Here is a 72,089-nt window from a genome sequence, read left to right on the forward strand (position 1 = left end):
CCGTCTACAGCCACGGCCTTAACCAACGATGGTTATTGTCTGTAAATTAAACTGCTGATAGATTAATATTTGAGGAATCAGTAATTGGTACCTCATTTTTATTACCAATTTTTTTGTGTCTACGACTGTACAGTCCTGACCACATGGTCTACTCTATGCGTTCTTGAACTAGGAACATATGTATTTCATCTGCCAACAACTTCAGTGTTGGAATGAGTGAAAATACGTGTATGACTACAGCTGGACTTGGAATATGTGGCGTTTTGGTTATTATATACATATGTAGAACCTTTTCTCTTGTCAACTCTCGATTTTTTCAAATCCATCTGCATATATACACAAAATCAAGCCTACATCAACTCAGATTAAATTTTCTTTTGTAGAGCAGAAGAGCTACATTGGGTTGTAAGAATTTCCATACAAAAATACATGGACGGCAACCTACAGGATTTTCTTACCGCTTCGTTCTTGCCTTCCTCTCTTGACATCTGGGCAAAAAATCAGCAAGCATCCCATGTTACTGTGTTAGGTTGTCAGATATGGATGCAAACGCCCCAAGAATGCTTATGGGAAACCCTTGTGTTTCCTTAAGAGAAAAGCATCTTCAGTTCTTCTAGACGTGAAGTGCGGAATTCGTCGTCCGTCAACGCTCCAGAAATCATTCGCTGCTTACGAGCCTGCACAGATTCCATTCGTTCCTCAACAGTGCCCTGTGCAATGGTAGGAAAATTAATAGTGTGATGAAAATTTTCACGTAAGGTTGCCAGCTGCCCTCTATTCCAATAACACCCTCTTATAATGTACCTTGACAATGAACCTTTTGATAGAAACGCTCTTTGTTTGACCAATTCGATGGATGCGCATGACAGCTTGTTCTTCCACAGCAGGATTCCACCAAGGGTCCTGAAGGAAAAAATATTGCACCAAGAAAATAGGATGAAAATGCATAGATTAATCACAAAACAGTAATGCCAGCACCCCATCTAGACTACATGCAAACCCATAAATAAGAAGCTTCACCCCCAGACTGACTGCTGGGAAGTTTTATTGTTTTCTACCTATGCTAACTTAAGTACATTACAACAGGAAGATAGCTTCTCTACTTCATACCACGTGTAACGGTTTACAAGGATCATAATTTTCTTACTTTTTGTGTGCCCATCAGAAAAGGAACATATTATCAACGCGTTACTAAAAAATTGTCAGATTTTCTTAAGCATTAATGAGTATATCCATTAAGTTCTACGAATCTATACAGATCTAGAGAAGCGATTCTATTCTTTTACACAGAATCTATAGTAATAAGGCAGTAGTAAGAAATAGGCGTTGATTGGCTCGCTGCACTTTTCCTTTTTTTTTAACAACTTTCCTTACTTTCCTATAGCTGTGCTTCAATGGTATTGTTTTTGCAGGCTTAATCTGTACAAAGTGCGAAGTCTGCATTAACTTTGCATAGTCACTGATAGCCTAGAACCAACTGCTATAAGAAACAACAGTACTATTCAAAAATGGATAGTGCTGAATTAATGGTCCTTATTAGTGTAACTGCACCATAAAATGTCCCCATGCTCATTAATTGTGGCCTTTCCTCCAAGATTCATGAACTTCTAATAAAAGGGTGTACCAAAGCAAAACTTTTAGTAAATTATAAACAGTGAAGATAGGCATACAAAAACAATGGATTAGAACCTGAAAGAAATTAAAAACTTGGACCCCTCTTATGAAGGATGTTATAAGTAGGCAATGTAGTGAAAAATGTTCCAATCTATAAGTTCAAACAATGGTTTGATGGAAATATACCATGACAAATGCATTAGATGCAGCAGTAAGGTTTATCCCAACACCACCGGCCTTCAGGGACATTAGTAAAACCTGTATACATTAAAAGCACGATGTCTTAACATTTTTAGACTAGCCATAGACTATCCACAATGGGGGTATCGTAGGCATGCATGCAAAAAGTTGATGTATCAATTAATGATGAGAGAGATCATAGTGGTATCATAGGTACTTCCTCGTCTCGGTTTAATAGGCGTGCACGTTGTTCAAAAAAATAGTTTAACCATTATTTTGGTCAATTAAATATGAAATATATGTTAAAAAAGTTATATTATTCGAAACCCTTTTTAATACAAATCTAATGGTATAGATTTTGTAGACATATAATTTATATTTTGTTGACCAAATTAATGATCAGACTTTGTCTTAAACTATGCGCGCCTGTTAAACCGAGACAGAGGGAGTAGATAGTGTATCCACACGTAGAACTAGAAAAATAAATGTCCAATAGATTGCATTGAGATTCTACAAATTAATAAATACAAGGAGACTGATACTACTACATGACACCATGCATTAGAGGTGGTATAATATATCAGTTTCATTGCATGATACTACTATATGATACTGCCCATATATTTCAATTTATCACGAAAAACTTATATAGAAAGGACCGAGGTCAAGAAACAGAAAAGAACATACCAGAATGCTCTTGTCATTAGAAAACTCATTGATTACTTTCTCTCTCTGCTGAAGAGTTAAGGTCCCATCCAGTCTAGTAAACGAGAAGCCATGCCTGTCATACAAAAGCTTCGTGAATAAATCCTACAGTAAAGACAGAACTGGAAAATCTGCAACAGATCATGAGCACGTTAACCCTAAGTAATCCACAACTGCATGCAGCACCGTAATGCAGATCAGGACCTTTAAGAAACATGTCTTACAACGGCTGATGATTGTTTAGTTCAAACAAACCTTTGAAGTCTGAACCTTTCCTGTAATTGGTTGAAGCCGATCATTAACCCTATAATTTACAATCCAATTACAGCATCCAAGGACCATATCCTAAAATATGTAGTGTTGTACAGTACACTAACGTCATATATATAGTTGATACTCCAATGAGTTTTTAAAGCAGGGAGACATGATTGTGCCAAACTACAGGAAACTAGGTCTTTAGCAGCCCAGAATAGATAATCTGCATAATAGACACCAGCAGAAGAACTCAGAGTTGTTGGCCTGACCAAATTTCATGATCTTTATAAGTAAACAGTAACACCAAGTCATTTCTTTGTGAGTAATTGCTGAATATTTCTTGTTTTCAGAAACATGCATAAGACTTGCATGTCTTTGGGTTCAGATTATGAGAAGATTAAGTATATACATACTACAATCCCTGGGAAAATGAAAAGGCAAACAATAATCTTACCTGGAAAGTGGAATTTGCAAGAGATCTAGAAATGCAGTCCACTGGCTAAACACAATGCTCTTGGCACCTGAACTGCGAAGAGATTCTAGTTCCTGTAGAAGAAAGGATATCTTGGAAGATTCAACCCAGTTCTTCTCGACATCAATTTGAAAGCGACTATTTGTTGGAGCAGTAATAAGATCTTGCTTGCTCATCGACTTTCTGCAAGTAAAATCAAATAGACAGACAATATGAAGCACGTAAAATAAAATGCGGCGGAGGGACAACTGAAGAGTGAACAGTAAACTACCTACAGACAGGACAAAGACCTGCTGCCGGACTCTGCCAACTAGAAAAAATACACTCTCGGCATAAACGGTGAGCACAGGGAGTTAACACAGCATCCTCAAAGGCTTCAAGGCAAATAGGGCACTCCCCTTCACCCTTCCGCAGTTCTTGGACAACCTCTTCAATGTAAGCCTTCGAAGGAAGGGATGAAGAATCCCCGTTAGCAGCATTATTACCACCATGCAGGAAACGCTTTGCAAGCTTATTGAGATCCGCAAACTCCTGTGTATCTCCGCGACTGATAACAACAAAACTCCATCATCAAAGGAGACCAATGGTAAATGAATAAATTAAATAAGAAACCAGATGCCAAATGTTAGATGAAACTATTTGCTCTCATTTGGGGCCTGTTTTTTTTGCTGAAACAGGTTGAAAACAGGATAGATATGATTATGCTTCCACAAACTAACCTCATAACAAGGAACGGATGGTCACAACATTGCCTAAGGCGTAAAAGCAACTCAAGAATTGAAGCGTAATTATGCAGGACTTTTCCTTGCTCCACAAACTGATCAAATTTCACCTATAAAAAGAGCGCATGCAATCAGTTAGTCCCTCTGAACGAACATGTTCCTTGATCAAGTTTTACCAGAAGCTGGAAATTTGCCTCACTACATGGACATGATTATTCTTAAACTAAAAGCAGAGTACCTTAGATCGCCGAAATAGAGCTTCATAGAAATCCTTCTCAGTCTCTGATAGATCACAATATTTCACTTCAATATTCACAGGAGGTAAAGTGAGGATTGGTCTGCACAAAAACCACGGTCAGTTAATCACCTAAGATGCTCCATAAGTTAAAGTTGAGCGTACCTGCCCTCCTTGTCTGTGCTACTTTTTGTTCTCCTCAACATTACTGGCTTTAAAATGGTCTGCACTAGCTTTAAGCCTCTTTCATCACCTTCTTCAAATGGTTTTTGTACAAGTTTATTCCACCTATTGAACATATGGCCAACAAAAATTAAATTAGGGGAAAACAATAACTTTTCAAATTTGTCACGGAAATAGTCAACTCCGATAGTTTCCCCGAAAAAATAGTCAACTCTGATAGCATCATCGTTCACATGGTTAATTTGCACAAAAATGGAAGATCCAGCTGAGCGGAACAATACTGAATTGCATAGCCATCTTACTACCTCCAGTCCTACTTCATAAATACATAACAATTTAGAAAAACGTGCAGTTAAACTTCCAAATTTTGACCAATGATATACAAACAAAGTATTTAGATTGAAGCAATATTCTGAATTTTCATCACTATCTAAAACAATTATGAATTTTCATCACAAGTACTTCATAGCTTCTCAGAGCAAGGAGCAATTTCATGGGTCCATATAAACATGTTTTTTAGTAAATTTTGAATAACATGTTTAGAAATACTCCCTCCGTCCCATGAAACATGTCAAAATTTTGAATAACATGTAATTAGAAAATACTCCCTAGATACATTCAAATATAGACAAACTTCCGACATGTTCCACGGGACAGAGGGAGTACAATGGATAAATATCTGGGAGCATGTCGATGTTGTATTTTTAAGGAAGAGTGTCAATCACTGAAACAACAGAAAAAGAGAATAGATCCAAACATACTGCGCTGCATCTTGCACGGATAAATTCTCACATTAGACAACAGATGAACCACTACTATGTGATTTACAGGAATTTGACGGTTAAACATGTTAAAATCCTTGATTTTCACTCTCAGCAGTCCAATCAACTTCTATCTGGCTAGATGATTTTCAATTTCGAATGGTTTTTAAAATGATTCTAAGCTTTACCAGATCTGCACAATTATACCAAAAATAGAACAAGACTGGCAAATGAAAGGAAGTGGATGATAAAACTTACAAAGCCCAGTTCCTCCAAGGTTCAACCCTCAGAAACCTAAAAAGGCTGTATATGTCCTCCAATTTGTTCTGCCATTAAAGTAGAGCTCATAAACTAAATGCATAACTTATATGGATTTGTGCAGGAAAACTAGGAGTGCACATTCTTTAAAATTTATCTGACCAAACATACTGGTTTGGTAGGGACAAAGTGTTTGGTTCAATTAATTAATACAATGTAACATTAGATCTACAATAAAACTCACCTGAATTGGTGTACCAGTAAGACACCAGCGCCGATCAGCAGTGAGGGCAGCAGCAGCTTGGGATATTAAACTTTTTGATGATTTTATCATGTGTGCCTCGTCAAGCACAATCCTAAACCAGTGAACAGAGTAGAGGCCACCCTTTTCCGTAGAACCCTAGTAGTAGGTATCCATGGATCAGTAAAGAATATATTGCATAATGAGACCAAAGATAAAAAATGGCAATAGTGTGAGCTAGTGGTGGTAAATATCTGTCATTCCCATGCCAATACGGTCCATGTGGTTTGCACATTCTTTATACTTCATGCAATTTTTTACCAAGTGACACTTTATATTAAGAATGCAACCATAACATGACCAAACAACATGCACTCAGTCATGACAGGAACTTAGCACGAGGAACATAAATGAAAGGTGGTATCTGTCAGTGTTGATGTACTATTTATAGAACAGGACACAAGATATAAATACTGAACAGTAACATATGCCAAATTCCAACAAGGAGACACGATGGAAAAAAAAAAACATTCAAATAAGTTGTGTACCACATGGACAGGTTCTATTTACAAACATAGTTCAAAATTAGGATCGCAACAGCACTACGACCAGGAAAACTTGGAGCCAGAACCGTATCTAGTTTTATAAGATCACAAGATTGACTTGGCAGAAAACCGGAAACAAAAACTACATAAATACCTCAACCCACCAGCAAGGCAGCAAGCAGCACCAGCTAAAGGGCCACTAACTGGGCCGACCTAATTTTGTGATATATTGATGGAGTTGAACTTATATAATGTGTACACGTCAGAAATCAGGCCATTTTTTCAATCTACCTTGTAATACAACGGGTTATTGTTCGCACTGAACCGGCGATCCGATGGATGAACCACTGAACCATGGCCTCAGTGATTCAATCACCGGTCTGGATTTTCAAACTATGCTTACAAGTTACAGCCAATAGAGTAAAGTACCAGTAATGCACTGAAAGACAGGTGAATCCTACTAGTTCTCAGAGGTCACCTCAGTCGAAAATTCTGATGCCACAACACCATAGGTGGTCAGGACAATTTCATTCTGAGCAATAAAGTTTGCTTCTTTTGGTCTGCTTTGGCCGTAATGAACATATATATTCACAGAATTCGGCTCAGTATGAGCTTCAATCTCTGCCTGTTATTCAAATATCAAATACAGTATTATTAACATCAGTTCTAGTATTGCACTTAAAAAGGAAATTAGCAAAATAAATTTTGAAATGTGCTAACTCTGCTCATCTTCCAAGTTATCACAAACACTAAATGTGTATACTTGAAATGATACAACATAGAAAAAAGTATGTGATGCCACTGTTAAAACCATACCTTCCACTGACTAAGTAGTGTCATTGGGCAGATAATTAGACTTCCACCTCCAATCAGTGGGGCCTTGGGTTTCCTGAGCTTGCTAAAAGAGAATGGGCTAGCTAGATTCTTGACAGAATCATGAGACTGGGCAGAAATTTCACCCAACCCATTAGCTTCTCCAGAGATCTGACTACTATGCTGAGTTGTGATGCATCCTTTGCCCGAATCAGAAAGAAGAAGAGCTATCGTCATAATAGTCTTCCCTAGACCCATTGCATCTGCCAGGATCTTGCAATTTACTGACTCGGTTAATAAAATGCATCACAAATTGAATTCTACAAACTAGGATTGCCGACAGACATGGCAAAGATGGAGTATTTATATTATCCTTACCCCTCCTCTAGCAAGCTGCAATGTACTAGGAAATTCAGTGGTGGCATCCCCTGAAAATACATTCAAGTATAAAACAAGCTCCCTCCTGAAACAGATGAGTAGGATTATAAATGTAAATTTAAAATTTGAACAGTCATAATCAAACGAAATGGCACATGCATATAGGCCAGCTATACTTGTCCTCAAGTTTATATGCCTCCCAGCAAGGGTGAAGAGTTGTAGCTGCATCCTGGGAGGAGCTGCCTTTCTCAAGCTGCAGCATCCAGTGAAGGGCCTGCTTCTGGTAAGGGCGTAGATCGCACTGCAGAGCGTCAGGTGGAGCCCTCTCCTTCACGGATAAATGGAGCATTAATGAAGTCAAGACAAACCAACTTATATCTGAACTGGCAAAACATAAGGTTGTTGAACTACCTCCAGTGCAGAACTATCTGAGATTCCAATTATATCATCCAAATCAGTATCTGAAACAGTCTCCTCACCATGGTCATCTTCATTTCCACCAGAAGACAATTTCAATTTCTCAGATGTCAACTTTGTGGCTGTCTCGCCAGTACTGCTCTGTTTAGGCAGATGTGAGGCCAGCATTTACTATGATAATAGCAGTGTGGAGTATAAACCACTAATAGTTTACCTTTCTATCAATTGGTCTCTTTCTGGAATAGAGATCTTCTGGAGTAAATGCTGCCTGGTATTCACGTAGAATGAAATAAAAACAGAATATGAACATGCGGTTCTGGCACAGAAAATATTTGAACACAGGTAAGACAATAGCCTAATTTCATATGAAACTCCTTTTGTTTTCGCTATTGATGCCTTTTATTCACATTCTTTATCTCTACAATTATGTGATACATGGTTATGAGGTAAAATATCTCAGTTCTACTTTACTGTACATCATTCATTGACGGTTATTTCATCCAAGTCCTACTGATGATATCTCACAATACAATTTGTGCTAGAATAAACAAGAGACCATACCAGCTTGCAAATGATCATACCAGGTGTGCACAGCATATAATGTAATTGTTTTTCGAGTATAATTGATGTGGCTACTCGTACTAATCGACTCGTGTGCTTGTAGTAGAAGTTTCATCTTATCCTTTTGTGTTTTCTTGAAAAGCAAAAGGTACGAGGAAGAGATATAACAAAATGAGACCACTCACCTTCTTAAAAGGGGAAAGCCCAATGACCTTAAGAAGTGCAGGCAGTGGATGGAATGTGGAATCCTCAGTAGCAACACGGGCTGCCTTGGGCAATGATTGCTTTTGATCTCGGAACATTGCGCTGTCAATATATACACTGCAAAGGACACAACCACACTGGATGTAATGTATATCGACCAACAGAAATGGGTATGAAAGAGATTTTCTTATGGGTGAAAAATCAAACACCTTACAGACAGGAGGACGGTGTCCATGATGCTAAGAACCTCGGGAGCAGATTTGCAGAGGCCTTCAACTTTTACCTTCCCCTCCTTGAGAAGGGGTAGCAGGCACCGCGCCCACTCGTTGGGGATGCGACCCACCTGAAAAACAAGAACATGCTGTTACACCACTATATACATGGAGCGAACACGATACGAGAATCAGCGAAGGGGTAGTGATGCCGTGATGTACCTCCCCCTGCTGCGGTGTTGAGAAACGCATAATCTCCGAGGTGCAGGAAGCGAGGGCGAAGCGACCAGGACGGCCCTTGCCCGAGGCGGCCGCGGCCGCGGAGTTGGGGATAGAGAAGCTGACGGGTTCCCCGGCGGCGATGCGCCTGCCCTTGCAGGTGGACAGCCCCGCCATCTCGGCGCTCCCCACCAGCCACCAGTGGTCGCGGCCGCCGATGGTCGCGGGATTGGGCCTAGGTTTCTCTGCCGCCGGCTTCGACTGCGCGGGGGTTTTGGGTGGCCGGATCGATTCGGCGGTGGGTTTGACCGGCGGGGGCGGGGGCGACGGGGAGGGCGGCGGCGGCAGCTTGTGGTGGAAGTCGAGGAGGATGTTGATGGCCTTTGTGGGGTCGTCGCCGGCCATGTGGAGGGCGCGGATGATGTCCATCTCCGGCGTCTCCTCGCCGAGCACCGCGCGCACCGTCGCCACCTGCTCCCCTCTCCCAATCTCCTTCCCCATGTCGCCGTGACTCGGCTTGCTCGCGAAAGTTTCCCGCAAATGAGTCCTCCCGCTTCGCGCCGCCTATACAGCTTTCGCGGGAAGAATTGCCGCCTTTTCTTTGCCCGTGCTCGGATGTCGGATCTGCTCTTCTCTGCTACTGCTGCTACCAACAACACGATGGAAAGACGGCCCAGTTGCAACCCCAAACCGGTTAAAGCGGGCTACGTCGCACCTTGTGTGTGTGTGGTGCGTCCGTTTCCACTCCCATCGGCGGCGATCGTAATACTGGAAGAAGTTGTAGTCCTCGTCGGCGGGCAGCTTGCCGCGAGGGTCAGCGGGCTTGTCTTTTACCACGTCGATGGGACCAGCTTCATCGTCATCGCACGCGAGGTCGGCAAGCGGCCTGCAGCTGTCACGGATGGAGAGGGCAATCACAACCTCGATGTTGCCCTCCCATGCACTGTGGCCGTTCAGCGGCGACATGAACACCGCGTTGAATCCCGGCGTGCCGTCGGGGTCGTCGCTGCTTGCGATGAGGCGCTATTGGCAGAGGAGCGATGTCATCTCATCCTCTTCCTCCTTCACCTCCGAGATGGCAATGGAGCGGGTTTGGACGGATATAGAAAAACCAGATCCATGCCCAAATCTATTGGCCCCGCTTTGCCCCGCCCACGAAAGTATCCATGGGCATGGATGTCGCCCCAAATCCAAATCCGATGGATACCTCAATATCCATGGATATCCATGCCCGTAAAATTTGAGTACCATTTCTGCAATATTTCACTTGCATTTCATCAATAACATGAATATTTTGGCAGCATTTCGACATTATTTCAGTAACATTTCAGCCGTAATTATGTCAACAATTCATAGGAATATCAAAGCAACAATACATCACATTACCGAGGAGGCGGAGCAATCAACGAAGAACCACAGTCAATGCGGCCGGTGGAAGCCCTACCAGCACAAGGCGATTCCGTGATTATTTAGAGTATAAAATCATTAAGGCTTAAATTAATGGTTTGGTGATTTGGGCCTAAAAAGGACAGCCAATCGTAGGTAAAATCGCATGTGTCACTGACATGTGGGTCCCCCATGTTAGTTGGATATCCATCGAATATCCATGGAGTAAAAGCTCTGCCCGTGCCCGCTCCATGAATTATCGGATATCCGCCCCATGAAATCCGTGGACACAACCAACCCTCCATACCCGTGCCCGGCGGTTCGAATATCCGTGGATACCCGGATCCGTGGATAAAATTGCCATCGCGCTCCGTCTTGGGGACGAGGAGAGCAGCACGGCCACAGGTAGCAGTCTCGCGGATCGAGATGTCGTCGTTGGCACGCCTGCGCTGGGGCGCCAGCGCATGTTACTCCTCATTCACCTTGCACTTCGGCATGTGGTCATGGTTTTAAAGGCGTCGCTAAGTGCCGCATTAGCCTCGGTGTGCTCGGGAACCTCAAGGCGTCGTGCTCGCCTTGGACTACGGTCGAAGGTGTCCAGATTGGACAGCCTAGGCTTGCATGTCGTCTCTTAGGTGAAGAAGGCGTCGCTCTAGGCGATTTTGGACGCCCTGGTAATACGTGCATTTTGCATCATCATTATTGCTACATATAGGGTTAGTTTTCATTGTTATTTGCCTTCGTATATTGTTATTTATGCATTTTTAGATGATTTTCGGGATTTTCCTACAAAGTCCCCTTCTTTGGTATTTAATTCCTGGGAGACAGAAAACCTCATTTCTCGTATTTTATTTGTTTCAGGACTTTCTGGATCACAAAATTCAATGAAAAATACCTAACCAGTTTTTCACCCAAAGAAAGGCCGTGAGCGAAAGAAGCACGCGAGAGGGGCCACGAGGTGCAAATGGCACCAGGTGGCGCGGCTAGGAAGTTAGGCCGCGCCACCCAGGCTCGTTCGCACCTCGGGCATCGTTTCGGCCGCCCCTTTTATTCCAGACGCTCCGTTTCGCCAAAAAAACCTAAGCCATATTTTTCCCGAGATTTATTCAGGCGGCAGCAGAGGTGAAAGTTCTATCCTACTCCGGGAGAGGGCAGATCATGTTGCACCGGTGCTTACGGTGAAGGGGAAAGCGACGCCATCGACATCCTCTGATGCGGCCTAAGGCCACGTGGGTTGCCCGATCTCACGAATTGACCGAGGGAAAGGCGGGGGGAGAGGAAGAACACGGCGATGAACACGATGAACACACGCAAACACACACCAACCCGATACAATTCCGGTTTACTCCCGATAGCCCGAACCACTATCCCGATAGAATCTCTCAAGGGAGAGACACGCGGTAGAATCCCCGAGAGGAAGATCGGTATACGATCGGTGGAATCACACGAGTGAGAGACCGGAGGTAGAATCACAAGTGTGAGAGACTAATCATATAAGGAGTGCCTTGTACAATAGATTTGGGTAATCTAAGGAGGGGGTTTCCCTAATCCCAAAGGGATGGTGGAGGCATGAGCCAAATTCTAGTTCATCAACTCTAACCTAATGAAGGGGGAGGTGGGAGCCTATATATAGGGAGCCACTAAGGAGGGGTAGTTTAGTCATACAAAGAGCATAGTGGGATGGTTTATATTATGAGCTTCGCAGTGGGAACGGCGATGTCGGCGTAGGCATGGCGACAGTGCCGTCTTCCTCCGGCGTCGAGCAGGGTGGCAGTGTCGGCCACTCCATGGCGGTGGTGCCAGCCTTCCTAGACGCGTCTCCTTCTTCCGTCTCCTCTTCCATGCTTCCGTGACGTCGGACTTGAGCGTCGTTCTTGATGATGACCATGATGCGGATAAGACCGAAGGTCGCCCCGTATCATCTCCCCCCACTTGAAAAAGAGTCGTCCTCGACGATGAGTCTTCATGAATGTGTAGAGGAGGTAGATGACACCAACGCCTCAATGTCCCTTCACTTGTCAAGAGCCCTATCAATAGCACAAGAAAAGCAAAGGAGCAATCAAAGCGTAGCCAAAGTTCAATGGATTTAGGAAGAGGGCGCAAGTAGAAGGAGGTCACCTTATCAAAGTGTCGGTGTGCTCTCATTGAGAGGTCTTGTGTAGTGGAAGTGTGCGGGCAAAACCTCTCATTGGAGCTCACTTGTATCATGCTCTCAAGAGCTCTTTTTGTCAACTCGTGCTCAATCGAGGTTGACATTGGAGTTTGGGTACCTACACACATGTTAGACAACAAGAACAATGTGTGTGCATGGTATATGAACACATCATCCATCATGATGGTCCATTTCTTTTGCACATCACCATTAGCGTTAAGAAATGCATCATAATAGATATGGTGAATATGCGGGGTAAACATGGGAACATGCTCAACATGGATATATGCAAAGTCTCCAAAATTTGAGAGAGCTATGGGGGCAATCTCACTAACAAGCACATTAACATAATTGCAAACCAAGCATTTGAAAGAGCAAGTGTTCAATATTTTGGATGCATTAATGGGAGAATATTGCATGCATTGTGAACAAAACATGTTCAAAGTTTCATCATTGTTGTCGACAAACCTAGGGAAAGAGCAATTATTCGGCAAGGTTGTCACAACACAAGCATCAATGTCCTCATTGCAATCAACACATGGGAAAGAGAAATTGTTCGATAAGTTGCAAGCAATAGGATCATCCAACTCATGCAAGCACTCACAAATCATCATGTCCATTAGTGGGACCATGGCATCATCAACACCCATATAGGTACCTTTGTAGTCCCACTCATCTGAGGTAGGTGTTGTGGAAGAGGTAGGCTCGATGTGGCCTCCATGTTCATCTTCAATCAAGCATGGTGTGATATCATCATCTTCATGCACCATGTACATCGTCTCCATGATCGGCGTCTCGTCATCCATGGGACCTAATAAGACACAAGGAAACACACTAGAGGTAGAGGGTAAGTTGTTAGAATTCGAAATGGCCTCACATGACCTATCAACTACCACTCTCATCTCACTTGGTGTATCACTCATGCTCTCAAAGTGGAGGCACTCATCAAGCTCACATATAGTGGAGTCACTCATCTCACATATAGTGGAGTCGCTCATCTCACATATAGTGGAGTCCCTCATCTTCATGGCAATGGCGTCATCGATTTTCGAGCAACCTAGCAAAGAGGAAGACAACACAAGAGGAGTAGATGTTAAGTTGTTAGAAATCGAAACATCCTCACTCGACTCATGGTGTGTATCTTTATTGCTTTCAAGGTGTTTGAAGTATGCGTCACACTCGGCTTTGTCTTGGAGGGTCATTTTGGCCTCTCGAGCATCTAGCTCGGCGAAGTATGCTCTCATCTCGGCTTGTTCTTGTGGGGTCATATTGTATATCTCTCACTAGGTAAGGTGTATGTGTATGTGGTGGAAGGAAAGCTACACAAGTATCTCACCTATCAAGAAAGTATCGGAAAAGTGGTTCAAGTCAAGAGCAAAGTCAAAATGTATCGGGGTTACTCACACACACACTCACAGCACACGCAAAAGGCTAAGAAACACTATATGTGGTGGGTAAGGGGTGGATAGCAAACGAAAAAGATCAACGGAAAAGTCTATTGTCAAATGTGGGTAAGATCCAAAGTCAAATGTCAAAAGTGGTGATCTATGTCAAGGAAACACGGAAACACACACAAGAAGATCAATGGGGTTAGCGTGACCAAGGAAGTGAGCTAAGTAACAAGATGGTCCTAACGAAGACTATAAGCTCGGTGTCACGCCAACACAAGAGAGACGGTAGCTCGGTTGCATATGAGAGAAGCAACAAGATTTGCACAAATATCACTCTTCTCTTTTCTCTCTTAGTGCTCACAAGCTTTGCACTTCTCCTTTGTATCGGTGGACACACACTCTTTTTCTATTTCTTTTTCTCTTTTTTTTCCCTATGCTTAGAAACTTTATTTTTCTCTATGTATATGTCACACTTTTCTTCTTTTGTGTATCTTTCTCATCGAGCTTGCTTCGGAGCTTTGCTCAACACAACGCACACACACACAAACCCTCTCACGGTCGTGACACTTGTGCAATGCTTCGCAACACTCGGAAAGCCACTCTCAATTGGATAGGTACGCAAAGGAAGAAAGGTTTGGATACAAGGGGTAAGGGGGCAAGTTATACCTAGTGAAAAGGTTAGGCGGTGTCAAGCACACGAACTTGCGATGATGTCGACGATGGCGGTGTCGAAGTTGCGCCGGAATCCGGGGTGCCAACGGTGTCGTCGCGGTGTTGATGTAGGCGCGGAAGCGGAATAGACAACCGATGCACTCCAAATCGAAAACCGAGCAAATTAAGTCAATGCCCGAAAAGTTGGGTCAAAACGAGCGGTCAAAAGTTGGGCTTCAAAAATCGTCAAAAATTAGAGATGAGCTATGTGGAGTATTTGGAGGATGTTGTCAAAATTTGGAGTCAAACGGACTCCGGAAAGTTGTCAAAATTTGAGGCAAAAAGTGCAGTCAAAATTGCGAAATCCGGTCATGGGGCCGGTTGGACCGGATCCTGGGCCGGACCATCCGGTGTGCCGCCCGGTTTGGGTCCGGTCCGGTTGGCGCCCGGTTTGGATCCGGTCAGAGGAAATTTATCCGGCTTGTTGTCCGGTCCGAGGAATTTTGCGCGAAATCGAAGCGGATGGAAACTGAGCAGCGCGCAATTGACTGGAGATTGACTGGAGCGCGCAAATGACTGCAATTGTTGAGACCAAGGCGTTGTGGAGAGCAATTGATGCGGCGAGCTAGCGATTGTGGAGGGCGGGCCGGCAGGAATTGGTGCGAGCGGCGCGTGCGGGGCCAGCCGAGGATCTGCAGCGCGGGGTGGAGCGTGGCCGGCGGCTTGGCGTGGGCTTGCTGTGCGCGCTTGGTGCTGCGAGGATGGTGGCCGTGGGTGGGCCGGGAGCGGCCGGAAGCTGGAGCGGAGCTGAGGCGAGCGGTTGTTGCAGCGCGCGCTGGCTGCCTGGGCGTGAACGGATCGATGCGCGCGCTGATGCGCTGATGCGCTGATGCTATGGAGCAGGGGCGTGCGGCGAGCGTTGGTGGAGGCGATCTGGTGGTGGGGCGCGCGGGCGGCCAGGCGTGCGCGTGCGGCCGGCGAGGTGGGACCGCGGGCCTGGCGCCGGCGAGCTGCTTGCAGCAGGGAGGAGCAGGAGCGGGCCAGGCGCGATTTGCGGGGCGCGCGGTGGCGGCGGTGGGATTGGCGGTTGGCGGCACAGCAGGGAGTAGCGAGCAGCTGGGCCTCGGGCCGGTGGTGCTGCAGCGACGTGGAGCGTTGAGCTAGGCGTTGACCTGCTCGGGAACAGGATGAACTCGGCCACGAACACGAACAGAAGCGGGACGAAAATGGTCAGATTTGACGGAAATTGATGGAATTAGAAGCCGAAAAATCGAGGAAGCGTAGATCACTCCAAATAACATTAGATCTGTGGATCAAAACCACAAAAAACGCAACAAATTCGAAGATCAAATTTCGAGCTATTTTTTGGTCAATTTTTTTTTGAGAATTTTTTTGGGCGAAATTGGAGAGATTCGAGGGTCAAATTCGTGGCAACCTTTGCTCTGATACCATATGATGCGGCCTAATGACACGTGCCCGATCTCACGAATTGACCGAGGGAAAGACGGGGGAGAGGAAGAACACGAAGAACACGGCGATGAACACGATGAACACACGCAAACACACACCAACCCGATACAATTCCGGTTTACTTCCGATAGCCCGAACCACTATCCCGATAGAATCTCTCAAGGGAGAGACACGCGGTAGAATCCCCGAGAGGAAGATCGGTATACGATCGGTGGAATCACACAAGTGAGAGACCGGAGGTAGAATCACAAGTGTGAGAGACTAATCATATAAGGAGTGCCTTGTACAATAGATTTGGGTAATCTAAGGAGGGGGTTTCCCTAATCCCAAAGGGATGGTGGAGGCATGAGCCAAATTCTAGTTCATCAACTCTAACCTAATGAAGGGGGAGGTGGGAGCCTATATATAGGGAGCCACTAAGGAGGGGTAGTTTAGGCATACAAAGAGCATAGTGGGATGGTTTATATTATGAGCTTCGCAGTGGGAACGGCGATGTCGGCGTAGGCATGGCGACAAAGGCTGCCTTCCTCCGGCGTCGAGCAGGGTGGCAGTGTCGGCCACTCCATGGCGGTGGTGCCAGCCTTCCTAGACGCGTCTCCTTCTTCCGTCTCCTCTTCCATGCTTCCGTGACGTCGGACTTGAGCGTCGTTCTTGATGATGACCATGATGCGGATAAGACCGAAGGTCGCCCCGTATCATCCTCACTCCTCCGTGGCTTGGGAGGAGGCATCTCCATCAACATCTCCACCAGCACCATCATCACCACCATCTCCATCTACAAGATCGACGTCATCCCTCTTATAATTTGTGTTGAATTGAACCCCGGATATTGTTTTTACTGCTATTGCATGTTCATGATTGGTACTTTGTCATTATTTGGTGGGTAGATTATATATTCAGATTATGTTGGAACCATTATGCCTCTAATCCATATCATGTTTGATACTTGTGAGTAGTTTCCCACGTTCCTGAGAGCATAAGATGATCTGGATATGATTCTATATGATGTGCAATGAGTATTTGGTCAAGTTGTCTATCTTTTATGTTTTTCTATAATGGTTTTATACGAACGTCGACTGCATATTACTTCACCTATATGGGCTCATAGGGCTGCACTTTGATGTAATGCATTAGTGTTGGAGGGGTCGGAATGACAGAACCCGTCTTCCAACACTATGGGTTGCATTAGAGGGGTTTATGTCGGGAACCCTAAATCTTATGGCTATGATGAGACATTTATGTCTTAATGATTCATATACTTACACATGAAAATGGCTCTAGGACCCATCATAAGGGGTGTATTTGCACTTGAGGGCTGCACGTAACTAAGGCTTCGCCCCTAATTGAATAAACCTTGACGATATATTTACCTTGTTGTCTAGAACTCAGATGCTAGTGAATCCATGCCGCCCTCGGGAACTTTAGCCTCATATAAGAACACACACTTGAGCTTATCCTCTTGCTACATAAAGGATTGGGTTTTTCTCTCATCGAGAGCTTTTACTTATTTGCTATTTACTTTCCGCACTTTATTTTTATTGCAAACTATATACCCAAAACACCAAAACAGTTACTTTATTATTATTGTTTTATTGTTATTTTTGTTAACCAATACCTTTAGCTCCTCGTGGGTTCGACAACCTTTCTTAATTGAAAAGTACTACAATTGATCTCCTGCACTTGGGAGCCATCACATGGCTTGGTCGAGCGGGAAACAGAGCAGCCCGAGCGGGAATCCAAAATTGGAACGGGAATTGGAGAAATTGGCCGCAGGAAGTGAGGGGAATAGAGAGAGAAGACAAGGTTGAACCGATTACTCATAATAATTGACTGACTGAGAGAGAAGAGAGAGAGGGAGCATGGAGGGAAATTGGGGGGCTACGGACAAGGGAAAGAGAGGGAAGAGAGAGAGGGGAACATACCAGGGGAATCAGATTAGGGGAGAAGAGAGAGGAGGGAGCTCCTCTCAAGCTTCTGGTGACTCCTCCCCCTGGCGCAGCCTCTCAAAGGCGTCGCCTTGCAAACCGCCTTGAGCGCCTAGGCGTTTAGGCGCCCCCAGCGCCTTAGGCCGCCTGGCCGCCTTTAAAACCATGCATGCGGTAGGGGACACCCGGTGCGATGAGGAGGACGGTGCCGAGCGTGTCGGACATGAGGAAGAAGAATGCGAGGATGACAAACGCGAGGTCATCCCCCTCAGAAGCCAGCGCGCCGGAGACTACGATATCTCCAACGGGGAGGCGCTGCTGCAGATTCCCTCGAGGACGGCGGAGATGGTCCGCCCTAGAATCGGGCACGTTCGTCCTTGTTTTAGGATGTGAGCGGCCTGATGAGACCGTCGGTGTTGTGCGGCTCTTCATCGCGGCGCGCGGCAAAGAAGTCCACCCACCAACGGTCATTGTCATTGGCGGCCCAGGTTGAACTCCACACTATTGGGGAACCCAAAGAGGAAGATATGATGAGCACAGTAGAAAAACCGAGTCATTAGGCCGAATGTGTGGTGTAGCGTTGTCTTGTTGGATATAGATTGTTCTTCTTGCATCTTCGTCCAGCCACAGGTCCAGGATAGCAGGAATCACTTTGCGACACATAAAATCCCTCATGGCATCTCGATTAACTTTGAGTGATTTGAGTTCAAGTGTCCCCCTTTCCCTGTTTTCACTCCTTCTAATAGCCGCAGTCTCTGTCACAAAGGCACAGGTTCCTATCTTCCCATTAAATGTGCAAACCCTTTTTCCATCGATAACTGCAAACCTTGGCTTAGCGACAGCGGTTAAAAACATCACCTTCCCAATACTATTCTTATTTTGCACTATGCGGAAGGGGGTAGCTTCTCCAGGGACTAGGTAGTAGGTGTTTTTTGTGTGTCATGTTAAACCACTTTTCGTCGATGTGGAGAAAATTTTCCATTTCGTTGAAGTAATGATCACTATCTGTGATTGAGTTCTCATCGAGCATAGACATGCAGAACTTCAATCTTTCAATTTTGTTAGCTGGCTTTAGAGAAGACTTCAAAGGGCTCGTGCAACGCTCCAGAACCTGGTGTATAAGGTTGTTTTGCTGACATCCAATGCTCTTGCTAGAGCTCCTTGTGTCTTCCTTCTGTTGAATGGGATTGTGGTTACCCTCGACAGATCAAGATCTTTTCGCATTCGGCCAACTCTGCTCTTTTTCTTGGATGAAATGTCAACTTCTTCACCTTTCTGCAATTTGTTGCCGTACATCTTGCCATATTTTCTCAACTATTCTTATACTTGTCTTTAATAGACCAGCAACAAGCACCATGTCTTTTTTCTGTACTTTTCCATGTCTATTTTGTATAACTTGCAAAGCAAAATAAGCAGCAAATCTGGCTTTATCTGACAGGTCTTTTCCTGATGGCTTTCCAACTCCATCTGCATCATTGACTACTTGGCAATCAATTTCTTGGACTACTTCAACTTCAACCATGATGGAACTGCATGATAATAAAATCAAAGAAGTACTATAACTTACTCAAATATGCAAAGATAAATCTTAAGAGGAATTCACAGTGTACATTTGCTTTGCACACAGGTACTAGGTTTATGTATTTGAGGGCATATATCAATAATTTTCAGTATAGTATGCTTAGTTTACCAACAAGTTCATGAAATATGAAAGTAATGAACCATCTTGATACCATTTCGTTATGTCCTGTGTCTGCAGCCTGATGGTGTTTCCAAGGTGTACCAAGCAAAAAGGGACTCACGAAGTCAAAGCAAATACTGCAGTCAAGCCTTACAGGAAACTTCGTGAACAGGACATGCGTCTCGAATCTCTTTGTGATGAGGTAATTAAATTATTATTAAGCTAGATATATTTGAATTGGCATATTCTTCAAATGATTCCTGAAACTCTGTCCATTTCGCACTGCATTGTCGAATTTCAGCTACGTGTGTCGATGGCTAAATTCATTTTCTTGTTGCCGCAGATCACGGTGCACTAGGGCGACATCGGCCTCCTCGCCGGCACAACCGTTGTGGCAATGGAATATTCATACCTGATGCTGGAGCTGCCGAAGGTTGGAGACGATGGACCAGGAGTAGGTAACGGGGACGATGGCATGGTGGCACATCCGACACCTTGGCGGTGGGAAGCGGGAGCTCTAGCACCTTAGCGGCGAGAAGCGGCGGCTCCGGCAACTCTGACAGCGACAACTCTAGTACCTTGGCGGACAGAAGAGGCAACTCCGGCACCTTAGTGGCGGGGAGCGGCGGCTGCAGCGGCTCCGGCAGCTCCTGCACCTTGGCGGCCAGAAGCCGCAGCTCCGGCAACTTGGCCGGCAACTCCGACAGCGCGGGAAGCTGGCGCTGGATCACTGACAAGCTCGGATCTCTCGTGAGCTTGCGGGTGACGGATCGCTGGCGCTGGATCATGGGAACTAAGCTTTGGGGCATGCGGGTGGGGGAGGTGCTGGATCGTCGATCGATCCAGTGGACCAATGTTGGGATCACTGGGATCGATCCATCCAGTGGAGCGGGGGGAGCTGAGGCGAAATGGATCTCGTGGACTGGATCAGGGAGTGCATTGTTAGATTTTGAAATACTTAGGATGGAAATTTAAAGTTGTAACTCTGAAACATTTTTCTCCCCACGCGTCGATTAAATATGACCGGAGGGAGCATATTATAACATGAAAAGTAACTCAAACAAAGGATTATGAATAATAGTGCATTGAAAGCAATTGTTTGTTTATGAGCATAGAGTAAACATAACAAAGTGGTACTCAACATGTCCTTTATGAAGTAGCAAAACATAAATGCTAGGACACCTTTAAAGTTCAGAGGGTGACTAGATACAAGTAATTTAAGAACAAGCAATAGTCAATATCATGAATCAATCAATAATAATTTTGGGACTATGCACATTGCACTAATAATAACAACTATGCTCTCTTAATTGGTGCATAAAGCAGAATATGAAGACTCAACATAATAGTAAAAGAGAGACTCTTTGCAGAGTAAGCAAGATAAACAAGTTTTATAAACCTTCCAAAAAGTATGGTACTTATTAGCTTTGAGCTCTCATTGCCCCTATCATAAGCATCTTGAATGGTTAAAGTTAATGTGAATAAAAAATGAGTTGTATGCTTGCAAATCACAAGTTAGAAAATCTCATGCCCCTTGAATGCGAGTACCTAAACCTCATGCTACTCAACTTAGGTCTCAAATAAGTTCTTGTCATTGTAAGTATACATGTATTATTGAGAACCGCCAACGGGGTACCTCTTGCCCGATGATATGGAGGTACTCTTGTAAGAGCAATCCCATGCCAAAATGACAAGACAAACAGTCAATGAGCATCTCAGCAATTTTTTATTTACTATGGGTATAGCTTTTTATTGCAAATGCTTCATAGAATGCTCACTATGGTTCGCTGTAAATTTCCACAATGAATGATGCATGGCTTAGATTAGCGTCCCAGGCGTTTCTCCAACTCATATACAAACACTATGGACTTACAACTGAAAGAACATGGAGCCCCCATGTGTGGTTTTGGTAATTGATGACAATCCCTATGGACTAACGGTTGCATTGAGAATCTATCTTAGGTCGAGTCCATAGCCATGTGTTGGTCTCAAGGTTGCAAGATGGAGAAGATGGAGTACAATGACGAAGACGGTGTCGAAGAGAGACGAAGACCGTGTTGAAGATGAAGAGAGATGAAGACGGTGTAGAAGATGGATGAAGACGGCGGTGTGTGTATAAGATCGAAGAAGACGGTGGCGTGTATGTTGGAGGAAGACGGTGGCATGTACAAGGTTGATGAGGATGAAGACGGAGCTTGCCGACTCGAGAGAAACGCGCAAGGTTAAGGTTTGTGCTCGATTGGATAGTAGGTCGCATCATCAGAGAGAGCTCAAACCTTGCATGCATTGCATCGTGTTTCTTGGTTGTTCTTGGTTCTTATCCATGAGATGTTCGAGATCTTGCGTTCATTCTCATGACAAGCTCTAGCTCATCGGAAACGGATTCCGGATGCATCGCATGTTGCATGTGCGAGGGTGATGATTTTCCCGATATACCATATTGAGAGGTTACACCTCTATGACCATGAGAAAATCATCATCCTCTCTTTTCCATGTTTCACCTTCTGTAGAGGTAGCTCTTGTCGCCCTCTTTCCGGTAAAACTGGTTTCACCCAAATCAGAGCTTCCTACTTTGAGTTATCGCATTTCTCGTGTCGCTCTTTGTTTGGAAAAAGAAAAAGTAAAAAAAAGGGGCGGTACTACCGGGCCAGTACCAGCCCGGTACCGTAAGTGACTCTGTAAGGTTTCTGGGTCCAGCCGATACCGGGCCCGGTACTACCGGCCCACACATTTTTTTCCCTTCCCAGTCGCTGCAGCCTCCCCCGCTCTTGGGCCGCCGACACCTCCCCGGCCCAGCACTCCGCCCGAGGCTGCCTCCGCCTCCCGTCCTTGGGCCGCCGCCTGGCTCCCGGCCCAGGCCAGGCCACCTGCTCCCGCAGCCCAGCACGCCGCCGGCCTGCTGCCTTGCACGATTGTCCATCGATCGATCCCCACGCCGCACGCTCACGCAGCCGCCTGCGTTGACCCAATCGATCGGGGGAGGCAGCTCCCCCGCCACCACCTGCGCTGCCCCACGCGCTGCCTCGACGCACGTGATTCTCCCGCTCGTGCATGCCACGCTGGCCCTGCACTGCAATGCGCTACCGCCCTGCTCTCTGCCTTGGTCACACGCCATGCTGCATGCGTTTCTCTCTCTCTGATTTCAGTTTTGCTCCAGATTCAGCACAGGCGGTAGTAACGCTCCACAGAGCGGTACTACCAGTTTGGGGCGATTTTCGTCTGTTTTCTGCACAGTTCGCGCATGAGCGATGGTACCACTTTGACAAGCGGTAGTACCGCTCGGGCGCGAATCTGACCGTTTTTCCAGCACAACAGTTATATTTTGGACCCCTATTTATACCCCTCTTCCACCTCCGACCCAAACACTTCTTCCCCTCCATTCCCTCTCCTATATTGTTGACCTTGAGTTGTTTCTTCCTCCTCTTGATCCCCCCACTATTTCTTGCATATTTTTGGGGGAAAGGAGAGAGGAGATCTAGATCTAGACCTTCACCAATTGAATCCCTATCCAAGTGAGGGGATCTTGCTAGATCTTGATCTTGGAGTTATTTGGTGTTTCTCCACATATTTGTTCTTCCTCCCTTATTCCCCCAATAGCTTTTGTAGCTTTGTTGGAATTTGGGAGAGAAGAACTTTGGCATCTTAGTGGTGTTCTTAGCCATTGCATTAGGTGCATCGGTTTGGGTTCTCTCCGGGGTTTCGGTCTCGTAGAGGGCGTGTTTGACCTTAGTGGTGTTCTTGTAGCCTTTGTGGCCTTGTAGCCTTTGTGGCCTTATCAGCTTTGTGGTGTTGTAGCATTTGTGGTGGTGTTGCCTTTGCGGAGTGTGTTAGCCTTTGTGGTTTTGGAGCCGGTTGTGGCGCGTTGGTGTCTTGGTGGCTTTGTTGCCGGTTGTAGCCTCTTGTGGCCTTGTACTTGAGAGAGCCTCCATGTTGTGGAGTTACCTCAAGCTTGATACTTGGGAGTTTGCCCAAGCTTATACGGGTTCGGTGACCACCCTCAAGGGTCCCTTAGTGGATCGAGGCTTTTCCCCTTGGTGGAAAGGCTCGAGGAGAATACGGTGGCCCTAGTGGCTCATTGGAGTGTCTCGTGCCTCCACACCGCTCCAACGGAGACGTAGCACCCCTGGGTGTGAACTTCGGGATACATCATCGTCTCCTCGTGCACCGGTTACTTCTCAACCCGAGCTCCTTTACCTATGCGCTTTACATTGTGATATCTATCATGCTTGATGCTATACCTATCTCTTTATCACCTTGTTGCTCATCATGCTAGCATAGGTTGTTGGTGCTCTTAGGCAAACCCCTTGTTGATAGGCTTTGAGCTAAACTAGTAAACCCATGTGTAGTTTTATTTCGTCTAGTTTAGCTCTCAAGTATAAGTTTTTATACACCGCCTATTCACCCCCCCTCTAGGCGACATCCTAGTACATTCAATTGGTATCAAAGCTAGAGCTCTCTTATCTTGTTGGGCTTCACCGCCTAGAGAGTATGACGTCGGCTAGAGGATTAGTGCACATTTCCACCTTTACATTTGATGGCACTAATTATGATGCTTGGAAATCATACATGCTTGATTATTTTAGGGGCATGCACCCACATGTGGAGCAAATTCTTGATATGGGTTTTTCTCCTCCTAAGGATCCACAAAATACAACTCTTGAGGAGAAGAAAAACTCTTATCTAGATGCTCAATCTACTAAAGTGCTTTGCCATGTTGTGAGTCATGTAGTGATCTCTTCCATCGCGCCTTTCCGGAGTGCTCATGAGTTTTGGACAACGCTTCGAGATACATATGGTGGGTCCAAGACCATTGAGGGTGATTGCACTCCTTCCACTTCACCAATGTGTGGTAAGACACAAGGTAATGGTATGGTGAGTGGTGATGAACATTGCATTGTTGATGGTGAGCTTTCTCTTGATGATTCTTCATCCCTATCCCATTGCAATGTCTCATCTTCGGACTTTAACACTTGTAGCACTATAAATGCTTTACATGCTAGTGTTGGTAGTCCTTGCATATCTTCATTCCATGATGATATGCTTGTCTTGTCTTGTTTCCATAATGAAGATACTTTGCTTTCCTCTAGTATTTGTGTGACTAACAATGTAGAGGGAACCAAGGATACTATGGGCCAAGACAAGATCTTGGATGGAGCTTCAATTACTTCATCCTCTTCATCACCTCATGGTTCCTACACTTGCCTTATGGCTAAGGCTTCTAAGGTATCTCCTTCCTTGGAACCCTATCTATCTAGTGATGATGAGGATGATGATATGGAAGAACTTAATGTTGCTTCATTAAACATGTTGGGTGAGTTGGTATTCCATGTTATCCATGATAAGAAATTTGCTTGCTCTAACTTCATGAAAATCTTGCCTTTTTCCATTGAGAGCACAAAACTTATTGAGAAAATGGAAGGGTATGAGCGCGAGTATGCAAACGAGATTGCAACTCTTAGTGAAGCTCTTGAAGAACAAAAAACCACCAATGAATCTCTTGAGGAGACCTTTACTCTAGAGCTATCTAAAGTAAAGGAATCTCGTGATAGAGCTTTAGAGGTGGCACATGATTTTCAAATTAAAAATCATGAGCTAGTAATTGCTCATGCTAAACTCCTTGAGGATTTTGAGCTTCTCAAAAATGGTTCTAGGACCATTGAGAGTGAGCTCATCAAACTCACCGAGTCACATGGGCAATTTAAGGCTCTCAACCTAATAGAGCTTGCTAAGTTGCCTTCTCCTTGTGCTATTATTGATGATGCTTGTGCTACTAACTCTACCTCTTATGAAGCTTCCATCTTGAAGGAGAATGTTGAGCTAAGGGCTCAACTTGCTTTGCTAACAAGCAATTATGAGAAATTGGAAGAAAGTCATGGAAAGCTTTCTAGCTCCCATGATGATCGTCTAGTCTCTCATGATTTGCTAAAGTTAGATCATGAGGCTATCATGTCAAAGGTAAAATCTTGTGAGCCTCATGTGAGTACTAACACTACCTCTCAAAATGCTATTTTGCCATGTGCTAGTGCTTTTAGTTCACCCACTCATGCTATTGATTTATCTTGTGGTGAACTACCTTCTATGCCTTGTTGCTCTAAAAATCCATGTGCTTGTGCTAGTAATTCACCCACCCATGCTATTGCTATATCTTGTGGTGAATTACATACCTTGCCTTGTTGCTCTAACAATAAAGCTTCCACTTCCTCTAGTACTTGTGTTGTTACTAACCATGTAGGGGAAATCAAAGAGCTCGAGGCCCAAGTCACTTCTTTGAAGAAGGACTTGGTAAAGGGCCATGAAGGGAAGCAATCCCCCAATGACAAGAGTGGACTTGGATTCAACTCCAACGACAAGAACAAGTCCACCACGCACAAGCGGAAGAAAGGCCATGGGCATGTGAAGGACCCCGCCAAGATTGTGTGCTTTAAGTGCAAGATTGAAGGGCATCATGTTAGATCGTGCCCCTTGAATAAGAAGCCACATGGCGAGAATAAACAAGGGAAGCGGCCTCAAGATGGAGCTCATGGTCTACCTCAAGGCCAAGCTCAAGGTCTTCCTCGACTTGAAGAAAGGCCGCTACCCAAGAAGGATCAAGCCAAGGTTCCCGTTGTGGAGAAATCAAGTGAGAAGAAGGAGAAGAGAATAACATGCTACATATGCCATGAGAAGGGACACATCTCCTCCTTTTGCACTATTGGTAACTCATCCAACCCTATCTTGATCGGTGGTGCTTATTCTCTTTGCAAGGATAAGGTTGGAAATGTGTTTGCCAAATATATGGGCACTCAATGTGGTTTCTCAAAAAGAACCATTTGGGTTGCCAAGCCTATTGTGACTAACTTCTTAGGACCCAACTTGGTTGGGGACCATCGAGCCAAAATTTGATCAATAGGTACATGTGGAGGGCATGGAGGCTTGACTAGTTCATGAAGACTTAGGGGATCTTCATCATTCTTACTTTCTCAAGTCAAGTTGTATCCCTTTCATCCTTTACCCATTCTCCTCCTTGCGGTAACAAGTCATCAACTCCTTTACATTGAAAGTTACTCGCTCCCCTTTTACGTGTGTTGGTTTTGTACCTTGCATGCGGTTGTGTATGTTGTGCTTCCTACTTGCTTATCTTGCTTTCATGCTTATATATGTTGGGTGGCACATCATGTACAATTGTTCTTTGTTGAGCCTATTGCATCTTATTGATATCTTAGTTGTTGGCTCATGTGAGAAATTAATGGACTATCCCATTTTGAGGGAGTGATATGCTTTGTGCATTTCATAATCCTAAAATGTGCGACATGATGAATTAAAATTCTATAATGTCCACTAATCATCTCACTTGGTACTTATTTGCCTGTTGCACAAAAAATGTCTTTATCACATTATGGGGGAGTATTATGCTTTGTGCATTTTACAAGCCTAGAAAATGTGAACATTTGAGGTTGTGTCACATAGAATTGATATTATAGATTATCTTGTTCCTATGTGACATGTTGCTCAAACAAATCCCATTTTGCACAAAATGTTCTTATTGCTTGGCATGGTCTTCCACATTGTGTTGCTAGCTCTATATACTCTTTGGAAAATCATGTGCTTCATGTCATGCTATTCATTGCTTTGCATGTTAGTATAACTAATTGAAGCTCTCAAGAATCTCCATTTGCATTATGGTTAACTCTTGTCCTTTACCATATGCTTTCCTTGTTGTGAAGGTGATCTTGGACTTACTCACAAACTATCATATGGAAGTATTTCCTAAATACCTCTTGTCCTTGGACAATTGGTAATAAATTGTGTGGTATTGTTCCGGATCATCCTCACACATGGCTCATGTGCTCAATTGCTTTATCTTTTGACAAGAATTTGCCTTGTGTGTTGAAGTTGTTCAATGTACAATGAGATAAATATGAGCCTTTGGCCGTGCTATAAAGCAAATATCTCATTGGTATATTGTATTACTTCACCTTGGATATCTTGCTCTTATTGTCTTGTAACTATCTTGTGTGTGCATGTTTCTTGGTGGATAAATATCTTTGTGATGTTGTCCACTTAGAGAAACTTATATACATGAGAGATGATATATTTTCTTTAGATATCCATCTTTGTTGGAGTCCATTCCTTATTCCTATTTGACTCTTTGGTGGCTCCACAATGAATTTGTTATGAGTGCTCATTTCGTTCTATTTGCATCTTCAAGCACTCATACTTGATTTTAGCACATGCTTTGAGTGATCTTGTGGAAGCGATGATGCCATGTTTGCGCACCTTATTCTTCAATGCAAATTGTTTATCTTGTGCACAAACTTTGCGGAGCTTCCAGATATTACTTAGAGCATCCTTCTTGATCTTATCATAATATCCTTCTTTTGGTTCCTTGGTTCATTTGATTGCTTGCTTCATTTGTCGAAGCTTTCTCACCTTATTGTTCTCTTGCAATCTTTGATCCTCAATATAGTTGGATTTCCTCCCAGTATTCGTCATTGAATACGTGCATTTGATTTCACTCACATTATGAGAAATGCACAACTTATGGAGGAACACTAAATATACTGGCCTTCTAAACCTTTCGTCCATTTTGGCAATCGATGCCAATGGGGAAGAATTTTGGAGGGTTTAAGGGAATTGCTTTTGTTTGGTTCTTAAGCTTTTGCCTTTCATGCCTTGCATTTGTTGCTTTGCATGGTTGAATGTTTAGAGGATACTCCACTAGGCTTTAATTGCCGATATATGTAATGAAATTCAATTTCATTCACACATGCATATATTATGGGGGAGTTTGCTCTAAACACTCAACTTGGGTTGTTCGCTAAATTCCGTATCTAAACCCTCTCAAAGATATTGTCATCAATTACCAAAATGGGGGAGATTGAAAGAACATGGAGCCCCCATGTGTGGTTTTGGTAATTGATGACAATCCCTATGGACTAACGGTTGCATTGAAAATCTATCTTAGGTCGAGTCCATAGCCATGTGTTGGTCTCAAGGTTGCAAGATGGAGAAGATGGAGTACAATGACGAAGACGGTGTCGAAGCGAGACGAATACCGTGTTGAAGATGAAGAGAGATGAAGACGGTGTAGAAGATGGATGAAGACAGTGGTGTGCGTACAAGATCGAAGAAGACGGTGGCGTGTATGTTGGAGGAATACGGTGGCATGTACAAGGTTGATGAGGATGAAGACGGAGCTTGCCGACTCGAGAGAAACGCGCAAGGTTAAGGTTTGTGCTCGATTGGATAGTAGGTCGCATCATCGGAGATAGCTCAAACCTTGCATGCATTGCATCGTGTTTCTTGGTTCTTATCCATAAGATGTTCGAGAGCTTGTGTTCATTCTCATGACAAGCTCTATCTCATTGGAAACGGATTCCGGATGCATCGCATGTTGCATGTGCGAGGTGATGATTTTCCCGATATACCATATTGAGAGGTTACACCTATATGACCATGAGAAAATCATCATCCACTATTTTCCATGTTTTCACCTTGTGTAGAGGTAGCTCTTGTCGCCCTCTTTCCGGCAAAATTGGTTTCACCCAAATCGGAGCTTCCTACTTTGAGTTATCGCATTTCTTGTGTCGCTCTTTGTTTGGAAAAAGAAAAAGTAAAAAAAGGGGGGCGGTACTACCGGGCCAGTACCGGCCCGTTACCGTAAGTGACTGTAAGGTTTCTGGGTCCGGCCGGTACCAGGCCGGTACCGGGCCCGGTACTACCGGCCCACACATTTTTTCCCTTCCCAGTCGCTGCAGCCTCCCCCGCTTTTGGGCCGCCGCCACCTCCCCGGCCCAGCACTCCGCCCCAGGCCGCCTCCGCCTCCCGTACTTGGGCCGCCGCCTGGCTCCCGGCCCAGGCCACCTGCTCCCGCAGCCCAGCACGCCGTCGGCCTGCTGCCTTGCACGATCGTCCATCGATCGATCCCCACGCTGCTCGCTCACGCAGCCGCCTGCGTTGACCCAAACGATTGGGAGAGGCAGCTCCCGCGCCACCACCTGCGCTGCCCCATGCGCTGCCTCGATGCGCGTGCTTCTCCTGCTCGTGCATGCCATGCTGGCCCTGCACTGCATTTGCTGCCACCCTGCTCTCTGCCTTGGTCCCACGCCCTGCTGCATGCGTTTCTCTCTCTCTCTCTCTAATTTCAGTTTTGCTCCAGATTCAGCATAAGCGGTAGTATCCACAGAGCGGTACTACCTGTTTGGGGCGATTTTCGTCTGTATTCTGCACAGTTCGCGCGCGAGCGGTGGTACCGCTTTGACAAGCGGTAGTATCGCTCGGGCGCGAATCTAACCGTTTTTCCAGCCCAACAGCTATATTTTGGACCCCCTATTTATACCCCTCTTCCACATCCGACCCAAACACTTCTTCCCCTCCATTCTCTCTCCTCCATTGTTGACCTTGAGTTGTTTATTCCTCCTCTTGAGCCCCCCCCACTATTTCTTGCATATTTTTGGGGGAAAGGAGAGAGGAGATCTAGAGCTTCACCAATTGAATCCCTCTCCAAGTGAGGGGATCTTGCTAGATCTTGATCTTGGAGTTATTTGGTGTTTCTCCACATATTTGTTCTTCTTCCCTTATCCCCCCTATAGCTTTTGTATCTTTGTTGGAATTTGGGAGAGAATAACTTGGGCATCTTAGTGGTGTTCCTAGCCATTGCATTAGGTGCATCGGTTTGGGTTCTCTCCGGGGTTTCGGTCTCGTAGAGGGCGTGTTTGACCTTAGTGGTGTTCGTGTAGCCTTTGTGGCATTGTATCCTTTGTGGCCTTGTCGTCTTTGTGGCGTTGTTGCCTTTGTGGAGTGTGTTAGCCTTTGTGGTTTTGGAGCTGGTTGTGGCGCGTTGGTGTCTTGGTGGCTGTGTTGCCGGTGTGGCATGTTGTAGCCTCTTGTGGCCTTGTACTTGAGAGCCTCCGTGTTGTGGAGTTGCCTCAAACTTGATACTTGGGAGTTTTCCCAAGCTTGTACGGGTTCGGTGACCACCCTCAAGGGTCCCTTAGTGGATCGAGGCTTTCCCCCTTGGAGGAAAGGCTCGAGGAGAATACGGTGGCCCTAGTGGCTCATTGGAGTGTCTCGTGCCTTCACACCGCTCCAACGGAGACGTAGCACCCTTGGGTGTGAACTTCGGGATACATCGTCGTCTCCTCGTGCACCGGTTACTTCTCAACCCAAGCTCCTTTACCTATGCGCTTTACATTGTGATATCTATCATGCTTGATGCTATACCTATCTCGTTATCACCTTGTTGCTCATCATGCTAGCATAGGTTGTTGGTGCTCTTAGGCAAACCCCCTGTTGATAGGCTTTGAGCTAAACTAGTAAACCCATGTGTAGTTTTATTCCGCCTAGTTTAGCTCTCAAGTAGAAGTTTTTATACACCGCCTATTCACCCCCCCCTCTAGGCGACGTCCTAGTACATTCAACAACTTTCCATTTTATTTCGCATCACTAGGCATCCATAAACAAAAGAACATGACATCAACTAAATATAAGTGCAATGTCGAAAGTGTTCCCCACGAAAGCATGGTTATACTAACTCCCAACTAGTAATTTGCAAACATATAAACTTCGTAAGATAGGTACAATGATCAAGTTTATTAAGTACAAGAAAGTAAATGTGCCATTAAGTTCGTGAGAGCTTTACTAACTAATTTTCTCATGCCAAAATTTAATTTGGAAAATAAATAAAAACATGATGAATTACTTGGAATAGCAATAATGCTACTAGATAGATATGGTGGACATAATTAGCAAACTTTGGTTATTGGTGGTTGGATGCATGAGCAGAGTTCATACTCAGTACATGCGAAAGCTAGAAAAGACTGGGAGCGACCGACTAAGAGAACAATAATGGCCATAATCATGCATAGCGAAAAAACATTATCAATCAAAGCATCAAGTGATATTACAAGTCAAAACTAAATGATCATAGAGGCTTTAGTTGACTCGCTATAGTCATAACATGGTATAAGCATGTGCCAAGTCAACCCAATAAAGCATCAATGAAGAATACCACAATATTATGCTTTCGTGATAGAAACAACACATGATTCTTTCAATGACACGTTATGCACTGTTAGACATTTGAAACAAGTCATGATACAACAATAAATACTAAGCATATGGCAAGAATAACATCCAACATGACATGCCAAAGTCTATGACACAATCTAGACAAGCTTCCTTTTGCATCACTATAGTCATGAAATATTTTACTCGTATCCAACACCAATCAACTTATTTGAAATAACTCTCAGAGATGAAATACATTATGTACCAGAGAGGTAATTATACACAAATAAAGAATACTAACGAGCTCTGAACAAAATTTAAGTGAAAGAACAAGAACTAAATGCAGTACTAGAAAACTAGAACACTCTGTTATCACCAGAATTTGACCGGATCAGAGGTGGGCCGTGATTAAAGATGGGCTTGAAGAATATAAACGGGAGATATACATGAATCGGCCTTGTGCACGAAGTTTGGGCTAGTTTGCCCGTGTATCTATAAATATAGTAGGATACGTGTCGGTTAGGTAGAATTTGGCTCGTACACGGTTGGGATTATTCCCACGTTAGAAAGTCTACGGACTATAAATATGTATCTAGGGTTATTGAGAGAAACAACAATCACGTTCATCACAAACCAATCTAGGCGCATCGCCAACCCCTTGTTTCGAGGGTTTCTTCCGGGTAAGCATCATGCTGCCTAGATCGCATCTTGCGATCTAGGAAGCACACGTTTATTCGTTGTTCATGCGTTGCTCGTGCTGAAGCCTTGTTGATGGCGAGCAACGTAGTTATCGTAGATGTGTTAGGGTTAGCATTGTTTCATCGTGTCACATGCTTTTATCCATGCAACCCTTAGACGTCTAGCCGCCTTTACACCTATCCTAGGTGTAAGGGCGGCACCTCGCTTGATCATTGTTTAGTAGATCCGATCCGTTATGATTGCTCCTTGTTCTTCAAGGATTAGTTTAATATCTGCATAGTTAGGCCTTGCAAACGGGTTGAAGGATCCAGTAGCACGTAGGGTGTAGTTTGTTAGCCCTAGATAAGTTGTTCCGGGAATCAACTCCATGTTGGTTTTTAGGCCTTATCTAGGGCTGGTTTATTATCACCGTGCGTGGCTGCCAGGCTCAATCACGTGTAGGATGTTCCGATTATGCGGTGAAAACCCTAAATCGTCGTAGGTCGTTTTAGCTTTATATTGATCAAGCAGGACCACCATGCTATCGTAAACCCCATACGAATCATGGGTGGATCGGCTCCTTGAGCCGATTCACGGGAAAACCTGAGAGCCGATCGAGGCTCGTATTTAATGTTTACGTGTATGCCATGCAGGAAACTAAGCGAAGCAAATCCATCACCTTCCTGACCAGGTATAGGTCAGGTGGCACGCCCTTGCACCAGCATCGGACGTGCGTGCCGAGGCTTTGCGGGCCGTCGCTCGAGGGACCAGGGCCAGCTGCAGCTCTGGGAGCCTCCCGGCTCTACGTGTTGCCCGTCGCTACTCACCGGTGGGTTTCAGACGCCAACACATTCTGGCACGCTCGGTGGGACAGTCTTCGACATCAACTGCATCGCCATCTACATCTGAGATGGCGGAAGGTACTCCAGTCACGTATGAGGATTTGACTGAGGAGCTCAAGAAGAAGTATGATGATGTCAAAGCTATCTTCGAAGCTGACCTCATCGGCTCTTTCCAGAGGACCCGCTCACACGGCATCAGGTGGAAAGGGTTCTCACCTGAAGGCGCGCTCGATGGAGTGAACCTGTCTACCCCTTCAGAAGAACGCACCAGGTCTCTGCGTCAGGAGGTTAATCACATGGTAGCTCATTCGCTACACCGCCATTCTGAGAGCCTGGTGAACGCTTTGGAGCGTGTCACGCTGCGGGTGATCCAGGAAATCATGAGGCATCAGTACTCTCCGTCAGGACCTGCTCTAGGGACTCACCAAGGAGAGATACCACTCCAGACCCGACCACCGCTGCCGTTCGCGCTGGCAGCACCGGAAGTGCCGAGTTCACCGGCATTTATCGTCTACAAGATCGGTGGTGATCCTAGTGATTACCAGTTCTTGAATGAGGCGCCTAAGGAGATCCCGCACGGATACACGTGCACATACGTGCCAGACTGCAGTAACTGGGCACTCGCAAACCAGACTGCAACAGCAGGGGCTTCTGGAATAGCAGGAGGGACTTCTGGATCGGATCTTGAGAAGCAGACGTGGCTAGCTAAGTATGCCACTCCAACAAATCTCCAAAGCTCAACTCCTGCAGCTAGCTCAGATCTTGAGAAGCAAGCGTGGCTAGCTAAGTATGCCACTCCAGCGAATCTTCAGAGCTCGACTCCTGCAGCTAGCACCGCGGATCAGATCAGCATGATTTTGAGAGACCAGTTCGGCATGGTGCCGAAAAGGAGGGCAATCGGCTATTCCAAGCCGTATCCCAACGAGTACGATTTGATCCCACTACCACCCAAATATCGGCTCCCTGAATTCTCCAAGTTTAGTGGGTCAGATGGCTCCAGTTCAATCGAGCATGTGAGCCGATATTTGGCGCAGCTGGGCACGATCTCAGCATCAGATGCACTACGCGCGAGGTTCTTCGCACAGTCCCTCACAGGATCGGCTTTCGGGTGGTACACCTCACTGCCACCAGATTCAGTCCGGACTTGGAAGCAGATGGAGGAGCAGTTCCACATGCAATATCACTCAGAGGCTTCCGAGGCTGGCATTGCCAATCTAGCACAAGTACGACAGAAGCGCGGAGAAACAGTGTCAGAATACATCCATCGCTTCAGGACCATTAGGAACCGATGCTATTCGGCTCGTTTGACTGAAAAAGAAGCAGTCGAGTTGGCGGTGGTGGGTCTCGCATCGCCGATCAAGGACATGGCTTCCCAAGCAGATTACCCTTCACTGGCGCATATGGTTCAGAAACTGTCATTATATGAACAGTGCCACCCAGAGTTGTACCAGGACAAATTCAAGAGTGCGGTAGTCCTGGTTGAGGCAGAGGAAGATGAAGGCTCTGCGGGAGATCAAGAGGTAGTAGTGGCTGAATGGACTCGGGGGGCAAGCCCCGTGTCCTGCAAGTGGGTTAAGCCACAAGGTCCTCCAAGAGGGTTTGACTTCGACGTGACCAAAGCTGAGCAAATTTTCGACCTCTTACTCAAGGAGAAGCAGCTAAAGTTACCCGAAGGCCGCAAAATCCCCACGGCACAGGAGCTGAACGGAAAGCCATACTGCAAGTGGCATAACACGTTCACCCATACCACCAACGACTGCAGGATGTGGCGTCAGCAGATCCAAATGGCGATAGAACAAGGGCGTCTAATTTTTAGCCAATACGCCATGAAAGTCGACACGCACCCCTTCCCCACCGTTAACATGGTGGAGTGCACTTACCCTGGGAGGTGCCAGCCAGTTTTTTCGTTCAGCATCAACATGGTAGGACCTGGGCACCACTCTGGTAAGGACAGAGACGAGAGCAGCCGCTCTCGTAGCAAGGACAAAGAGGAAGCCGTTCCACGCGATTGGCTCCAACACGATGGCAAGCGCTACATCACAGAGGGAGAAGTGAAGAATGTGCGATATCAACGACCTCTCTCTGATCATCTCCTCAACAAATATGTGAGTCAGTACGACCAGCGCCGGTGATACAACGACGATGACGAAAGAGATCGTCTGGCTAGCAGGGACGCCAGGAAAAATCGTCGGCATGATCGGGACGAGAAGAAATATGAGCGCCATGCCAAGGAAAAGTCAAGAGAGCAGGACGACGTGGACAAGCACTGGGACTGTCCCTTCTTCAAACACTGCTGGGATTCAGGAATGAGCCGATTACCCACAATCGGCAACTGCCCAGAATGTAGACATAAGAAGAGCACAGGAGACGTGTCAGTGTTCAAGCGTCTAGGACCTCTCCCATCTCGGAACAAGCAAGCTGGGTCCTCTCGGGTGGAAGATCTCGAGGAGTTAGAAGATGACGATCAAGAAGAAGATAAGTACCACCGGCCAAGGTGGTGCCCTGATGGACTCAGCCATTCCCAAAAGCGTAGGGTTCAGCGACTACGTGGCTTGGAGGAAGCCGAAAGGCTATACCTGCACACGTTAAGGAAGGCGCGGCCTGATCTGGCCACGAAAATTCAGCGAACTCTGGACGAAGAGGGTCGACCACAAAGGAAAGAGTGGCGCCCCAAAAAAAGGAAAGCCGATGATGAGACATCGGCTGGCACAAACATGGTGTTCATCCTTCCAGCGGAGTTTTGTGCTCCAGGATTAGACGAAGCACCTGTGGCACAACTTGACTGCGGCCCACGGCCAGTTATCTTTGAGAAGCCACGAGAAAGAAGCTACAGACACCTGAAGGCCCTGTACTTACGAGGTTATATCAATGGGCAGCCTGTCAATAAGATGCTGGTGGACACCGGAGCGGCAGTCAACATCATGCCATACTCCATGCTACGTCGGTTGGGACGCTCTAGCTCGGATCTGATCAAGACCAACGTCACACTGAGCGATTTCAACGGCCAAGCATCAGAAGCACAAGGTGTTCTGAACGTGGATCTGACCGTAGGAAGGAAAACAATCCCTACGACATTCTTCATCGTCGATAGCAAGAGCACCTATGCTGTCTTGCTAGGGAGAGATTGGATCCACGCCAACTGCTGCATTCCATCTACGATGCACCAATGCCTAATACAGTGGGATGGAGATGAAGTAGAGATCGTCCACGCAGATGACTCAGCCGAGATCTCAATGGCTGGCATGAACGTTTGGGAGACGGCAGGCCAAGAGCCACTCTCCGGCATCACTTTGGACGACTGCGAGCGCATCGACGTGACAAAAAACGGGGTGAGGCTGGTCTTATCCACCGGCCTGACCGTGTAACAAGAGCAAAGGCTATGGACATACGTGGCGAGGCCGATCCTTGTGATCGGCCCCAAAAAATAAAAAAGTGATGATCTTGTCTCAAGCAGGTCACGTAGTTGTAGTGAAGCACGAACAAGATGTAAACCTCTTTTGAGCAATGCAATCAAAATGGGGGCCGATTCCAGCAATCGGCCCATATTATCCTCGCCATACGTTTTGCCTGTATTCAGCGTCGATCTAACAGGTGACGGAAAGCTAGGGTATGGGTTTACATCGGCTGATGAGCTAGAAGAAGTCGACATTGGTCCTGGGGATAAGCCACGACCAACTTTTATCGGCAAAAAGTTAGATCCACATCTCAGGAGCCAGATGATAGCTCTATTAAAAGAGTACCCAGATTGCTTTGCATGGGATTACACAGAGATGCCTGGGTTAGACAGGAGCATCATTGAGCATCGGCTCCCTCTCAAGAAAGGATTTCGGCCATTCCAACAACGAGCACGTCAGATGAAGGCCGAAATTCTCGAAGAAGTCAAGAAAGAGATCGAGAAAATGTTGGCCGCCGGGTTCATCAGGCCATGCAGGTATGCTGAATGGATCTCCAAGATCGCACTGTAGAGAAAAAGGACGGCCGATGGCGTGTGGCCATAGATTTCCGAGATCTCAACAGAGCCACTCCAAAGGATGAATACCCAATGCCTGTGGCAGAGACATTGATCAATGCAGCTGCTGGCCACAAGGTGTTAAGCTTCATGGATGGCAATGCCGGCTACAACCAAATCTTCATGGCTCCAGAAGATATACACAAGACTGCATTCAGAGTACCAGGATCAGTGGGCTTGTTTGAATATGTGGTCATGACTTTTGGGTTGAAGAATGCCGGTGCAACGTACCAAAGAGCCATGAATTATATTTTTCATGATCTGATCGGCAAGTTGGTGGAGATCTACATCGATGATGTGGTGGTCAAGTCTGTCTCCATGGAAGGACACTTGGATGATTTGCGACGCATCCTAGACCGAACTCGGAAGTTCGGACTGAGAATGAATCCAAAGAAGTGTGCCTTTTGTGTGACGGCCGGTCAGTTCCTAGGTTTTCTGGTTCATGAACGAGGAATTGAGGTCGGCCTAAAAAGTCAGGAGGCAGTACATACCATGCAGCCGCCTACCACGAAGAAGGAACTCCAACGTCTTATCGGCAAGATCAACTTCGTCCGACGGTTCATCTCTAATCTGTCAGGACGGATCGAGCCGTTCATGGCGTTGGTGAAGATCAAATCTGATGACGAGTTTCACTGGGGGCAGAACAGCAGCGAGCGTTTGACAAGATTAAGCAGTATCTAGCAACGCCGCCTGTGCTAGTTCCACCTCAGCAAGACAGGCCATTCTATATCTACTTATCAGTAGCTGACACGTCCATTGCTTCAGTGGTGGTGCAACTCTATGAGGGTGTTGAAAAGGTGGTTTTCTACCTCAGCAGAAGGATGTTGGATGCAGAGACAAGGTACCCTGAGGTCGAGAAGTTATGCCTCTGCCTATTCTTCACCTGCACCAAGCTTCATCATATCCTTCTGACGGCAGAAATCATCATCATATGCAAGTCAGACGTTGTCAAGCACATGCTGTCGGCTCATGTTTTGAAAGGCCGACTTGGTAAGTGGATGTTTGCGTTATCGAAATTCGATCTCCGGTATCAGCCTGCGAAAGCAGTCAAGGGACAAGCGTTGGCCGATCTGATAGCTGAACAGATCAATACTAATATAGCAGCACTATCTATACGTGCATGGGCTATGTTCTTCGACAGATCGGCTTGTGACGATGGTTGTGGCATCGGCATTCTGCTCGTGTCGCCTCGGGGGGCAACATATTCCTTCTCCATCAGGCTATCTACACCTTGCACCAACAATGTCGCTGAGTATGAGGCGATACGCAAGGGAATGGAGTTGCTTTTGGAAGCCGGGGCAGAAGCGGTGGAACTTTTTGGAGACTCAAAGTTGGTGATATCCCAGCTCACGGATGAATACAAGTGCGAGAGTGAGTCACTCTTCTCATATTGGATGGAATGGCGCGAGCTGATGGCAAAATTTTGATACATCAACTTCAATTGGGTCCCAAGGTCTCAAAATACCGAGGCCAACGATCTCGCACAGATGGCGTCAGGCTACAAGGACATACCAGACGGGTCAGAAGTTCTGGTGCAGTTCCTGGAACAGGATGACTGGAGAGCCAATATCTTCAATTACTTGAAGGATTCGGCTCGGGGGGCACCTAAACGGATAAGGTACAAGGCCATGAAATATGTCCTTATAGGAGATGACATGTTCTACATGACGTTGGAAGGGTTACTGCTCAAGTGCCTGGGACCAACTGAGTCTAATCGGCTCTTACATGAGGTGCATGAAGGCGCCTGTGGAACTCACCAATCGGCTCATAAGATGAAGTGGCTGATTAGGCGATCAGGGTTTTACTGGCCCACCATGCTTGAGGACTGCTTCAACTACTACAAAGGGTGCCAAGCGTGTCAGATGTTCGGGAAGATTCAGATGGTACCCGCGTCAGCAATGAATCCCATCATCAAACCTTGGCCATTTCGAGGTTGGGGCATGGATATGATCGGCAAAATCCATCCTGCGTCGAGCAAAGGCCACGAGTGGATCCTGGCCATTACAGATTACTTCACCAAATGGGTGGAGGCCGTCCCTATGAAGAAGGTAAAATCAGAAGATGTGATCAAGTTTGTAAAAGAACACGTCATTCATAGGTTCGGGATTCCCCAAACCATCACGACCGATGGAGGTTCGGTCTTCATTTCTAAGGAATTCAGAAAGTTCTGCGATGACATGGGAATTAAGCTGATCCGATCATCTCCATATTACGCTCAAGCCAATGGGCAAGCTGAAGCGTCCAATCAGAGCCTGATCAAGCTGATCAAGAGGAAAATTGACGAGAACCCTAGGGTTTGGCATGAAACGTTGTCAGAAGCTTTGTGGGCCTACCGCATGTCATGCCATGGAGCTATAAAAACTTTGCCATACCAGCTCGTCTATGGGCAGGAAGCCGTACTACCTTGGGAAATTACGGCTGGATCGAGACGTGTCACGTTTCAGAATGATCTAACAGCTGAAGAGTATGCAGCCCTGATGAGTGATACTACTGAGGATGCAACAGAACTTAGACTTTGGTCATTGGAGAAGATTAAAGAAAATAAAGCGAGAGTAGCTCGTGCATACAATAAGAAGGTGAGACCAAAGGAGTTTCAAGTTGGTGATCTAGTATGGGAAGCCGTGTTGCCATTAGGAACCAAGGATAAAGCATATGGCAAATGGTCTCCTAATTGGCACGGTCCGTACAAAGTCGATCAAGTATTGAAGGGCAATGCATACATGCTTGAGCAGTTGGACGATGTTAAATTCCCAGTAGCCGTCAATGGTCAACACCTCAAGAAATATTTCCCAAGCATGTGGGACGATGGACAGTGAAACATGGGGGCCGATGTATAAAATCGGCCAGTAAAAAAAAATTTATGATCAATTCACAGCCGATGCACAGACATCGACTTGAGAAATATGGATACTAGTACAGCCGATGCACGGACATCGACTTCAGAATAAAAAAAAAGCCGATGCATTGCCATCGACTCTAGAGGAACAAGTTCAATTAAGCAGGTTAACAGATCGGTTTCAGGCCAGAGATCATGACATCTGAGATGAATCTCCCAGTGGATTTGCTGAGGATTTGAATCTGCGCGTTTGAGATTGGAGGTTGGCTTGGACATGGATTGGATCTGTTCGACCGTGTGAATAGGCAACTGTTTGGCCTCAAATCGTGTTTATGGTGCAAGCCGATGCCCTGCCATCGGCTCTTTGTGCATCGACTTCGTTTGACAATCGGCAAAATTGACAAGAAAGCAAAATTAATAGGGGAATATTTTCTTCATTAATAAGAGGATTTCTTACAAAGAAAGAGCCGATTGCTCAAGGGAGGAAGAACAAAAGAAAGGTCTATTGACCAATCTGCTACTACTACTACTAGGCCTATACTAGTAGATCCTAGTCTATGGGCCGTCGCTGCCCTCGTCGTCGTCGTCGGAGCTCTCGTCGGCGCTGCTGCCGGCGGGCTCCTCGTCGCTGCTCCCATAGCCCTCTATGGGAGCTTCCTCCTCGTCGTCGTCGTCGTCATCTGACCCGGCGCGGAAGCGCTTCGCCGGCGGGTAATCCTCGAGGGAGTCATCGTCGTCTTCTTCTTCCTCCTCCTCGGAGGAAGTGTAGTCGTCCCAGGAGAACGAGTCGTCCTCACTCGTCGCTTCCAGTTCCCCGTCGGCAAGGAACTGGAGGTCATCGTCGCCGCTGGTCAAGGACTTGTCGTCCTCGGACCAGACGAAGGGCTCGTGGTCCTCGTTGTCCCACTCCGTTGAGGCGAGGATGTCGTACGCCGCCAGCGAGCCCCACTCCGGCGTCGCCTCACGAGATGAAGATTGGGAGGAAAGATCCGATGAGGTGGAGGAGGACGAAGAGGAGAAGGACTGGGTAGAAAGATCTGACGAGGCGGAGGAGGAAGAAGAGGAAGACATTGCTACAGGAGATGGGGAATTTTTGGGTGCCGATGGCTAGAGCAGAGCAAGGGGATGAAGAGGCGAACTGTTCGGCGTGGTTAAATAAAAGGGGGTATAGTGGATTTAATGCCACAGCAGTTTCCGGGGAAGTGGTGCCCAAAAGAAAAAAAACAACTGTCAAATCACGCGGAGAAGTTGAGAAGGCAAGGCATCATGATGAAGGATACTGCGGCGGTTTTGCTCTGCCACGACATGACCCGACGAAGAAAAAGCAGAGTGATTTTGGAATTATCATTTCCAAAACCAGGGGGGCATGTGTTATCACCAGAATTTGACCGGATCAGAGGTGGGCCGTGATTAAAGATGGGCTTGAAGAATATACACGGGAGATATACATGAATCGGCCTTGTGCACGAAGTTTGGGCTAGTTTGCCCGTGTATCTGTAAATATAGTAGGATACGTGTCGGTTAGGTAGAATTTGGCTCGTACACGGTTGGGATTATTCCCACGTTAGAAAGTCTACGGACTATAAATGTGTATCTAGGGTTATTGAGAGAAACAACAATCACGTTCATCACAAACCAATCTAGGCGCATCGCCAACCCCTTGTTTCGAGGGTTTCTTCCGGGTAAGCATCATGCTGCCTAGATCGCATCTTGCGATCTAGGCAGCACACGTTTATTCGTTGTTCATGCGTTGCTCGTGCTGAAGCCTTGTTGATGGCGAGCAACGTAGTTATCGTAGATGTGTTAGGGTTAGCATTGTTTCATCGTGTCACATGCTTTTATCCATGCAACCCTTAGACGTCTAGCCGCCTTTGCACCTATCTTTGGTGTAAGGGCGGCACCTCGCTTGATCATTGTTTAGTAGATCCGATCCGTTATGATTGCTCCTTGTTCTTCAAGGATTAGTTTAATATCTGCATAGTTAGGCCTTGCAAACGGGTTGAAGGATCCAGTAGCACGTAGGGTGTAGTTTGTTAGCCCTAGATAAGTTGTTCCGGGAATCAACTCCATGTTGGTTTTTAGGCCTTATCTAGGGATGGTTTATTATCACCGTGCGTGGCTGCCAGGCTCAATCACGTGTAGGATGTTCCGATTATGCGGTGAAAACCCTAAATCGTCGTAGGTCGTTTTAGCTTTATATTGATCAAGCAGGACCACCATGCTATCGTAAACCCCATACGAATCATGGGTGGATCGGCTCCTTGAGCCGATTCACGGGAAAACCTGAGAGCCGATCGAGGCTCGTATTTAATGTTTACGTGTATGCCATGCAGGAAACTAAGCGAAGCAAATCCATCACCTTCCTGACCAGGTATAGGTCAGGTGGCACGCCCTTGCACCAGCATCGGACGTGCGTGCCGAGGCTTTGCGGGCCGTCGCTCGAGGGACCAGGGCCAGCCGCAGCTCTGGGAGCCTCCCGGCTGTACGTGTTGCCCGTCGCTACTCGCCGGTGGGTTTCAGACGCCAACACACTCGCAGAACAATAACAGCGAAAACTAGAGCGTTCTATTAATTAAATCGGAGAGGGTCTTTCTCAAAAACAAATGTGCTGAGATCCAACATATGCTACAACAAACAAAACTAAACTAATCTAAAAACAAAAATAATACGCTCCAACAACAACACATAGCGTATGAAGCAACAAAAATATAGCGCATAGAGAGATGACATGTTGTTTTGTTGATGAAGAGGGGATGCCTTGAGCATCTCCAAGCTTTGACGCTTGTACCTCTTGAATATTTCTTGGGGTGCAGGGGCATCTCCAAGCTTGATCTTTTGTCCATTCTTCATCTCATCACATCATTCTTCTCTCCCTACACTTGAAAATTTCCTTCATACAAAACTTCACACAATTCTTTATTAGCAGCATTAGTACAATCAAAATAAAAAATTCACTTGGGTTCAGTTCTAACATATATCAAGCATCTATTAAAGCATTGGATACTGTAGCAACCGTTCAAAAATCTCTTTGATCAAAATAACTCAAAAAAGAATGAGATTTAAGAGGTAAATGCAAATAGTGCAGAAATCTGTCAAAACAGAACAACAGGTAAATATCGATTTTTTAGAAAATCCTCTGTTGCTCATCTCGAAAAGTGGTAAACTAACGAAAGTTAGATAATAACCTGGGGCATATGAATAAACAATGTCAGCTCAAAATTCCGCTCTGTCTACTTTTACAAATTTTTATGGTAATAACATTTAATCTGTTTTCAGGACATCAACTTCTCCAAATCTTACTTTCTTCCTATTAGAGGCTATTCTTGGCACAAAAACGAAATAAAAATGATAAGGAGAGGTTATGACCGAGGTAATAACTTCCAAGACTCAATAAAAAGATAAACTACAGAAAATAGACATGGGTTATTTCCCAAAAAGTGCTTTTCTTTAACGCCTTTCAGCTAAGCGCAGAAAAATAGCGAGCATCAAGTATCATCAAATGAAGAAGAATCCACATCATAATTGGCGGGAGCCTTGCGCATACGCCTCCTACCTTTACGCTTTTTCTTAGGGAAACAATGAGAAGTACCTGGTAAGGAGGTGAAAGTCATGATACCTTCCCCAACATCAATCCTTGCTCCCAGGAGTTTTAGCAGTGATCACCCAAGCGTGATTCATCCTTTTCATACACATTCAATGACAAGATAATCAGTGGATACCATCCTTCCTAAAAAAATTGTATGCACTCCTTCAGAAATTCCTCTGGGTAATATAACAACATTATTGGTAAGAGATATTTCTTCTCCTCCCTCAGAAAGTCCCCAAAGATTTAAAGACTCGTAAATATCTCTAGGCATAAGGCAAAATTCAGACATAATACCACAATGAGCATAAACAATTTCACCACCTATATCAACTTTCACTGAAGGGAGCCAACTTGAGGGTTCAGAGTTTATTGGAACATGATCATACTTCTCCCGAAGCATATTATAGCATTCTTTCAATTCACTTGTACTTGTCTCAAGAGTATTTAATCTAGAAAAAATTCTCACAAGGGATGGATCAAAATCACTAGGTGAGCTATATGTTGCAATTAACTTTTTTGTGGCATTAAAAGCTTGATCTCTATCACAATGAAGGAAATCTCCTCTAGCTATTGTGTCTAAAGCATATCTATAACGCAGATAAGACCAAAACAAAAGCTACTAAGAAGCAAGCCTAAAGTCATTTTCAGTTCAGTTTTATTGTAAGAACTATTATTTCTAGACCAAGCTTCCTTGAAACTCTCCTCACTCCCTTGCTTGAAAGTGAAAATCATTTCCTCAGGCGACATACTAACATGAATAGACATTTTAGCAAAAATAAAACTAAGCAAGATAAATAACAGCTATAATAGAAACTATTTTTTTGTGTTTTTGATATAAATACAACTATAAACGGAAACTAATTTTTTGTGTTTTTTATATCATGAAGCAAACAAAACAAAATAAATTAAACTAAGCAAAACTATAACAAAATAAAGAGATTAGAGATGAGAGACTCCCCTTGCAGAAATCCTCTTTCTCCCCGGCAATGGCGCCAGAAAAATAGCTTGATGGTGCTTATCGTTACGCCGACTTCACACTGTTGGGGAACCCAAATAGGAAGGTATGATGAGCACAGTAGCAAGTTTTCCCTCAGTAAGAAACCAAGGTTTAATCGACCAGTAGGAGAGAGGCGTGACTTCTGAAGGTGTTGCTAGGTGACTAGTGGCAGGGCACACTACCGGCGTCAGCAATAACGTGGAACCTGCACACAACACAACCAAAATATTTTTCCCCAACTTACAGTGAGGTTGTCAATCTCACCGGTTTTGCTGAACACAAAGGATTAAATGTATCGAGTGGAAGGAGATGTTTGCAGTAAATAAAAAGAACAAAGCTTGCGGAAAGTAAAAGCAATGGTTGAATTTATCAGTGTAAAGGAAAGGACCAGGGTCCACAATTCACTAGAGGTGTCTCTCCATAAAGATAAATAACATGTTGGGTGAACAAATGACAGCTGGGCAATTGACAGAATATCGACCATACATGACAAGATGATTACTATGAGATTCGTTTGGGCATTACAACATAATACATAGACCGTAATCCAACTGCGTCTATGACTAATAATCCACCTTCCGGTTATTTTCCGAACACCTTTAAGTATAAGTTGCAAACAACAGATTATCGCATTAAGCAATATGTGTAAAGTAAACAATAGAATTACCCTTGGATAAAACATTGTTGTTTTATCCCTAGTAGCAACAACACATCTACAATTTTAGAAGTTATTGTCACTCTTCCAGAAAACTAGAGGCATGAACCTACCATCGAGCATAAATATCCCCTCTTGGAGTCATAAGCATCTACTTGGCTAGAGTATCTACTAGCAACGGAGAGCATTGATACGCGTACAGCACGCGTCCGTTGAGAACCCCAAGAGGAAGGTGTGATGCGTACAGCGGCAAGTTTTCCTCGCATTTAAAACCAAGGTTTATCGAACCGCAGGGAGCCAAGAAGCACGTTGAAGGTTGATGGCGGCGAGATGTAGTGCGGCGCAACACCAGAGATTCCTGGCGCTAATGTGGAACCCGCACAAAGACAACCAAAGTACTTTGCCCCAACGAAACAAAGCTGAGGTTGTCAATCTCACCGGCTTGCTGTAACAAAGGATTAGATGTATAGTGTGGATGATGATTGTTTGCAAAGAACAGAGAACAAGTATTGCAAAGAGATTGTATTCGATGTAAAAGAATGGACCGGGGTCCACAGTTCACTAGTGGTGTCTCTCCCATAAGATAAATAGCATGTTGGGTGAACAAATTACAGTTGGGCAATTGACAAATAGAGAGGGCATGACCATGCACATACATGATATGATGAGTACAGTGAGATTTAATTGGGCATTACGACAAAGTACATAGACCGCTATCCAGCATGCATCTATGCCTAAAAAGTCCACCTTCGTGTTATCATCCGAACCCCTTCCAAAGATTAAGTTGCAAACAACAGACAATTGCATTAAGTATGGTGCGTAATGTAATCAATAACTACATCCTCGGACATAGCATCAATGTTTTATCCCTAGTGGCAACAGCACATCCATAACCTTAGGGGTTTCTCTCACTCCCCCAGATTCACGGAGACATGAACCCACTATCAAGCATAAATACTCCCTCTTGGAGTTACAAGCATCAACTTGGCCAAAGCATCTACTAGTAACGGAGAGCATGCAAGATCATAAACAACAAATAGATTGATAATCAACATAACATAGTATTCTCTATCCATCGGATCCCAACAAACACAACATATAGCATTACAGATAGATGATCTTGATCATGTTAGGCAGCTCACAAGATCCGACAATGAAGCATAATGAGGAGAAGACAACCATCTAGCTACTGCTATGGACCCATAGTCCAGGGGTGAACTACTCACTCATCACTCCGGAGGCGACCATGGCGGTGTCGAGTCCTCCGGGAGATGAATCCCCTCTCCGGCAGGGTGCCGGAGGCGATCTCCGAATCCCCCGAGATGGGATTGGCGGCGGCGGCGTCTCTCGGAAGGTTTTCCGTATCGTGGCTCTCGCATCGGGGGTTTCGCGACGAAGGCTATTTGTAGGCGGAAGGGCGTAGTCGGGAGAGTCACGAGGGGCCCACACGCCAGTCGGCGCAGCCAGGGCTTGGGCCGCGCCGCCCTACCGTGGCGCCGCCTCGTGGCCCCACTTCGTCTTCTTCGCCTTTCCTGAAGCTTCGTGGCAAAATAGGCCCCCGGGCGTTGATTTCGTCCAATTCCCGAGAATATTTCCTTACTAGGATTTCAAAACCAAAAACAATAAAACAAAGAATCGGCTCTTCGGCATCTCGTTAATAGGTTAGTGCCGGAAAATGCATAAATATGACATAAAGTATGCATAAAACATGTAGATATCATCAATAATGTGGCATGGAACATAAGAAATTATCGATACGTCGGAGACGTATCAGCATCCCCAAGCTTAGTTTCTCGTCGTCCCGAAAGGTAAACGATAACAAAGATAATTTCTGGAGTGACATGCCATCATAATCTTGATCATACTATTGTAAGCATATGTAATGAATGCAGCGATCAAAACAATGTAAATGACATGAGTAAACAACTGAATCATATAGCAAAGACTTTTCATGAATAGTACTTTAAGACAAGCATCAATAAGTCTTGCATAAGAGTTAACTCATAAATCAATAATTCAAAGTAAAGGCATTGAAGCAACACAAAGGAAGATTAAGTTTCAGCGGTTGCTTTCAACTTATAACATGTATATCTCATGGATAATTGTCAATGTAAAGTAATATAACAAGTGCAATATGCAAGTATGTAGGAATCAATGCACAGTTCACACAAGTGTTTGCTTCTTGAGGTGGAGAGAAATAGGTGAACTGACTCAACATAAAAGTAAAAGAAAGGTCCTTCAAAGAGGAAAGCATCGATTGCTATATTTGTGCTAGAGCTTTGATTTTGAAAACAAGAAACAATTTTGTCAACGGTAGTAATAAAGCATATGTGTTATGTAAATTATATCCTACAAGTTGCAAGCCTCATGCATAGTATACTAATAGTGCCCGCACCTTGTCCTAATTAGCTCGGATTACCTGGATTATCATCGCAATGCACATGTTTTAACCAAGTGTCACAAAGGGGTACCTCTATGCCGCCTGTACAAAGGTCTAAGGAGAAAGCTCGCATCGGATTTCTCGCTATTGATTATTCTCAACTTAGACATCCATACCGGGACAACATAGACAACATATAATGGACTCCTCTTTTATGCATAAGCATTCAACAACAATTAATTTTGTCATATGAGATTGAGGATATTTGTCCAAAACTGAAACTTCCACCATGGATCATGGCTTTAGTTAGCGGCCCAATGTTCTTCTCTAACATTATGCATGCTCTAACCATTTTAACGGTAAATCTCCCTTACTTCAGACAAGACGAACATGCATTGCAACTCACATGATATTCAACAAAGAGTAGTTTGTCAACACCCGGATTTTTAAGTCCGGATGCCTATTATGTCATACATCGCAATCCCAGGAATATTGTTGTTGCGAGGCATAATAGTTAAGTATCACAGTCATCATTCATTACAAACCATAAGGTCTTACAAATTGGAATCACATGATCCATATTACATGAATAGTTGATCTATCGATCAACGAACAAACACAAGTTCATAGTTCATAGCGGAAGCGTAAGATACAAGGACTCTCTAGTCCACAGGCCAACGCTTGACGTCGGAAGACTCCTAGTTGTCGTAGGCGTCCTGCTGGTCATCTCCTTGTTCATCTTCATACTCTGGCCATTTGAATAGCCAGGGACAAAGCCGTGAGTACTTTAAGTACTCGCAAACTAATACTAATGTAAGTGCTAGACATTCTAGTAAGGTTTGCTAAGCTCTAGTTTATTTGCATAAAGCCAGTTTTAGTTCATAAGTATTTGAGAAAAGCTTATTCAAATGCTAACTAACTCAAGTGGGAACATTAGTGTCATTCCCACCATTCAAGTGGTGATTTCAATTCAATTCACCAAAATTCATTTCACCATCTCTTTTCAACATCATTTTCAAAGATATGACATCGGAAACTGTATGGCCTTTCCAACCGTCCGTAACCGTGGACGCGGCTATTCGAATAGGTTTACACTCTGCAGAGGTTGCACACTTGTGCCACACATTTGATTTCATCCGTCGGGATTACCCCGAATCATCGTAACATAGTACGCGGATCATCAACCATAACCTTTCACTTATAAATCCTAGTATGAGCACCTCCCCCCATGAGCTTGGCCTCCCAGTGAAGACCAACTGTCATCCTGGGAACTGCACAGGGCTTGGCCGTACAATTCACCTCAATTTCACATCATTTCTCAACAACGGAGGCAGCCTCAAGCGTAACCCCTATGACGTGTGTTCAGAGGGAACCCATACTAAGATGCATAAACTTCCAGTTAAGCCCTACCCATAATCAGGTATTGTGGGGGTACTTGCTAATTGGAAAGGTATCGCATTCAAACCAACATCATTGTTTATCAAAAATCACCATCTTCTCTTTGTCATATTCACCTTCAAAAATCATTCAATGGAATGCATCATCATTCCAAGGGTTCAAATTCATTTCAAGTCACATTGTTCCCATCTAGAGTAGTCAAGTTTTATTCATTAGCACTAGCTCTAAATCATGAGGGGTGCTATCTTGTTTTACTTGATGGAGACTAACTTTACTACTCTAGTAAACTTCTTTACTTCGACCAAAGTTAACTATAAAAGCAACTTATTGAGAAAACAAGTAAAAACTTGTAAGGTATAAACTTGGGATAGGCTTATGTAAGAAAAGGTAAGATTCATGGTGCCTTGCCCCAAGGGCTTTGCACTTTGCAAGAATATTAGCTTTCCTTGATAGTTCTCAAAGTTCTCCTCCTCCTCTTGGTAGCAACCTTCTTCTTCGGTGTACTCTCCGGTGCTAGCGTCTAAATTTGAATACGAGTATAATTACTCACTAATTCAATGGCTATTCCATATATCACATACAAACACACAAACTATTCTATGCACACAAATAATTTAACTAGGGTGCATGGGTTGTGTTATTTGAATAGAATTCACTTCTTTTTATTTAATATGTAAATGATAGTTTCCATAGGGTTCTTGAGAAATAATTTCCTCTCATTGAAATCTTCTTAAGATTTAATTTCTCAAACAATCACATAGGAACTTATATTGACCTAAGTCAAATGTTCATCATCATCATTTGAGAAAATGATTTAAATGAGGTGGATCACCTCATATCATTTAAATACACTACATATGATTTAAATCTCTAAGTAATTCATATAAGAGAGTTTGGGCCAGGGGTCCAAACATCCCATGAATTCATGTGAGACAAGATTTAAATGAAGTATAAGACCTCATATGAATTACTTAATAGTTTTGGACAATATCAACTAGTTAAACTAGCCATATTATACATTAATTAAACTAGGGCATGATCATGCAAAGTGACCACACCATTTTATTGCATAATAAATTAGTGTAAGTCAAATGTGAGCTATTAGAGTTGGAATTTACTTAATATCTATTTTAGTTGATTTTTAATAATTGTTTGAATAGGGAAAAGTCCCTACCTTCTTATTTTTGTCAAATTAATTCTACAATTAATCTGGCGATGGGACCAGTGGCATTGTGTAGATATTTTCATTAGCTTTCCAACAACATAAAGTTCATTGAATTTGGTTAAGCCAATTTAAATCTATTCAATTTCAACGTTTGGGCAGTATTGAAATTCATTTGGAATTAATTAAACTAGATTTGAATTAAACAGGCCGGCGGGAAAACTAACTGGGCTGAAATGGTTTAAAACGGCCCAAGCCAGCCCACCACGCGTCTGTGCCCGCGTGGGCTGCCTGACCAGGGGGTCCCGCATGTCAGCGGCTATTAAACGCCGAAGCGGTATGGAGTAACCAGGGGCGTAGGATTAGATCAAGATCGAACGGCTCTGGTTCATCGTCTCGCCGGCGAGAGAGAAAGTTCGCCGGCGGCTCAGGTAGGGGGTCGGAGGGCTTACGGCGGCTCCAGCAAGGGTTGGTAATGTGCTCGAGGTAGATGTGGACGACGGCGAAGCTCCAGGTACAGGTGGCGTCGCCTGAGGTGGCTCCAATCGTCGGCGAGCTTCCGCGGCGGCGTGCGGCAGTGAGGTAGAAATTGGGCGGCTCTGGTGGTCAATGTGGAGCGGCGAGGTGGCTGGGAGATCAAGGAAGGAGAGGGAGGAGTGGTGGTGTGAAGGAATCGACTAGGCGATGCCTCCTTTTATAGGCGAGCGAGTGCCCGAGGCTCTGCGGCGAACTCGACAAGGGCGCGGCGTCTCCGGCGAGCTAGCGAGCTAGGCGAGGGCGTGGCGCTGTTCTGCGGTTCCTGGTGATGCGTTTGGCGGCGACAGCGTGGTCGGGCGACGTCTGGTTTGGTCGCCTCGCTTCCATGTCTGCCACGACGTTCACGGGATGTGGTCGTCGTCTCCGGCGGCGGCGGGCTCGGGTCGTGGTCGAGCGAGTGTCTGCGAGCTGCGTGGCGACGCGGCGATGCTCAACCCGCAGGTAGGTGGTCCAGGGCGTGTGCGAGGTGGCCAGGCGAGAGGTGGCCAGGGCGCGTCCATGCACGTGCATGCGCGACATGAGCGGCATCTGGGCGTGTTCTGGGCGCGCGTCGTCCGGCGTGTGGTCGCTGCTCCTTCGACCATGGCGAGTGTAGGCGGTGTTAGGGTGGTGTGGTGGCGCGTTTTGGCACGGTGGCCGTGGCCAGGGAAGAAGAGAGGAGAGGGTGGCGCGGCATGTGTGGCATGGCCGGCATGGCCATGCACATGCATGCTAGGCTTGCCCTTCTAGGGTTTCTATGCTGCATTGAGAGTGAGAGGGGACCAGGGGACCAATTGGTGTAGGTTGGGGTAGATTAGATGGGGTAGAATCACTATAGCAAATAGTGTCCAATAGTGCCATAGATGCTATTTGAAAAATCTGTCCAAATTTGGTTTAATTCAAATTGTTGCAAGTGTTGAATTGTAAGTATTTCAATGAGTTAGAAATGATGAGAGGTGGTGAGAGGTGGTGGTGGAATTGTTGAATTCAAAGATTTGCAAATTTGGCTAAGTGGGAGATTGTTGAATATGTTAAAATGTTGCAACTTTGGTTGAGCATAGTTCTTGATCAAGAAAGAATTTGGCATGGTGATCTTTACAGAAAGTGTTCACCTTGATGTTGACTTGGAAGTGGTGCAAAGATTTAGCAAGGTTTGGTTTGAGAAAATTGAATGGCAATGGCTCAAAGTAGTGATCAGACTATAATTATCAGTTTTGACCATTATCATATGTGAGCTAGTTTTGCATTTGAAAATTATTTGAATTGTGATTCTTTGATTCCAAAAGTTGTAATAAGTGTTTAATAACATTATTCAACTAATGGTGAAGACCAAATTGGTCTAGGGTCAACATTTGTAAAAATGCCATAGAGCATATGTTAGGGTTTTAGGGTTTTTCATTTATTGGATTTTCTTCCTCTTTGATTTATTTGGTTGGTGATCTTCATATGATCACATTAGGGTTTTAGAGTATAGCACATACAAGTAATAACAATCATCATGGCATATCACTCAAATGCACAAGTCCTATGCATGGCACTATATGCAATTTAAAAAGTTTTTGTTTGTTTGAAATTTTGCTTTCTGGAATTCTCTAACTTTCTTTTTATTGAAATTTGGGATCTTACAAACCCTTCCCCCTTACAAAAGATCTCGTTGATATCCACCGATCGGTAAGCTTCCTCCAGGATGCGAATCGGCACTTCGCGGTAAGTCAGATCCTTGTTGATATCCACCGATCGGTGATCGATGTTCTTGAACACTTCGGTCTTCTCGGGGACTTCAAGGCACTTCCGGAGGAGTGAGATATGAAACACGTCGTGCACAGCCGACATTTCTTTGGGCAACTCCAGTTGATAAGATACTTCACCTCGGCGGCTGAGGACTTTGAAAGGTCCGACATATCGGGGTGCGAGCTTTCCTTTCAGTTGAAACCTTTGCATTCCTTTCAAGGGGGATACCTTGAGATAGACGAAGTCTCCGATCTCGAAGGTCATCTCCCGACGTCTCTTGTCGGCGTAGCTCTTCTGTCTTGATTGCGCAGTCTTGAGGTACTCGCGAATCTTGTGGACTTTCTCTTCGGCTTCACGAAGAACATCTGGGCCAAAAACTTGGCTTTCTCCGACTTCCGACCAGTTCAGGGGGGTACGGCATTTCCTTCCGTACAAGGCTTCAAAGGGGGCCATCTGTAGGCTGGCTTGGTAGCTATTGTTGTAAGAGAATTCTGCGTAAGGTAAGCAGTCTTCCCACTTGGATCCGTATTCCAGTACACATGCTCTCAGCATGTCCTCCAGTATCTGGTTGACTCTCTCAGTCTGTCCGTCGGTCTGAGGGTGATAGGCGGTGCAGAAATTCAGACGGGTTCCTAGTCCTTCATGCACTTTCTGCCAGAATCTTGAGGTGAACTGTGATCCTCTATCTGACACTATCAATTTCGGGGTTCCGTGCAGGGCGACTATTCTGGAGATGTATAGTTCAGCTAACTTTGGGCCTTGGTAGGTGGTTTTGACGGCGATGAAATGGGCGACTTTGGTCAATCTATCGACAACTACCCATATTGAATCATTGCCTTTGCTGGATTTGGGCAGTCCGGTGATAAAGTCCATTCCTACGGAGTCCCATTTCCACTCTGGAATCTGGAGGGGTTGTAACAGTCCGGCGGGTCGCTGATGTTCTGCCTTGACTCTCTGACAGATGTCACACTTGGCGATGTAGCTGCCGATTTCTCTCTTCATTCCGTGCCACCAAAATTGCTCCTTCAGGTCTTGGTACATCTTGGTACCTCCGGGGTGGATTGAATAAAGGGTGTCGTGGGCTTCTTGCAGGATGACTTGTTTCAAGTCTGAGTCCGATGGTACGCAGAGACGTTCTTTGTACCAAAGAACTCCGGCTTCGTCTACGGTGAATCCGGGGGCTTTTCCTGCGGCTATCTATTTCTTGATTCCGTCAATGCTAGCGTTGTCCTTCTGGGCTTCCTTGATCTGGCTAACCAAGGTGGGTTGCAGTTCTATGCTGGCTAGGAATCCTTCACTAACAAGTTCAAGTCTGAACTGTTCAAACTCTTGATGTAAGCTGGGCTGTTCAGTTGCGAGCATGGAGTTCAACTGACACGGCAGTCGACTCAAAGCATCCGCTACCACATTGGCCTTGCCGGGGTGGTAGTGAATCTCCATGTCGTAATCCTTGATCAGTTCGATCCATCGGCGTTGTCTCATGTTCAGCTCCTTCTGGGTGAATATGTATTTGAGGCTCTTGTGATCGGAGTAGATCTCGCATCGATTACCCATGAGGTAATGACGCCAAACTTTCAAGGCTAAGACCACGGCTGCAAGCTCGAGGTCATGGGTTGGGTAGTTTTGTTCATGCTGCTTTAGCTTTCTTGAAAGGTAGGATACAACCTTGCCTTCTTGCATAAGCACACATCCAAGGCCAGTCTTGGAGGCGTCGCAATATACGTCAAAGGGCTTTGCAATATCTGGCATGATCAGGATTGGGGCGGTTGTCAGTCTACTCTTGAGCTGTTGAAAGCTCTCTTCACATTTGTCTGTCCACTCAAACTTCCGGTCTTTCTTCAACAGTTGGGTCATTGGTCGAGCGATGCTCGAAAAACCTTCTACAAATCTGCGGTAATATCCGGCTAATCCAAGAAAAGCGCGGACCTCGGTTTGGGTGGTTGGGGCTTACCATTCCATAACAGTTTTAATCTTGGCGGGATCTACGGCAATTCCTCCTGCAGACAAGATGTGTCCCAGGAATCCAACTTCTTCCAACCAAAACTCACACTTGCTGAACTTGGCATACAACTTGTGCTGTCTAAGGGTTTCTAGGACAGTCTCCAAATGCTGTTCATGTTCCTCTTCGGACTTGGAGTAGACGAGAATGTCGTCGATGAAGACAACGACAAACTTGTCCAAAAAGTTCATGAAGATCTTATTCATGAGATTCATGAAATAAGCGGGGGCATTGGTCAGTCCAAACGACATGACGTTGTACTCATACAACCCATATCTAGTGGTAAAGGCAGTTTTTGGAATGTCGGTGGCTCGGATCTTCAGGTGATGATATCCAGTTCTAAGATCTATCTTGGAGAAAACTCTGGCTCCGGTGAGTTGATCAAACAAGTCTTCTATCTTGGGTAAGGGGTATTTGTTTTTGATGGTGACATCGTTAAGCTTACGATAGTCCGTACATAAACGATTTGCACCATCCTTCTTGTCCACAAACAAGACGGGGGATCTCCAGGGGGATGCACTAGGTCTAATCAGACCTTTTGCTAACATATCATCTATTTGCTTCTTCAGTTCCACAAGCTCGGTTGCGTTCATGCTGTAGGCTCTCTGGGCTATGGGTCCAGTTCCGGGGATTAACTCAATGATAAACTCGATATCCCGATCCGGGGGCATACCGGGTAGATCATCCGGAAACACTTCAGGGTAGCGACAAACGACCCTGATTTGATCCAGAGTTGGCTTGGATACACTTTGGTTGCAGGTGAATTTTCTGGGTAGTTTTTCAGAGACGTGCTCGACTACGATACTGGTGCTGCTAGTCATGGTTATGGCTTTCTTGGCACAGTCTATCAATCCATTGTGCTTGGACATCCAGTCCATTCCTAGTACGACTTCCAAACCTTTGGTTCCTAGAATGATTAGATTGGCATAGAAATCTACGTCATGGATTTTGATTGGTACATTTTTGCAAATTTTTCTGGCTTTGGTGGTTGATCCGGGGATTTGAACTATCATAACATGCTTCAAACTGAGGGGTTCAATTTTACTTGTTGATGCAAAGTCTTCGGTGACAAAAGAATGAGATGCTCCAGAATCAAACAATACTCTGGCAGGGATGTGATTGACAGAAAACATACCCAGTACAACATCTGGTGCTTCCTGGGCTTCTTCGGCGTTCATGTGGTAGAGGCGGCCGTTGCGGTTATTGGGGTTGTTGGGGGCGAACTTCTTGCCGGTGGAGACACGACATTGCTGCTGAGCAGGTGCAGCGGTGTTGCCGGCGAGCTTGGCAAGACGCTTGGGACACTCGTTGGAGTAGTGCCCCACTATACCACACTCATAGCAAGTGATGGTGGTCCTGTCCTGCTTGTTCGCAACGGGGACGGCGTTGCTTCCGGTTCTGGGAGCGGTGCTGGTGTTGTTGTTGTTGTTGTTGTTGGGGGCTCTGGGCGGAGCGCGGTTGTAGTAGTAGTTGTTGTTGTTGTAGTTGTGGTTATTGTAGCCTCCTGGCTTGGAGTTTCCTCCACTCCGGTTCTGATAACCGGGGCGCGAGTTCTGCATTGGTGGCTTGTTGTTTCTCGGAGTGAAACCTCCGCTTGAGCTAGGGCGATACTTCTGGGGGTGGCTGGATCCGCTTTGATTCGCCATGCGGCGCTTGCGGTTCTCATTGGCTTGGTTCAACTTGCCCTCCATCTGGATGGCGGAGTCAACAAGGGCTTCAAGGTCGGCGAAGGGGATGTTGACGAGGACAGTCTGCATCTCATCATGCAGTCCGTTCAGGAATCTCTCCTTCCTCTTCTCAATGGTGTCGGTCTCATCAGGGGCGTACCTCGACGGGGTGAGAAACTTGTCGCGGTACTCAACCACCGTCATGCGACCTTGTTTCAGTTCACGGAACTCATCCCTCATCTTTTTGATAAGACCCGGGGGTACATTGTACTTGCTGAACTTTAGCTTGAAATCCACCCAAGTCATGAACTGACCTCCGTTCATGGCACGGGTGCTTGTCCACCAAGCGCGGGCTGGTCCAGCGAGATAGTGGGTTGCAAACAAGACCTTCTCGTTGGCTTCCACTCCGGCTACTTCCAGGTTGTTCTCCATAGTCTGGAGCCAGTCGTCGGCGTCGAGGGGTTCCTCGGTTTTGCTAAACACCGGGGGATTGGTGTTCTGGAAGTTCTTGAGCTTGGATCCGGGGTGGTCATGATTTCCAGGGCCTTGATTGGCAATGTTCTGCAAGGTGGCGATGTTGGCTTGGCGTTCAGCTCTTTCGGTCTCCCTGTCGGCAAGCAGGGTTTGCAGCAGTTGCATCATCGCGTCGTTGGTGCGATTGGGAGGGGCCATCTGAAGATATAGAAGATCATGAGATAAGAGGGAACATTCTATGGTTCATTTTGGTTAAGTTTGAAAACATTTGAAAACTTGTAATCTTTTCATGACAAACATAACATTCATTCATTCATTCAACACATAGTACAAACTAACACACACATACTCCAATGGTTTTAAGAACCATTCTCATGCTACGATACAAAGGACGGGGTACAACTCACACCTACTATTAGTGAAACTAGTGCAACTACTCCTCATCCTCGACATCGATCGGGATGTAGTCGTCGGGTCCTGCCTCCAGGAACTCGTAGTCCTCCTCCTCGGTGTTCTCGTCCTCCTCAAAGTTATCATCGTCGCTCAGGAAGGCTCCTCCTCCCTGAAGGTCGATGCCTCCGTCGTCATCCTCCAGCTCACGAATCTGATCCTCCTGGGCCTTGACAGTGGCCTCAAGTGACGCGATCTTGGCGCGAAGGCGCACAATCGTAGCGTCCTTCTTAGCACGCTGCTGGCGAAGGCTCTTGCGGTCGTTGTTGAGTAGCTTGATCGCCTCACCCTGCTCGATGATGTGAGCATGGGTCTGGTTCGCGTAAGCGCGAGTGGCGTCGAGGTCCTTCTGAGTCTGGTAGAGCATGAAGTCCAGGTGCTCAGCATGGTGCCTCAGCTCCGGGTACGGCTGCAGCTCCATGGGCACTCCCATGGCATCACGCCTCACAAGGTGTGCGTAGCGCGATGCAAGGATGCGCACCACGTTCTATCCACAGAGGCGCGCAAGTGCCTCCTGAAGGCCACGTGCGAGTCCGTCGAGCCAGTTGCTCTCGCGGAAGGAGAAGAGGATCCTCTCCGAGGTGGGAGGCTCCATCTTGCCCCTCAAGTCGGCAGTGATCACCCACTGCAACTCTCCTCCGGGGGTGTCGTCCAGCTGAACCCCGTGGAACTCGGGGTGTGGGCGCCAAAGGAAGTCAGAGACGGCGTTGAGGTCGTGCTCAAAGATCAAGCTCCCTCCGATCCCAAGCTGGTAAAACTGGGTGTTGATGGGTTCATTCGGCTCCATCTGAAAGAGAATTGGATGAGTAAGTTAGAGAGTGTAAAGTGTGGCAAAATTTTAAGTTAATTCAAATAAGATAGAACGTGATTCATCAAATTTTGGCAAAGTCTCAAAGACAAGAGTGTAAGTAAATTTTTACAAATATTTTCTTTCATTTGATTTTCAAAGTTAAGTTTTTTCCGAACGCCCATTCTAACTAAGGTCTTCTAAGGTCAAACAATGGCTCTGATACCAACTTGTCAACACCCGGATTTTTAAGTCCGGATGCCTATTATGTCATACATCGCAATCCCAGGAATATTGTTGTTGCGAGGCATAATAGTTAAGTATCACAGTCATCATTCATTACAAACCATAAGGTCTTACAAATTGGAATCACATGATCCATATTACATGAATAGTTGATCTATCTATCAACGAACAAACACAAGTTCATAGTTCATAGCGGAAGCGTAAGATACAAGGACTCTCTAGTCCACAGGCCAACGCTTGACGTCGGAAGACTCCTAGTTGTCGTAGGCGTCCTGCTGGTCATCTCCTTGTTCATCTTCATACTCTGGCCATTTGAATAGCCAGGGACAAAGCCGTGAGTACTTTAAGTACTCGCAAACTAATACTAATGTAAGTGCTAGACATTCTAGTAAGGTTTGCTAAGCTCTAGTTTATTTGCATAAAGCCAGTTTTGGTTCATAAGTATTTGAGAAAAGCTTATTCAAATGCTAACTAACTCAAGTGGGAACATTAGTGTCATTCCCACCATTCAAGTGGTGATTTCAATTCAATTCACCAAAATTCATTTCACCATCTCTTTTCAACATCATTTTCAAAGATATGACATCGGAAACTGTATGGCCTTTCCAACCGTCTGTAGCCGTGGACGCGGCTATTCGAATAGGTTTACACTCTGCAGAGGTTGCACACTTGTGCCACACATTTGATTTCATCCGTCGGGATTACCCCGAATCATCGTAACACAGTACGCGGATCATCAACCATAAACTTTCACTTATAAATCCTAGTATGAGCACCTCCCCCCATGAGCTTGGCCTCCCAGTGAAGACCAACTGTCAACCTGGGAACTGCACAGGGCTTGGCCGTACAATTCACCTCAATTTCACATCATTTCTCAACAACGGAGGCAGCCTCAAGCGTAACCCCTATGACGTGTGTTCAGAGGGAACCCATACTAAGATGCATAAACTTCCAGTTAAGCCCTACCCATAATCAGGTATTGTGGGGGTACTTGCTAATTGGAAAGGTATCGCATTCAAACCAACATCATTGTTTATCAAAAATCACCATCTTCTCTTTGTCATATTCACCTTCAAAAATCATTCAATGGAATGCATCATCATTCCAAGGGTTCAAATTCATTTCAAGTCACATTGTTCCCATCTAGAGTAGTCAAGTTTTATTCATTAGCACTAGCTCTAAATCATGAGGGGTGCTATCTTGCTTTACTTGATGGAGACTAACTTTACTACTCTAGTAAACTTCTTTACTTTGACCAAAGTTAACTATAAAAGCAACTTATTGAGAAAACAAGTAAAAACTTGTAAGGTATAAACTTGGGATAGGCTTATGTAAGAAAAGGTAAGATTCATGGTGCCTTGCCCCAAGGGCTTTGCACTTTGCAAGAATATTAGCTTGCCTTGATAGTTCTCAAAGTTCTCCTCCTCCTCTTGGTAGCAACCTTCTTCTTCGGTGTACTCTCCGGTGCTAGCGTCTAAATTTGAATACGAGTATAATTACTCACTAATTCAATGGCTATTCCATATATCACATAAAAACACACAAACTATTCTATGCACACAAATAATTTAACTAGGGTGCATGGGTTGTGTTATTTGAATAGAATTCACTTCTTTTTATTTAATATGTAAATGATAGTTTCCATAGGGTTCTTGAGAAATAATTTCCTCTCATTGAAATCTTCTTAAGATTTAATTTCTCAAACAATCATATAGGAACTTATATTGACCTAAGTCAAATGTTCATCATCATCATTTGAGAAAATGATTTAAATGAGGTGGATCACCTCATATCATTTAAATACACTACATATGATTTAAATCTCTAAGTAATTCATATAAGAGAGTTTGGGCCAGGGGTCCAAACATCCCATGAATTCATGTGAGACAAGATTTAAATGAAGTATAAGACCTCATATGAATTACTTAATAGTTTTGGACAATATCAACTAGTTAAACTAGCCATATTATCCATTAATTAAACTAGGGCATGATCATGCAAAGTGACCACACCATTTTATTGCATAATAAATTAGTGTAAGTCAAATGTGAGCTATTAGAGTTGGAATTTACTTAATATTTATTTTAGTTGATTTTTAATAATTGTTTGAATAGGGAAAAGTCCCCGCCTTCTTATTTTTGTCAACTTAATTCTACAATTAATCTGGCCATGGGACCAGTGGCATTGTGTAGATATTTTCATTAGCTTTCCAACAACATAAAGTTCATTGAATTTGGTTAAGCAAATTTAAATATATTCAATTTCAAAGTTTGGGCAGTATTGAAATTTATTTGGAATTAATTAAACTAGATTTGAATTAAACAGGCCGGCGGGAAAACTAACTGGGCCGAAATGGTTTAAAACGGCCCAAGCCAGCCCACCACGCGTCTGTGCCCGCGTGGGCTGCCTGACCAGGGGGTCCCGCATGTCAGCGGCTATTAAACGCCGAAGCGGTATGGAGTAACCAGGGGCGTATGATTAGATCAAGATCGAACGGCTCTGGTTCATCGTCTCGCCGGCGAGAGAGAAAGTTTGCCGGCGGTTCAGGTAGGGGGTCGGAGGGCTTACGGCGGCTCCAGCAAGGGTTGGCAATGTGCTCGAGGTAGATGTGGACGACGACGAAGCTCCAGGTACAGGTGGCGTCGCCTGAGGTGGCTCCAATCGTCGGCGAGCTTCCACGGTGGCGTGCGGCAGTGAGGTAGAAATTGGGCGGCTCTGGTGGTCAATGTGGAGCGGCGAGGTGGCTAGGAGATCAAGGAAGGAGAGGGAGGAGTGGTGGTGTGAAGGAATCGACGAGGCGATGCCTCCTTTTATAGGCGAGCGAGTGCCCGAGGCTCTGCGGCGAACTCGACAAGGGCGCGGCGTCTCCGGCGAGCTAGCGAGCTAGGCGAGGGCGTGGCACTGTTCTGCGGTTCCTGGCGATGCGTTTGGCGGCGACAGCGTGGTCGGGTGACGTCTGGTTTGGTCGCCTCGCTTCCATGTCTGCCGCGGCGTTCACGGGATGTGGTCGTCGTCTCCGGCGGCGGCGGGCTCGGGTCGTGGTCGAGCGAGTGTATGCGAGCTGCGTGGCGACGCGGCGATGCTCAACCCGCAGCTAGGTGGTCCAGGGCGTGTGCGAGGTGGCCAGGCGAGAGGTGGCCAGGGCGCGTCCATGCGCGTGCATGCGCGACATGAGCGGCATCTGGGCGCGCGTCATCCGGCGTGTGGTCGCTGCTCCTTCGACCATGGCGAGTGTAGGCGGTGTTAGGGTGGTGTGGTGGCGCGTTTTGGCATGGTGGCCGTGGCCAGGGAAGAAGAGAGGAGAGGGTGGCGCGACATGTGTGGCATGGCCGGCATGGCCATGCACATGCATGCTAGGCTTGCCCTTCTAGGGTTTCTATGCCGCATTGAGAGTGAGAGGGGACCAGGGGACCAATTGGTGTAGGTTGGGGTAGATTAGATGGGGTAGAATCACTATAGCAAATAGTGTCCAATAGTGCCATAGATGCTATTTGCAAAATTTGTCCAAATTTGGTTTAATTCAAATTGTTGCAAGTGTTGAATTGTAAGTATTTCAATGAGTTAGAAATGACCAGAGGTGGTGAGAGGTGGTGGTGGAATTGTTGAGTTCAAAGATTTGCAAATTTGGCTAAGTGGGACATTGTTGAATATGTTAAAATGTTGCAACTTTGGTTGAGCATAGTTCTTGATCAAGAAAGAATTTGGCATGGTGATCTTTATAGAAAGTGTTCACCTTGATGTTGACTTGGAAGTGGTGCAAAGAGTTAGCAAGGTTTGGTTTGAGAAAATTGAATGGCAATGGCTCAAAGTAGTGATCAGACTATAATTATCAGTTTTGACCATTATCATATGTGAGCTAGTTTTGCATTTGAAAATTATTTGAATTGTGATTCTTTGATTCCAAAAGTTGTAATAAGTGTTTAATAACATTATTCAACTAATGGTGAAGACCAAATTGGTCTAGGGTCAACATTTGTAAAAATGCCATAGAGCATATGTTAGGGTTTTAGGGTTTTTCATTTATTGGATTTTCTTCCTCTTTGATTTATTTGGTTGGTGATCTTCATATGATCACATTAGGGTTTTAGAGTATAGCACATACAAGTAATAACAATCATCATGGCATATCACTCAAATGCACAAGTCCTATGCATGGCACTATATGCAATTTAAAAAGTTTTTGTTTGTTTGAAATTTTGCTTTCTGGAATTCTCTAACTTTCTTTTTATTGAAATTTGGGATGTTACATAGTTGATGGCGTCCCCAGGAACATGGTTATCGCACAACAAGCAACTTAATAAGAGATAAAGTGCATAAGTACATATTCAATACCACAATAGTTTTTAGGCTATTTGTCCCATAGCTATATATTGCAAAGGTAGAGGATAGAAGTTTAAAGGTAGCACTCAAGCAATTTACTTTGGAATGGCGGAGAAATACCATGTAGTAGGTAGGTATGGTGGACACAAATGGCATAGTGGTTGGCTCAAGGATTTTGGATGCATGAGAAGTATTCCCTCTCGATACAAGGTTTAGGCTAGCAAGGCTATTTGAAACAAACACAAGGATGAACCGGTGCAGCAAAACTCACATAAAAGACATATTGTAAACATTATAAGACTCTACACCGTCTTCCTTGTTGTTCAAATTCAATAATAGAAATTATCTAGACCTTAGAGAGACCAATTTTGCAAACCAAATTTTAGCAAGCTCTATGTATTTCTTCATTAATAGGTGCAAAGTATATGATGCAAGAGCTTAAACATGAGCACAACAATTGCCAAGTATCACATTATCCAAGACATTTTAGCAATTACTACATGTATCATTTTCCAATTTCAACCATATAACAATTTAACGAAGAAGAAACTTTCGCCATGAATATTATGAGTAAAGCCTAAGGACATACTTGTCCATATGCAACAGCGGAGCGTGTCTCTCTCCCACACAATGAATGCTAGGATCCATTTTATTCAAACAAAACAAAAACAAAAACAAACCGACGCTCCAAGCAAAGTACATAAGATGTGATGGAATAAAAATATAGTTTCACTAGAGGAACCTGATAATGTTGTCGATGAAGAAGGGGATGCCTTGGGCATCCCCAAGCTTAGACGCTTGAGTCTTCTTGATATATGCAGGGGTGAACCACCGGGGCATCCCCAAGCTTAGAGCTTTCACTCTCCTTGATCATATTGTATCATCTCCCTCTCTTGATCCTTGAAAACTTCCTCCACACCAAACTGAAAATAACTCATTAGAGGGTTAGTGCACAATCAAAATTTACATGTTCAGAGGTGACAGAATCATTCTTAACACTTCTGGACATTGCACAAAGCTACTGAAAGTCAATGGAATCGAAAAATCCATCAAGCATAGCAAAACAGGCAATGCGAAATAAAAGGCAGAATCTGTCAAAACAGAACAGTTCGTAAATACGAATTTTATTGAGGCACCAGACTTGCTCAAATGAAAATGCCCAAATTTAATGAAAGTTGCGTACATATCTGGGGATCACTCACGTAAATTGGCATAATTTTCTGAGTTACCTACAGAGAATTAGGCCTAGATTCGTGACAGCAAAGAAATCTGTTTCTGCGCAGTAATCCAAATCTAGTATGAACCTTACTATCAATGACTTTACTTGGCACAACAACGCATAAAACTAAGATAAGGAGAGGTTGCTACAGTAGTAACAACTTCCAAGACTCAAATATAAAACAAAAGTACTGTAGTAGAAACATGGGTTGTCTCCCATAAGCGCTTTTCTTTAACGCCTTTCAGCTAGGCGCAGAAAGTGTGTATCAAGTATTATCAAGAGATGAAGCATCAACATCATAATTTTCACAATTTGTCCCATTGGGTATCTTAGATGCTCCCTTATTTATAGTGGTTTTAAGAGTTTTATCAATTTTAGGCCTATAATAGCTTTTTGGTTTAGGCCCCTTAGAGATATACATGAACTTTTGCTCCTTCCCCACATAAGCTTTCTCTCTAAACTTTATAGATGAAAAGGTCGAACCCAATGTTTCCATAGCCTCTTAAAGTTCACTAATCCTTTGGGTTTGATTATCATGAATAGCACAAGATTCTAAGATGGCGATTATCTCATTAATTTCACCTAAAGATTTATCAAGTTTATCAGTGCTGTCAAGTAATGCTCCCAAAGTAGTATCAATACTTGAGAAGGTTTTGTTCTATGGTTTCCAACTTTTTCATGACATCTTCAAGAGAGGTTTCAATTTTAACTTCATTAACAGGTGGTATTCCAAATAAACTTTCAATAATGCAACTAGCTTCTAAGGCAGGAGTACCTAGGAAGTTACCTCCCGCGAGACAATCAAGAACATACCTATTCCAGCTAGAGATACCAACATAAAAATTCCTCAGTAGGATAGTGGTGGAGTGTTTCTCAGTGCACCTATTATGGGCATCACTAATTCTATACCAAGCATCTTTTAAACATTCTCCCCCTTTTTGCTTAAACGCGCGAACTTCAACTTCAGGATTACTCATTTTAGCAACAGTAAATAAAGCAAACTAGATAAAGTAAATGCAAGTAACTAATTTTTTTGTGTTTTTAATATAGCAAACAAGATAGCAAGTAAAGTAAAACTAGCAACTAATTTTTTTGTATTTTGATTTAGTGCAGCAAACAAAGTAGTAAATAAAATAATGCAAGAGAAAAACAAAGTAAAGAGATTGCGATGTGGAGACTCCCCTTGCAGCGTGTCTTGACCTCCCCGGCAACGGCGCCAGAAAAAGAGCTTGATACGCGTACAGCACGTGTCCGTTGGGAACCCCAAGAGGAAGGTGTGATGCGTACAGCGGCAAGTTTTCCCTCAGTACGAAACCAAGGTTTATCGAACTAGTAGGAGCCAAGAAGCACGTTGAAGGTTGATGGCGGTGAGATGTAGTGCGGCACAACAGCAGGGATTCCGGCGCCAACGTGGAACCTGCACATCACAACCAAAGTACTTTTCCCAAATGAAACAGTGAGGTTGTCAATCTCACCGGCTTGCTGTAACAAAGGATTAGATGTATAGTGTGGATGATGATTGTTTGCAGAGAACAGTAGAACAAGTATTGCAGTAGATTGTATTCGATGTAAAAGAATGGACCGGGGTCCACAGTTCACTAGTGGTGTCTCTCCCATAAGATAAATAGCATGTTGGGTGAACAAATTACAGTTGGGCAATTGACAAATAGAGAGGGCATGACCATGCACATACATGATATGATGAGTACAGTGAGATTTAATTGGGCATTACGACAAAGTACATAGACCGCTATCCAGCATGCATCTATGCCTAAAAAGTCCACCTTCAGGTTATCATCCGAACCCCTTCCAGTATTAAGTTGCAAACAACAGACAATTGCATTAAGTATGGTGTGTAATGTAATCAATAACTACATCCTCGGACATAGCATCAATGTTTTATCCCTAGTGGCAACAGCACATCCATAACCTTAGGGGTTTCTCTCACTCCCCCAGATTCACGGAGACATGAACCCACTATCGAGCATAAATACTCCCTCTTGGAGTTACAAGCATCAACTTGGCCAAAGCATCTACTAGTAACGGAGAGCATGCAAGATCATAAACAACACATAGATTGATAATCAACATAACATAGTATTCTCTATCCATCGGATCCCAACAAAAACAACATATAGCATTACAGATAGATGATCTTGATCATGTTAGGCAGCTCACAAGATCTGACAATGAAGCATAATGAGGAGAAGACAACCATCTAGCTACTGCTATGGACCCATAGTCCAGGGGTGAACTACTCACTCATCACTCCGGAGGCGACCATGGCGGTGTAGAGTCCTCCGGGAGATGAATCCCCTCTCCGGCAGGGTGCGGAGGCGATCTCCTGAATCCCCCGAGATGGGATTGGCGGCGGCGGCGTCTCTGGAAGGTTTTCCGTATCGTGGCTCTCGGTACTGGGGCTTTCGCGACGAAGGCTATTTGTAGGCGGAAGGGCAGAGTCGGGAGAGTCACGAGGGGCCCACACGCTAGGCCGGCGCGGCCAGGGCTTGGGCCGCACCGCCCTACTGTGGCGCCGCCTCGTGGCCCCACTTCGTCTTCTCTTCGGTCTTCTGGAAGCTTCGTGGCAAAATAGGCCCCTGGGCGTTGATTTCGTCCAATTCCGAGAATATTTCCTTACTAGGATTTCTGAAACCAAAAATGGCAGAAAACAGCAACTGGCTCTTCGGCATCTCGTTAATAGGTTAGTGCCGGAAAATGCATAAATATGACATAAAGTATGCATAAAACATGTAGATATCATCAATAATGTGGCATGGAACATAAGAAATTATCGATACGTCGGAGACGTATCAAGCATGCAAGATCACAAATAACATATGACATGAATATATAATCGACCTCAACATAGTATACAATTTTCATCAGATCCCAACAAACACAACATGTAGGATTACATAAAGATGATCTTGATCATGTAGGGCAGCTCACAAGATCTATACATGAAGCACAAATTGGAGAAGACAACCATCAAGCTACTATTGGAGATATGCCCAAGAGGCAATAATAAAAGTGGTTATTATATATCTTTGTGTTTATGATAAATGTTTATATACCATGCTATAATTGTATTAACCGAAACATTGATACATGTGTGTTATGTAAACAACAATGAGTCCCTAGTAAGCCTCTTGTATAACTAGCTTGTTGATTAATAGATAATCATAGTTTCATGATCATTAACATTGGATGTTATTAATAACAAGGTTATGTCATTATATGAATGATGTAATGGACACATCCAATTAAGCGAAGCATAAGATCACGTCATTAAGTTATTTGCTATAAGCTTTCGATACATAGTTACCTAGTCCTTTCGACCATGAGATCATGTAAATCACTTATACCGGAAAGGTACTTTGATTACATCAAATGCCACTGCGTAAATGGGTGGTTATAAAGGTGGGATTAAGTATCCGGAAAGTATGAGTTGAGGCATATGGATCAACAGTGGGATTTGTCCATCCCGATGACGGATATATATACTCTGGGCCCTCTCGGTGAAATGTCGTCTATCTTAGCTTGCAAGCATATGAATGGTTCATAAGAGACCACATACCACGGTACGAGTAAAGAGTACTTGTCAGGAGACGAGGTTGAACAAGGTATAGAGATACCGATGATCAAACCTCGGACAAGTAAAATATCGCGTGACAAAGGGAATCGGTATCATATGTGAATGGTTCATTCGATCACTAAGTCATCATTGAATATGTGGGAGCCATTATGGATCTCCAGATCCCGCTATTGGTTATTGGTCGGAGAGAGATCTCAACCATGTCCACATAGTTCGCGAACCGTAGGGTGACACACTTAAGGTTTGATGTCGTATTAGTAGATATTGAATATGGAATGGGGTTCGAAGTTTTGTTCAGAGTCTCGGATGGGATCCAGGACATCACGAGGAGTTCCGGAATGGTCCGGAGAATAAGATTCATATATAGGAAGTCATTTTATAAGTTTGAAAATGATCCGGTGCATTTATGAAAGGTTCTAGAAGGTTCTAGAAAAGTCCGGAAGAAATCACTTTGGAAGGCGGAGTCCCGGAGGGACTCCACCTAGCATGGCCGGCCAACCCTAGAGGGGTGGAGTCCCAGGTGGACTCCACCAAGGTGGCCGGCCACCCCCTCCCAAGGAAAGGTGGGAATCCCACCTCAAGTGGGAATCCCACCTTGGGTAGGTTTCCCTACACATGGAAGGTTTTGGGTTGGGGTCTTATTCGAAGACTTGTAGTCCAACACTTGGGGGTTCCACCTATATAATGAGGAGCAAGGGGAGGGGGCCGGCCACCTCAAGCCAAAGCGTTGGCCGCACCCCATAGTGGCCGGCCACCCCCTCTCCCAAACCCTAGCCGCCCTTCTCCTCCACCTCTCCCGCAAACGCTTAGCGAAGCTCCGCCGGAGATCTCCATCGACACCGCCACCACGCCGTCGTGCTGCCGGAATTCAAGGAGGAGCTACTACCTCCGCTGCCCACTGGAACGGGGAGAAGGACGTCATCTTCATCAACACCGAACGTGTGACCGAGTACGGAGGTGCTGCCCGATTGTCGCACCGTCAAGATCTTCTATGCGCTTTTGAAAGTGGCAAGTGATCATCTTCTGCAACAACGAGAGCCTCCTCTCGTAGGCTTTGGAATTCTTCAAGGGTTAGTCTCGTTCATCCCCTCGTTGCTACCGTCTTCTAGATTGCATCTTGGCTGGATTGCGTTCTCGCGGTAGGAAATTTTTTGTTTTCTATGCTACGAATCCCTACAGTGGTATCAGAGCCAAGTTTATGCATAGATGGTTGCACGAGTAGAACACAATTGCTTTGTGGGCATTGATGCTTTGTTGTCTTTAGTTTGAGTACTTTGCATCTTTGTGGCATAGTGGGATGAAGCGGCTCGGGCTAACTTTACATGACCGCGTTCATGAGATTTGCTCCACGCTCGACATGCAACTTGTATTGCATAAGTGGCTTTGCGGGTGTCTGTCTCTCCTACTATAGTGAAGATTCAATTTACTCTTCTATTGACAACACTAGTATCACCGTTGTGGTTCATGTTCGTAGGTAGATTAGATCTTACTCGAAAACCCTAAACCACGTAAAATATGCAAACCAAATTAGAGACGTCTAACTTGTTTTTGCAGGGTTTGGTGATGTGATATGGCCATAATGTGATGATGAATATGTATGAGATGATCATTATTGTATTGTGGCAACCAGCAGGAGCCTTATGGTTGTCTTTAAATTTCATGTTGAGTAGTATTTCAAAGAAGTTGTAATAGTTGCTACATGGGAGAACAATCATGAAGACGGCGCCATTGACCTTGACGCTACGCCGACGATGATGGAGATCATGCCCGTTGATGATGGAGATCATGTCCGTGCTTTGGAGATGAAGATCAAAGGCGCAAAGACAAAGGGGCCATATCATATCACATATGAATTGCATGTGATGTTAATCCTTTTTATGCATCTTATTTTGCTTAGATCGCGACAGTAGCATTATAAGATGATCCCTCTCACTAAAATATCAAGATAATAAAGTGTTCATCCTTAGTAGCACCGTTACTAATACTTGTCGTTTCGAAACATCTCGTGATGATCGGGTATGATAGATTCAACAAGTGTATACAACGGGTGCAAGCAAGTTTTGCACACGCGGATATTAAGGTTGCCTTGATGAGACTAGCATGTACAGACATGGTCTCGGAACACGTGATACCGAAAGGTAGAGCATGAATCATATGATTGATATGATGAACACTTTGAGTGTTCGCCATTGAAATTACATCTTGTCTCGTGATGATCGGACTTGGTGTGGTGGATTTGGTTCGTGTGATCACTAAGACAATTCGAGGGATATTGTTTTGAGTGGGAGTTCACCTAGTTTTTAATTTTGTTAAATTAAAATTTGAACTCAATTTGTCATAAACATTAGTCTAAACTATTGCAAATATATGTTGTAGATCATGGCGTCCCCAATCAATTTTAACCAGTTCCTAGAGAAAGAAACGCTTAAGAGCAACGGTAGCAACTTCACCGACTGGTTCTGTCATGTGAGGATTTTCCTCGCTGGTGGAAACCTGCAATATGTGCTTGATGCACCGCTAGGTGACCCTCCTGCAAAAACTGAAACCGATGAAGTAAAGAATGTTTACGCGACTCGGAAAACTCGGTACTCTCAAGTTCAGTGTGCCATCCTATGCAGTCTGGAAGCCGATCTTCAAAAACGTTTTGAGCACCACGATCCTCATGAGTTGGTCAATGAGCTGAAAGCTATCTTTGAAACTCATGCGGCCGTGGAATGCTATGAAGCATCGAAACACTTCTTCAGTTGCATGATGGAAGAAGGCATCTCCGTTAGTGAGCACATGCTCGCCATGACCGGGCATGCGAAGAAACTCAGTGACTTGGGAATAGTGATTCCTAACAGACTGGGGATTAATCGTGTCCTTTAGTCACTGCCACCTAGTTACAAGAACTTTGTGATGAACTACAATATGCAGAACATGAACAAAGAGTTACCTGAACTCTTCGCCATGCTAAAATCTGCTGAGATTGAGATCAAGAAAGAGCACCAAGTGTTGATGGTCAACAAGACCACGAGTTTCAAGAAACAGGGCAAGTCTAAAGGCAAATTCAAGAAGGGTGGCAAGAAAGCTGCCACGCCTCCTGTGAAACCTAAGACTGGCCCTAAGCCTAATGCTGAGTGCTATTACTGCAAGGAGAAGGGACAGTGGAAGCGTAATTGCTCCAAGTATTTGGCTGATCTGAAGAGCGAACTTGTCAAGAAGAAGAAAGAAGGTATATCTGATATACATGTTATAGATGTTTATCTTACTGGTTCTCGTACTAGTACCTGGGTATTTGATACTGGTTCGGTTGCTCATATTTGTAACTCGAAATAGGAACTAAAGAATAAACGAAGACTATTGAAGGATGAAGTGACGATGCGCGTTGGAAATGGATCCAAGGTCAATGTGATCGCAGTCGGCACACTCCCTCTACATCTACCTTCGGGATTAGTTTTAAACCTCAATAATTGTTATTTTGTACCCGCGTTGAGCATGAACATTATATCTGGATCTTGTTTAATGCAAGACGGTTATTCATTCAAGTCTGAGAATAATGGTTGTTCTATTTTTATGAATAATATCTTTTATGGTCGAGCACCTGAGAAAAAAGGTTTATTTCTATTAGATCTCGATAGTAGTGATACACATGTTCATAACATTGATGCTAAACGAATTAAATTGAATGATAATTCTACTTATATGTGGCACTGTCGTCTTGCTCATATTGGAGTAAAACACATGAAGAAACTCCATACCGATGGATTACTTGAATCACTTGACTTTGAGTCACTTGATAGATGCGAAGCATGTCTAATGGGAAAAATGACTAAGACTCCATTCTCTGGTATTATGGAGCGAGCTACAGACTTATTGGAAATCATACATACCGATGTGTGCGGACCAATGAGTGTAGCCTCGCGCGGTGGTTATCGTTATGTTCTAACCTTCACAGATGATCTGAGTAGATATGGGTATATCTATTTCATGAAACATAAATCCGAAACTTTCGAGAAGTTTAAGGAATTCCAAAGTGAAGTACAAAATCAACGTAACAAGAAGATTAAATTTCTATGATTTGATCGCGGAGGTGAATATCTGAGTTATGAGTTTAGCATGCATTTAAAGAAATGCGGAATACTTTCACAATTGACACCACCGGGAACACCACAACGAAACGGTGTGTCCGAACGTCGTAATCGAATTCTCTTAGATATGGTTCGTTCTATGATGTCTCTTACTGATTTGCCGTTATCATTTTGGAGTTATGCATTAGAGATAGCTGCATTCACTTTAAATAAGGCACCATCTAAATCCGTTGAAATGACACCGTATGAATTATGGTTTAATAAGAAACCTAAGCTGTCGTTCCTTTAAGTTTGGGGTTGCGAAGCCTATGTAAAAAAGTTACAACCGGACAAGCTAGAACCCAAAGCGGAGAAATGTGTCTTCATAGGATACCCTAAGGAAACTATAGGGTACACTTTCTATCACAGATCCGAAGGCAAAATCTTTGTTGCTAAGAACGGAACCTTTCTTGAGAAAGAATTTCTCACTATAGAAGTGACTGGAAGAAAAGTAGAACTCGACGAGATTACTGAATCTTCTCTCGTTGATCAGAGTAGCGCAGTACCGGAAGTTGTTCCTGTGCCACCTACACCGGTAACAGAGGAAGCTAATGATAATGATCATGAAACTTCGAATGAGATAGCTAATGAACCTCGCAGATCGACAAGGGAACGTGCCACTCCTGATTGGTATGATCCTTGTCTAAATGTCATGATCATGGACAACAATGATGAAGACCCTGCGACGTATGAAGAAGCGATGATGAGCCCAGATTCCAACAAATGGCAATAAGCCATGAAATCCGAAATGGGATCCATGTATGATAACAAAGTGTGGACTTTGGTAGACTTACCTGATAGCCGCAAGGCTGTC

General features: G+C 44.8%; 1 protein-coding gene across 1 annotated transcript; it reads right to left on the reverse strand.

Moving 5' to 3' along the window:
• Window positions 1-281: 281 nt before the first annotated feature.
• LOC127334668 (DNA repair protein RAD5A) lies at window positions 282-9,661 on the reverse strand. The gene is made up of 20 exons (XM_051361188.2): window positions 8,979-9,661; window positions 8,754-8,887; window positions 8,526-8,661; window positions 7,994-8,047; window positions 7,774-7,920; window positions 7,539-7,690; window positions 7,363-7,447; window positions 6,988-7,257; window positions 6,650-6,796; window positions 5,630-5,785; window positions 5,386-5,453; window positions 4,349-4,471; window positions 4,187-4,286; window positions 3,946-4,058; window positions 3,498-3,773; window positions 3,209-3,409; window positions 2,482-2,575; window positions 1,801-1,872; window positions 805-903; window positions 282-710 (listed from the first exon to the last, which is right to left on the reverse strand). The coding sequence occupies exons 1-20, from the start codon at window positions 9,474-9,476 to the stop codon at window positions 588-590; spliced, it is 3,048 nt and encodes a 1,015-aa protein (XP_051217148.1). The 5' UTR covers window positions 9,477-9,661; the 3' UTR covers window positions 282-587.
• Between the last annotated feature and the right edge of the window lie 62,428 nt (window positions 9,662-72,089).

The sequence above is a fragment of the Lolium perenne genome, chromosome 6, assembly GCF_019359855.2.
Source record: "Lolium perenne isolate Kyuss_39 chromosome 6, Kyuss_2.0, whole genome shotgun sequence".
Classification (NCBI taxonomy): Eukaryota; Viridiplantae; Streptophyta; class Magnoliopsida; order Poales; family Poaceae; genus Lolium; species Lolium perenne.

What these genes read in the sequence shown, in the direction of transcription:
- LOC127334668 (XM_051361188.2), bottom strand. Translation starts at nt 9,476, where the DNA reads ATGGGGAAGGAGATTGGGAGAGGGGAGCAGGTGGCGACGGTGCGCGCG. An exon ending in TTACTGGTACACCAATTCAG is followed by an intron (nt 5,454 to 5,629) that starts GTGAGTTTTATT and finishes CTTTAATGGCAG; the next exon opens with AACAAATTGGAGGACATATA. An exon ending in CATCCGTTCCTTGTTATGAG is followed by an intron (nt 3,774 to 3,945) that starts GTTAGTTTGTGG and finishes TGTTGTTATCAG; the next exon opens with TCGCGGAGATACACAGGAGT.